Consider the following 71718-nt stretch of genomic DNA (forward strand, 5'->3'; position numbering starts at 1 on the left):
TACTGGCGATTAACTATGGTATGAAAATACTCAACAGAAAATTTCAGAAGTAAAGAATTCATAAGCTTTAAATAACTTTTATTGCATTGCATTGTCATAATTATTCTAATATCTAAATTATTAATCTGTATTTGTATGTTAAAATGTATCATAGGTATGTATGTATAGGGAAATTCAATTTAGATAGGGTTGGACTATATACAGTTTCAGGAATGCACTAGGGGTCTTGGAACATATCCTGTGCAGGTTAAGGGGGACTAAGATATAGAGCGACCAACATGCCACAACACCTGGAGTAAACAAGGTATATTTCTCTTTCGCTGTACCCATTCAGATCAACAATCCAATCCACATTTCCAGACAGTGTTCCATTTATAAGGCTCTGCTCTGGAGGAGTCCCTGCTCCGGAGACTAGAAAAGCATTTTAGAAACTACTCAACAGAGTTAGGTGTAAGGCATTTCATTTAGTAGCTGGGCAGAATATGACTACTCATCAAATAAGAGACACAGGCAGAAAGAAAGAATGAGGACAGGGGTAGTCAGATGGCTTGCTGGAAGAAGTAGGAAAAGAATGGGGCTTCGTGGATGGGAGAGTCTGGCTAACTGAGATGAATACTGGAACATCTGGGGCAAATCAAAAGCTATGTGAAAAAAACACAGTATTGTGGAACAGCACATGACAATGAGGCTGAAGCACAAAATAAGGGCAGGTTAAACTGAATGACAGAATGCAGCAAAAGGAGGCAGCAATGAGAAGCCAGTAAGTAGAAGGGCACAGTTGAACATGCACTGCAGAAGGCTCACTGAGGCTGCTGCAAGATAGATGGGAGGGACAGGACTGTGTGGTGTAGGAGGCAACAACAGTGATAGGGCTGGAGAGGAAGACAGGGATATGAGTACCATGTAAACCAGGAGCGGGTGTGAACAAAAGGAAAGTCTGGTAAGTCACCTGACCTCCTTCCGGCATTTGAAGCAGATTTTTGGCTGGAAAGCAGTTGTTCAGGTAAGGCTTCCCATTATCCAGCTTGTAGACTCCTGAGGAGGCCATCTCCCTGGGGGCAAGCAAGAACAGTGAGGAGTCAGAAGAACAAGAAAGTGTAGCAGAGCACTCACCTCAACACAGCTCACAGCTCGTCAGGGCCACTACTCCCTGTACACATCCTGTCTGAGAGGCCCCAAGGCCCACTGCCCTGCTTCAGAAATGAGCCGGCCATTTAGATGAAGAGGGTGATAAGGCCCTGGTGTTTACAACTCAAATAAATCCTACCACAGTGGATTAGTAGGAAAAGCATTCTCTTTAGGCTCAGACCTGGTTTGAATCCAAGCTCTATCTTTCCTTGTTGTGCGACTAAGCAAGTTATTCTACCTTCACTGAGCCTCAGTTTTCTCACTTGTAAAATGGGGGTAACAATCCTATCTTAAGTGAAGATCAAGTGAGGAAGGCAGTGCCTAGCACCTATCAAGTGCTCAAAAGAAGTATTCTTGGTTTTAACAGAGTTCAGAGAAAAGGAAGGCCCACATTTAGGGAAGATGATGTGTAAATACTAAGGTTTGAAGTGGATAAATAAGATTTAAGGAAGTAATTGAGTTTGCTAATAGAGAAGGATAAACGTTCCAAACAGAAAGAACGTCAGCAGTGAGAGCTTGTGGTGAGACGTGAAAAACAGCCAACCACCGGGGATGAGGAATGATGTGTGTCTGCAGTCTTAGACAGCAAGGCTGGACAGGAAGGATGGAAGCTGCTCCAGGGCATTTGGTATCAGGCTTCATCCTGTAGGTGACGGAAAACCATGGACAACTTCTGGGCCAGGTAGAGCCATGACCCAAGCTGTGTTACTGAAAAAAGAGGATTGACCCGAAAAAGAGCATAGAAGGAAGTGACTGTCAATTGTAACTGCAGGCAGGGGATCAGCCGAGGAGAGTCCATGTGAAAAACTGAAGAATGAAAGAAAAAAGAAAACAAAAGGGAAAGGGAGAAACAGAAGGCAAAGTAAAAGAGGAACAACTAACCTATTGGAAGTACGAAGTATGAGCATTTGAGATAGGGATAAAGGAGGAGGGAGAAGCAGCCTCTGCAGGACTCTGAAAGGAATTCTAAAGAAGACAACTTGGGGTTGGAGGATGGGCAGGGGCTGTTAGATAAACCAAGGGAAGAGAAAGCTAGAGGAAAGAGGACCTGGGCAGCAGAAAAGGCAGCTGAGGTGAGGCCCTTAAACCGGCCATGAGGAAACAGGAGGCCAGTTTCTGGGGAAGCATAGAGGTAGAGTCTGATTTCAACTGTATGGAAGGTGAAGTGCAAAAAGTGAATGTAAGCGAGTTTTTCTACAAGTTTGACTGTGAAAGGGAGGGGAGAAACAAGTGGGAGGGGAGGCAAGGTCAAGAGAGGGGCAGACAGCAGGACCAGGACTGGGGGAGGTGAGTGGGGTGCCTAGGCAATATTTAAGCGGGGTCTTGCTGTCTCAGAGTGGGGCAAACGTAGTGTTGGCACTCACCTCCACCTTAGTCCCCGCCCTGGCAGACTCTCACTGCAGAGACAGGCAGTGCAATCACACTGCATGGGTTTGTGTAGCCTTGCGCCTGTTAACTTAATTTTTCTAGGTATCAGTGTCTTCCTCTGTGAAATGTGGACCGTAAGTGCACCCATTTCATGGGGCTGTTTTGATGATCAAAAATGAGAAAATGCTTGTGAAAGGACTTAGAATAGTGGCTGCTTCATGGCTACCTTATATTGATTGTTTTCAGTTATGACAATTATTAACAGGACGAGACAGGCTCGGCTATATCTATAAACTGAAAAGAAGGAGCTGGCACGGGAGGAAAGGCTGAGAGAAGAGATTCAAATATCCTAAGTGTCCCACTTCCCTACCACCTAGAGAATAAAAGCACAAAAGAAATAACTTTCTATTTCCTATCTGCTGTGCGTATGTGTACATGCTTATACGTGTACAGAAGCTGGGGTGAGAACATGGTTCTAACTCTAGGGTCTGAGTCAGGCTTTCCTTCAAATTACTATTCTCTTCAGAGAGCCAGACACAAAAATAATTCCTCAATGGAGTGATTACCCCTAATCATAATTATGCTCAGCATCATCATTCAATGATTCTGACGTGAAAGAATTTGCTTGAGTTAAGGGCCAAGGATTTAGCTCAGTGGTGCCTCCGCCTGCCTCTCAAGGTCCTCAGTTCAATCCCTGGTACCAAAAAAGAGAAAGAGTATGTTGAGTTAAAAAAAATTATATATATATTCTTATATATATTCTGATATATATTTGACATTCTGATGTCAAACCTTGCAAGAACCTACATTTTAGCCATAAGTTGCAAATGCAAATGGTAACAGGAAGGGCCAGGGGTTTAGCTCAGTGTTGTCACCTGCCTTGTAAGCATGAGGTCCCAAATTTGATAGGGGTGGGGGTGTGGGGGAGAGAGAGAGAGAGAGAGAGAGAGAGAGAGAGAGAGAGAAGACAAATAGATACAGGAGGGAGCAAGTCACAAAGGGAGCAAGTCACATGAGTGAGGAAAGCCAGATGTGAGATGTAAAGGGGGAGCGAGTGTACATGTGTCCATAGAGGAAGCTACTTTTCAGCCTTAACAATAGTGGCCATGCTTTAATGGACGCTATAAGTCAATGTTGCCAGATTTACCCATATTTTCAAGAGAAAAGAGGATACCACACCTTCCACAAAGCCTTCACTTAGCTCCCCCCACCCCTCTTTGGGTACTGGGGATTGAACCCAAGATCTTGCACATACTAGGAAAGTATTCTACCAGTTCCGAGCTACATCTCCAGCCCTCTTACCTTGAGACAGTGTCTTCCTAATTACCCACACCAGCCTCAGACTAACAATCCTGCTTCTACTTTCAGAGTAGCTGGGATTACAGCGTGCACCATCACACCTGGCCTTCACTAAATATTCTAGTGGGAAATAACTGTGCTTCTACTAAGCCCAGGAATTCTCTCTTGAGTTTCTGTTTGACAGCCAGACTGCTTTCTATCTTACAAGATTACTAAAAATCATGAAAGTCTCCTTCAGGGAACTATGGACCTCCCAGTTTGATGTCCATTTCATTGTTTCTCTTCCACTCTTGGGCTCCAGCTCATAAGAAACAGTAAAAATACGTGTGTGAGCCAAATGAGGGATATAATAGCACTGCTGGGACTCAAGAGTATAGGTATATCTGATCTATTTAGACTTCAAGTTCCAAGAGAAACCACAGTATTTATAGTATTCAACAATTTCTCTCTAATACAACACCTGACATATAACAGATTACATAAATATCTATAAAATGAATGCTGGTATCTCCTTTGGTCCAATTCAGGGCACTACGGACTTTCTGATCCCTAACCTCTCCTGCAAAGGATTGAGGCTCATGTATTCCTGTGACACCCCACGCTTCTCCTCATTCCTTTATAATTGTTTCTCCCCTCACCAACTTCTTACTTGCCATGGGGCCTATGTTTATCAGTATAGTAAGGATTGTCACTATAATCCTTCTTAGTCTGACACTTTTACAGTGCCTAGTGCAGGGCCTAGGAATCACTTAAAATATGCTGGGAAGGTTAATGGATAGGTAGATGGTTGGGGATAGATTCACAGTCAATATGTTTTTTAGGAAATCTCTCTAGTGACAACCATACCTATTTTCTGAATAAAGGAATAAGTATATAATTGGCTGGGAAATGTTAAGAGATGACTGTTGGAGAAGGCTCCAGTTAACTTATAAAATATCAGAACCTGGCTTCTGGTCTACATAGTACATACTTGATCTTTGACTTTGAGAATAGCCTCTTGGTGTCCTTTTTCTTCTGTTTCTTGACCTGTTTCTTGACCTGCAAAACAGATGTTATAATCCTTCTTAGTCTGCCACTCAGAATTCTTGAATTTTCTGAAAAATTATATTCTACTGTGAGTTTTCTGTTCCAAAATTTGGAGGCCTAAGGAAAAAATAGTACAAAAGAGCAAAGAAATAGCTGGATATAGAGAAATAGGCATAGATGAGAAGGGGTATAGGAAAACAGTCTTATGAAAATGGATTGTGCCTGGATTGTTTAAATAAGTTATGAAAAGCACAAAGCAGGGCAGAAGGGTTCACTGACATGATTACTCAAATGAAATAAATTTCTGCAGGATAAAAGTCACAAGAACAAAACTGAAAGATAAGACTCAGCCTGGGAAGATATTTACTATACCTATAACACAAAGGACACATCAAACTCAAACATACAGAACTAGACATAAGTAACCATAGAAATTTCAATTTCTTATGAAGAATATTAAGTGAGACGGTATGGATCTACAACCAAAGGGCCAAGAAAGGACATAATTCCCAGTTAACATTTTCTAGAAAGTAACCCCAAGAGAAATAAGAGTAGCTTTATAGTAGAGGGGGAAAGTCCAAGTTCCAGACTTGAGGTTGCCTTCCTAGTTAACTTCAGCAACTCTTGAAGGCTAATGTCAATGTAACTAGAACCTCCTATCTCCAAAACACATACTCACATTCTTTCTCTCATGTATACATGAACACACAGAGGCAGTAATGTTCCTCATTTACACCTGCATATATGCGCTTGTTCTATTCCTCTGACTTACTAAACTTCTTTCTTTTTTGCTTGGCTCACAGATAACTTTCCTATATTTCCCTGTTCTCAGTTTGGCCCTCCTCCTCTGTGTTACCAGCTCAGACCCACTTTTTAATGGAGGCACTCCACCACACTGTGTTAGCTATAATGGCCTATGTGTCCCTGACTGTTCTGTACCCCACCATCTCAGACTATGAGTCCCTCCAAGATCAGGCCTAGATCCTGCTTACCTATTCTCAAGCACCTCACAAAGGGCCTGGCCTACCAAATAAATTTTAATGAGTGCTAATCCAAGCCATGAACAAAGTGCTCAAGGAGAGAACTTCATATTGTCTGTGAAGAAGGAGGAAGCAAAAGTCAGGGGAGGTTTCATAGAGCAGGTGACATTAGAGCCGGGTCTTAAAATATGAGGCTGGGGATTTAGCTCAGTGAGTCTAGTGCCTGCCGCGCAAGCGCAAGGACGCGGGTTTAATCCGCCGTACAAAAAAAAAAAAAAAAAAAAATTTACAAAGGCTGAACAACAACAGCAAGAAGCTACAGGGACATCTGACCAAAGTGGCCAGCAGTTACCTCACAGAAGTCAAGAAATCTAATCTAGTCCAGAATCTAATATTCTTTAGCGATCATATTTTCACAATGAAGTCATGCCACGATAGATATTTGTCTGTTCTATTCAGGGAATGTCCTGAGTCACTAGAACAGGCCCACTACATAGTAAGCAACTAATTAACTCTTATTTTCATAATTTATGCACTTACAGGGGGTATACAGAGATTTTTAAAAAAATGCCATGCAACGGAGCTTATTACTATTGCAACGCTCTAGGTCTCTAGAATAGTGACAGGTCTACTGTGATCCATTTGTATCCCTTAGTACAGGGTCAGGCAATACTAGTGCTTAATAAATATTTGTGGGGGGGAATGAATACAATCAATTAACATATACAACACGATTACATCTTAAAATTGTAAAAGCTGAGTGCCAAAGGGAAATACCATAGCTTTTGAAGCAAAACAAAACAAAATAACCCTGACTTCAAACCAGATTCTGATACACGCTCTTTGGCTGTAAATAACTAAGTTGCTCAGTTTCTTTATCTTGTTCTAGAACTAAGTGAATGATGTATACACAGTAAATGCACGAAGGGCACTGATTGGCAAGACAGTGGGAGTTCAGTCCATTAAAGTTCTACACAAAACATGACTAATAAGACGACGACAGTCACTTGAAAAAATAATCGGGTAAGTGCCCTAAAAAGCTAGAAAGGATGAGTGAAGAGCTCTTCCCCGCCTCTTCGCAGACTGAACGTCTGGGGCGGAGGAAACTAACTCCCGCAAACTAAATTTCCAGTCACACCTGCCTCTGGCGTCGCTTCCGCCTCCGAGCAGTCCGCCGAGGCGACTTGCGGGTCAGGCAGGATGAGCACCTGCGAACCTCCCGGGGATCTCGGAGCCGCTCCACTGTGGTGTTTGCCACTATCTTCCCCACCTACTCCTTAGTAACGGGGACGCCTAAATTGGCCGTGTACTCCGCAACCGGCCATCGGAGCGTCTAACTACAAATCCCGGCAAGCCCCGCGACCACTTCCGCTAACAACCAGGCGTCAACGCGCCCGCACTACGGATTCCGATAGGCATCGCGCCTCGCGTCACATCGGCAGCTTCAGCCAATCGACTTCGGACAGGTCGGAAGGGAGGGAGACAAAGTAGCTGGCAAGATGGCGGCGGCCCTGGGCGGGAGAAGTGGCGGCGGTGGCGGTGGTGGAGCTGGCGGTGGCTCTGGTGTCGGGACAGGCAGCAGCCGCAGCGGCTTGTTGGATAAGGTAAGGAGTCGGTTCCTGGAGACAGTCGAGTCCTGGAGATGCTAGGGATGCGGCGAACCTACCTTTCCATACTCGCTCCCCTTATCTTCTATGGCCTCTTGAGGGGAAGCCCTGTCTAGCTCACCAACGTGCACTTATAGCTAACTCTCTCTACACTTCATACCCGACCTTACTGTTTAGTTTTTTTCTTCTCAGAAGTGTCCTGGTCCTTGACTCTGGATACCATAGCTTCGCGTAATTTGATTACTCTCACGTCTCAATGTGGCCAGTGCTTTTCCCTTGTGCTCGGGGTCACTGTTGAAAGTGCCCATTTCACTGACGAAGAAGCCTGAAGCCCAAATAGTTAAAAGAATTCACGCGAAGTCGGTATCCCCCAAACTCCCCACTGTTATTCTCGCGTGCTGCTACACTTTCCGAAGTGCTTCTCGTTCTTTCGTCTACTGAAGTTTCTCGGCCTTTTTATAAAGAATACATAATGAAAATATTAGAATATTGTCTTCCCTGCAGGGCTGACAAAAAGCCTTAAGATGCTTAAGAAGGCCTACTTGCCTTCTTTGCCCCTTGTTTGCCACTAAGTGCACTGCTGTCTGCTCCCTCTTGACCCTTTCCCACCCTGCCTATGAAAAAAAAATTTTAACTGTAGTCCTAGCAACAAGGACTGGGTGAGGGTGGACAACGATTCTGCTTCTAAGTTGGCATTTCTTGTTTGTTGCACAGCATCTTGGAAGAAACAGTTGCATGGAAATTGGGGTGCTACTAGTTCTCCTCTAGCTCTGTGACCTTGAAGTATGAGTGCTCTTCCTGTGTTTACTCATCTACACGTGAGGGATTGAGTTTTAAGGTACCTAAGGTCCCTTCCAGTTTTCTCCTTGTAGGGCCTTAGCTCATTTTATAAGTATTAAGCATGGTGCTTTTGACAGAATAATGTTTAGCTTAACTGAAAAGCTTTCAAACTTTCTTGTGCTTAATATATGGTAGGTGCTTAAGGAAGGAATGCATGATCTTATTGAGGGATTCATATCCAGGTCTTTTTGCTTATCTTTTTGAAAGTCACTGGTTTTTAATTATAAGGTGCTTCTCACACTTGTGATAGAAACATGTTCAGGAGGTTGGGATGATACGTTCCTTCAAGATGTGTGAGAGCCCTGGGAATTGAGAGATATTTTTGTAGACAAATCCTGCTATTTTTGCTGGGTGAGCAGTTCACAGCCTGTACTCATTCCTTCTTACTGACTGTTCTTCCTCTACTCTCCACATATATCATCAAACATTAAATTAAACATGGACCTTCTGCTGAAGCAGAGATTACAAAATACAATTTCTCTTGGTATCAATGAGGTTCACTTCCAGGACCCCCACCCCCTATACATATTTTAGTATCCAAAGAAGTTCAAGTCCCTTATATGAATGTAAGGAGACTTTCTTATCCAATATACTTTTCCTCATTACTGCTCAAATGTAATATTTGTGTATAATATATGCACATCCTGTAGTATACTGCAAGTTATCTGTACATTACATATAATAACTAGTATAATGTAAATGCTCTATGAATACATGTTATGCTGTATTCTTGGGACAGCTAAGGTTAATTAGCTTGAGATCCTCTGAGGGAATTAGTAAAGCATACTTCTGGGTATGTCTAAGTTGGTTATAGAGGTGCGACCTTGGGCTCTATATCTGGTCCCTGGCCCTGTTCCCCTTCTTTCTTCCTGGCTTCTGTGAAATGAACATCTTTGCTTTACCATGGTCTTCTGCCGTGATGTTTCTGCCTAGGAACTAGTGTGCCATGAACTGAATCCCCTGAAACAGTGAGCCAAATAAACTTCATATCCTTTAAGTTGTAGGTGTCAGGTAGTTTGTCCCAGCAATGAGAAAGGTGACTAATACAATTCTTTAGGGAATAATGGTGAGAAAAAAGAAGTTTAGGACAGATGCAGTTTTTTCCTGAATATGTATTACAGTCCATGATTGGTTGATCTGCAAATGTGCAGTCTGTGAATACAAAAGGTCAACTATTATGTATGACATCATCATGTTACTAGAACCTAGATTTGGGGATTATAAGATTTTTTACTTTGAATTATCTCCACCATTTACAAACAGGGTGAAAACTAGTAAACTCACTGAGTTTACCTTCATTATAGTTTTTTTGGGAGAATTAAATAAGACAATATACATCAACAACCTCTATACCTGGTAGTGTCCAATACAAATACATAATGGCAGGGGACTGCATCAAAATTACAATTATTGTAGAGTACTGGGAATAGCTGAATATAGGAGATAGGATATTCAGAATATTAAGTATATATAAGGAAGTGTATGGTATATTCAAATGGGTGCTTTTTACAGAGAGAGAGAGATTCTTGAGATCTAATTGGTACGATTGAGACCACCCCCTGCCCAAGGCTCATACCTGAGAGTAGAAGTTGGTCCTTATTTTGAGGAGAAGAGAGGAAAAGCATATCAGATAAAAAGTCTCCTTGAGCAAAGGTGCACAGGATGTGGTAGTGCCTGAGGTCTCTCAAGTAGTGAGTTAACTGAAAGGTTCTATAAAGAACTGTAGTGACAGATGGAGGAGGCCTTGGATTGCTCAGAGTAGGAGTAGGAAATTGTTGAAGGACTTTGAGATGATAAAAAGTAGTTATAGGAAAACTGTCCAGGTAATTTGAAAAGATAGAAATTAGAAGCTTTCTAATAAGGCTATATGCCATGCTAGTATATAGGATTTCTTGAAAAGTAAGTTTGAATTCTATGTTAAAAGCCACATGGCCTTGGGTAACTTAAAATGTTACTGAACTTGCGTTTTCCTTACAACAGTTGAACCCTAGACCCTCATATGTATTATAGAATTATAGCAAAGGTTAAGTTGTGTAGTATTGGAAACATTCGTTGTAAAGGACTATATAAAAATGGAATGACAAGATGATGAAACATAAATAACAGAAAAATTGATTAAAAGGCTTAGAGGAGCACTTGGAATATTTAAGAAGTGAGGGACAGAAGAGAAAACAAAGAGATGTTCAAGTGTTTTTCTCTTGGACAACTGTTTCAGCTTTACATTGAACTATTCATACTCCTAAATTCCTGTAGAACTTACTTCACTTAGACTGTCACTTAATAATGACATATTCTTTTGTATTGCTCCACCCACTTGTATCTAATTTCTCAGGGTTTCTCTGTAGTGATCAACAGAGAGGAAGTGCTTACAGCATTGAGTTTAGCAGAGAAAATACCACATCAGCCTTCAGAAACAGCTTTAGAGAATGGTTCCTCTAAGTGTGAAAACTGAGGTCCTGTGAAAGAGAACATGGGAAACTGTTCTAAGTGGAGTAGGATATGAATGAATAGAGAGAGTCTTGTTCTGTGGGAATGTGGGGCTGTCACCTCTAATACACTCTCTTTGATTCGTCTTGATTTTTTGTGGAAGGGATTTAATTTTATTTCTCCAGTTGTAGTTTCATTTGCTATAAAGAAATGTAATAAAGAGATGCAAATGTGTTAAACTTTCTTAAAACAGATGTAGATTTCTGCTCCTCTGAAACTGACTTTTAAGAACACAGTAGTTCTTATTTCCTGATTTTAAAAATAAGTATGCAAATTGAATCTTCTAGTCTTCATTACAGAATGACTTAATTCATTGCAGCAAATTACTTTGCCCAAAATTTATGAAGGTATTTTGTTCTACATGGCAACTGTAAAGAAAAGCTCCTTGTTTCATTTGTTTTAGCTATTAAATTGATAGGTAATGTTCAACTCTGCTTTCCTGAAGCTGTATCTAGATTATTTTTAACCTTATTCCTACATTCTGTCTTTTGGTTGGGCTGTCAGCCTGTTTTTAAACCACAGCTTTGGTATTTATAAAACACAGCTTTTAGTATATGATTGAGGATATAAGCTGTGGAGCCAAACTGGTTATCTAGCTTTGAATTCTGATTCTGCCACCTAACAGTTGTGTGTTCTTGGACAAAGTACCCACCTCTCTAGCAAAAGGACTTACCTGACATCTTTTTCACTGTAGTTTTTATTTTGAGCATTTTCACCCTTTAGTCTCACAGGATAAAGGGACCAGTGGTGGAATGTTTAAGTAACTGGTGCTGGCTCCCAAAGACCTGCAATAGTGTAAACTTCTCGGGGCCAAGCTAAGTGTAGAAGCAGCCTAGTCACTACTAACGCATAGTTTGTAACAGAGCAGAGAATCATTTTTTTGGTAGGTGCCACTAATGTATGTGTTCATAATTTAATTGATACCGTTATTCTAATGTATGCATAACTCCAGTGATAAATCCAACCACTAAACAGCAGTTGTATGCCAGTAAATTTTTTTTGCAGTATTTCTTAGCCATTTTTAACAAAAATGGTTTGAAAGTGAAAATTGAGTGTACTTCTAAGAGCTATAATCTCTCTTTAAGATACAGATTTTCTGAACTGGGATGTAAATTAAATGACAGTACACATTTTTAAAATAGACATCATTTTATTCCCAAGTTGAATTTTTTTCCTTATTTTTTGAACTTACCACTGATCTTTTCTTGCTAAATGTGTACATGTGAGAGGTAGGGGCGCATATATATTTACAAATCGAGTAAGGTCATCCTTCTGGGTCTACCATCAATTTTCATTATCTCCTTATTTTTGTTTAGAAAATTCTGTATCACAAGAAGTAAAATATACCTGTAGATCTTAAATATCTTAAACTCAGCATATACGGAGGGGTATTCTCTTTCTTTCTTCATGTGTTCTTTCTCTTGAAAAATAACAGTTCTGGTAGATAATCATCACTGTCTCTTCTCCTTTATACTCCTTGTAACTAAGTTCTGTCAGTCCTACTTCATGTTTGCTTTTCACCCCTCTGCTGCTCCTCCATTGAACATTCAGGTTCTACACTTATATCAGGCCCATCTGATGTGTTTGTCTCTGGTGTTACTCTTCTCCAGACCATCTGCCAGGTTGCCACTAAACTGACTTTAAAGAAAACAAAAAACAAATTTGATTGTTAATTCTGTTTAAAATGGTTCATTGTCTGCTTCAGAATAAAGTTCTTCAGCTTTGTAACTAATACTTCATTTCCTACTGCTTTCTCCCATTGCAGTTTAAATCTGTTTCTGAACTAGGTTAGACCAAAGAAGGGAGAGAAACATTTATTATCTTGTTCACTTTCTAAATCAGAGTGGGATACTTTCATTGACGCCACCTTCACCCTTGGTCTCCTTCATCTCCTCAGTGTGAATTGAGAAGGAACTTTTGAAGCAATCTACTGAAGTGTTTGATATCACTGCATGGCTTCTGCTTTCACTGTATTAAAATAAGACAATGGGGAATGATCATGCTACATTATACTCAATAATTTTGTTTTGCTTGGCATACCTTTATGACTAAGAATATTGTCCCTTTTTTAACCCACCCTCTCAAGGCCATAGGATGTGTACGGAACAGAAGGCTGTAATCCCCAAATCAAGTTAATTCAGAAAAATGACTTTTTACATTGGTTTTTGTTGTTTAGTTTGGTACCAGGATCAAACTTGGGACCTTGAGCTTGCGAGGCAGGTGGTGGCACCACTGAGCTAAATTCCTGGCCTCTGCATTGTTTACATATCCTTCAAACCTGGGTTGTGTTAAATATCCTTTATAACACTTTAAAAGTGGGATTCTTGATGTCATACATGCAGTGAAATCTCCTTGTAGAACTTTTTATTCAAATGTGCAGTGGAGAATTGTAAATGAAATGAGTCTTCAGTGTTCTATCAAAGTCATCACATGCCTTTCTCTGAACTGGGTAGCCAGCCGCATTTGGCATCAAGTATACTGTTTTGATCGATGGTTCCCTGCTTCTTCTGTTGGTAGTGTAGGGAAGTGATTTTTTAAAAATTGTTTTGAGTGTGTTTGCAATTGATTTTAAATTAAGGAAAAAGGGAAATTCAAAGTTTTTTTTAATATTCTTCGGGTTTTGTGAGCATATTCAGTTCTTTTTAGGTTATTCATATTAATTGGAGCTTGGTAGGAATCAAGGTACCTTGTATAACTGTCACTTTAGGGATCTCTGCTTCAAGTTCTTTGTTTCTAGTTATTTTGTTGTTGTTTGATGGTTAATAATTCCTTATATTTATAAGTATTGTGAAATAGTGAAGAAACATGAGTTCTAACAATTATGAAAGCTTGATTGAGTCTTGGCTTTACCACTTCTAGTGTACACATTTGGCAAGTTTTTTAAACCCTTGTTCTACCTGTAAAAGGTAGTAACTGTGGGATTACATTAGGTAGTGTATATAAATAGCACAATGTATAGCACATGTTTGCATTCAAGGGAAAGTAGTTATTCCTGGAAAATAGGTAGGATGCCTGTTTTTCATTCTGTAAAGAAATTCTTGAACAGGTCCGAGGATTTAGCTCAGTGATTCCGCCACCTGCCTCACAAGCCCAAAGACCAGAGTTCCTGTCCCCGCCAAAAAGAAATTCTTAAACAAAAACAAAGTGAGATAAGTTTAGCCATGTATACATTTGGTTAACTTAAGCTAGAAGTTGACAGTTTAGAAATCTTTTCCCTTTTTCTTCCAAGTGTTCATACAGTTTATCAAAATTAATAGTCACTGATATTATTTCTTTGGCTCAGAGAAGACAAAAAAAATGGGTTGTTTCTGTTACCTAGCAGGGAAGACAAAACATGATGTAGTTTATTATATAGTTTTAAATTAATAGCAGCTCAGTATAGAGGCCTTGGGTTCAAGCTCCAGCACAATGGGGAAAAAAGTTCAAACTTTTGAGGAGACACTGTATTCATGTATGAGGGTAGAGTTAAAGGACATTTTCCGTTTTTAGACTTGTAAGATCTCTAAATTTATTTCCCATGTTCCTTTTTCAAGGATACCACTAAAAGATATACTTCACCAGATCAAGGGATTAGTTAATCTAGGAAAGAGAAATCCTGTCTAGAAAAAGGGGGTCTAGTTCGAGGAGGATTAAGGTAACCCCAACATCATAGTAAAAGGTCAAAGATGACACTTATGCAGCAGGCCTGAAAAACAGCCAAGTCTGAAGTCTCCAAGAGAGGTTTCTCTAAGAAGATGAATTCCCAGAATGCTGAATGTGTTTGTGTATATTGATAGGAGATTTAAATACTTGTAGAACTTGGAAATAAAAGTAATGAATATACTGTTTGATTAAAAACAACAACATAAAAAATCCTATGTAGAAAGTAAAAAGTTTTTCTGGTATACTAAAGATTCATTTGTGAGTAGCATTTATGGTTATAATGTGAACTTCAACCAAATCATGATCTAACCAAAATTAAGGTATTATATAGGACCAGATCAATACTAATCTATAACTATTTAAAAAGCTTGAGAGAAGCAGGGGAAAAAGCGTGGCAGTTGGTAAAACAGCTAAATCTCACCTTTCCTAGGAAGAAGTCAATATGTGAAAAACTGAAAAGAAATAACAGTATCAATTTTTTGAAAAGAGATACTGGGCTGGGGATTTAGCTCAATGGTTCTGCTGCCTACCTCGTAAGCATTAGGACCAAAGTTCAATCCCCAGTACAAAAAAAAAAAAAAAAGAGATACAGAGGTAATCAAAACATGAGCTAAAGGAAATGAAAATAGTTGCCCCTCTTCTGAGAGTAGGAAGTGACCATGCTAGGCGCTTAAGGAAAAGCAGGGACTGCCTTTTTTTTTTTTAATTCAATTCATGTGACTTATTCTTCTAACTGTATGTATATGATCTTGGTACAGATAATAACTAAGTAAATACATTTGTCTAAGTCACTTTGTTGTAGCTGAGACAGAATACTCAACAATCACAACTTGAAGGAGGAGAGACTAATCTTGACTTATGGTTACAGTCACTCATTGGCTGGCTGCAAGGCAAAAATGGCATGGTGGAAGGGCCTGGTTAGAGGAAAACTGCTCATCACATGGCAGCCAAGAAGCAGAGGGAGAAAGGATCTGGAGAAGGAGATAATGCCCTTCTAGATCACAACCCCAGTGACCTGCCTCTTCCAGGCCTCGCTTCCTAACATCACATTCAGCTATGGTGACGCCTTGATCCAGTCACCTTCTAGAAGCCCTGCCTCTGCACACATGAGCTTTTGAGGGGGGGCATTCTTTTTTTTTCCACTTAAATTCTTTTATTGGTACATTTTAGAGATACAGTACATTCACATTTATCATTGGGAACTTGTACCTTTACATGATGTATCTTGGTTCTTATTTTTTCAGGGGGGTCATTCTTGATCTAAACCATAACATTATACAATTGGTGATTGTCCCAGAATGCTTTTATCTATAATATGCCAGAAAGAATGAGAAGAGGAATTGTGTATTAAATTATAGCATCTGATATATCTTATAGTTGGCAATACAGTATTACCCATATCTAGGGTCCCCAAGAATACCGAGACTAATGATTTGCTAGAAGGACTCATAGGACTCAGCATATAGTGCTAGGAATGGATAAGATTTATTATAGCAGAAGGATACAAAGCAATATCAGCAAAGGGAAAAGCTGTATGGGATGAAGTCCAGAAGAAACTAAGTACAACATTCTGAGTCCTCTGCCTTTGGAGTCCCTTAGGAATGTTTAATTCCTCAGCAGAGAGTTGTGGCAGAACATATGAAGTGTCTTCTAAGGGAAGCTTGTTAGGGGACTCAGTGCCTGCTTTTCTTCAGGGCTGGCTAAACTAAGCACCTTCTGCCTAGCTGTGCCAGACTCTCAAAGGACAAGGTGTTCAGCATAAATCACATGGTTTATACAAACAGTTTAGGCAAATTAACTCTAATTGCTTAGAGAATATTATATATTAGTGTTGGGAACTGTTAAACAGATTTCAGCCAAGGACCATCTTTGCAAGCCAGTTTTTTGAAGGTAATAATCTTATTCATAAATTAACTCATTTCTGCGTACTGCCCTTTGAAATAATTTAACCTGTGAAGTCAATATAAAATATTTTATTAACCTTTGCTCTTTTTGTTCATTTGTTTTGGGTTTGTTTGTTTGTTTTTTGGCTTTGTCTTTTTATTGAATTTTCTACTTGGTTTTAAGCAAGGTGAAAGTGAGGGGTAAAAGAGTTTCTGAAATACCCTGAATAGCAGCAAAGAGAACATGAGTAACATATGTTTCAGTTGAGCAGTTTTTGAGATTGATGGGAAATAGCAATCAGAAAAATAAGCATCTATTGTCAGTGCCCCCTGCCCCTTTTCAGGTATTTTTCCCTCCTATATCAGAGATAGCGTTTGCTTTGAAATGGGCTAGGTGTTTCATTATATATAAAGTAGATGTTTCTATCTCTTCAGAAATTAAATTACAACCTTATAATTTATATGTCACTGAAAATGTTCTTGCTCCACATATTGAAGATAGCTTTAAGGTGTCAGACAATGGAATTATAGCTGAGGCTATATCAGCATGTTCTATAATGCCTCCTTCTGTGTTTTATTCAATTTCTTCTTGATTCAATTTGTATTTTTAAAACTAGATGTCATGTTGGGCCAGGGATTTAGTTCATTGGCACTGCCACCTGCCTTGCAAGGGCAAGGTCATGAGTTCGATCCCTACTACCCCACCCCCGCAAAAAATACAAAACTAAGTGTCATGTTTGATTTGTAGGCTGGCAAGTTGTAAGACTCAGTATTACAAAATGCTACCATGAGTAATTTTGTCAAAGAAAAATGATAAGGTACGAAAGAAAAAAAATGTGATTTACTTGTGGTTTTATTCTTAGGAAATTTTAGTTTTTCTTTTTTGTGTAAAGAATTACAATTCCCTCAAATGTCCCCCCAAAAGTTTGAGGAGGTATGTTTTCTAAATCCATTTTAAAGTCAATTAAAAAATTTTTTTTTAAATTTTTACAGTACCGGGGGTTGAACTTAGGACCTTGCGCTTGCAAGGCAGGCTGGTGTCACTGAGCTTGATCCCTGGCTCGAAAGTCAGTTGAATTTTAAATTGTCTGCTGGTTGGTTGTTTTTATACGAAAGTTGTAAAATGAAAACAAATATCAAAGGAGACCCTCTCCTGTTTTGTTAATTTCTGTAAATTCCTATATCTGTATTCCTTGAGTTTTGTGTTCCAGAATGAAACAATGAAAATAGGATTCTTTTCTGTATTCTCATTTGGGTAAAATGAGGATGGTTTGCAGATATAATCTTTAGCCCTTCTAAATATTCTTGTTCTGAGCTTAAAGAGTTTGACTTTTCTGCATGGAGATTGGCAATATCATGTGACTACCACCTGATTCTAGTGACCTAATCTCCTTCAACCTCATTTTTATTTTGTTTTCTAGCTCTCTAACGTCAGAAGATAAAGAATAAATGCTGCTGGTCTTGATAGTACGTGCCTGTAATCCCAGCACTCAGAAGACTGTGGCAGGAAGATCTTCACAAGTTCAAGGCCAGCCTGGGCTACATAGTGAGTTCAAGGCCAGCCTGAGCTACACAGTGAGACCCTGTCTCAAAAAACAAAAAAGAATAAATGCTATATGTAGTTGAGAATGCTTTCAAAAAATAGCTCACTTTCAGTAAGATGCTACATTTCATGATGTACAGCTTTTCTGTTTGCTTTACAGTGGAAGATTGATGATAAACCTGTAAAAATTGACAAATGGGATGGATCTGCTGTGAAAAATTCTTTAGATGATTCTGCCAAAAAGGTACTTTCTTGAAGAGTCATCCATGAGCACGTATAGAGATGACGGATTATCTTCCTGGGATCTTTTCTCCTATTACTAGACTTGGAATGACTTTAGTATTCAGGTTAGAAATTGAGCTAGACAGCAATTTCTAAAATTCTCTCAATAAGTAGGAGGAATTGCGTTAAAATATAAATGTAAGCTACCTCAAGAAAGTTGAGATTAATTATGTCAGAACACAAAAGGTTAGAAAAGATAGGATACTCACCTGTGATTAGTCATCTCTTCATTTGAAAAGGAAAAAGAAAATTCTAGCTGTATCTATGAGAAAAGTTGAGAGTTTTAAAAATTTCACATAAGGAACTGATGAAATATTTCTCTGAGCTCTTTTATTAACAGCATGAGTCTTTGCTTAGAGTGATAAAATACTAACTGGAGAGAATTATTTGTCCACTTATGTAATTCTTGATAGAATTTTTATTGTAGAAGTCAAGATACCAGTGGGTATAGGAAAGAAGCATTCCTCTTAGCTTGATTCCTTATTCTTCTTTCTAGGTACTCCTGGAAAAGTACAAATATGTGGAGAATTTTGGCCTAATCGACGGTCGCCTCACCATCTGTACCATCTCCTGTTTCTTTGCTATAGTGGCTTTGATTTGGGATTATATGCACCCTTTTCCAGAGTCTAAGCCAGTTTTGGCTTTGTGTGTCATATTATATCCTTAATGCTTAGGTTTTCTCATACGTCTTTGAAATTTCTACTGATACTTCTCCCCATGAAAACTTTATTTTAAGGCCTTTTGCTCTTAGAATTTAACATAATGAGCTGTGGGCATCTAAATTCACATGGTGCTGTTCCTATTTTATGTTTACTAGGTTTTTTAAAATCTGTAATTCACTTTAGTTATTGTAGAGGTTATGATAATATGAACACTTAATAACAAAGCACATAGTATCATTGAGGCCTGGCCCTTTTCACTTCTAGCCCAGAACTTTTCCCATTTGACCAGCCTGTTTGAAGCCACTCATTCTAGGATATTAGAAGAGCATTAGAGTTTGAAGATTTCATATCTGTGTCAAGCGTCCTTGAAGCTGAGGGGCTAGACTAAAGACACTGAGCATAAGTTGTAAGTTTGGCTTCTGTTATGGTAGAATTAAGAACCTTTTCTGGAGCTTGAAATCCAGGATGTTTGTGACCTGGTGCCAACTCTTTTGAAACTCTCAGAATATAAATATGGGTAATACACATTCAGAATTATCATAAAGATTAAATGAGATATTTTGTAATGCATTTGGTATATAATACAATTTCCAACATAAAATGTTTTAAGATTTTCCAGCTGTATGAAGGTATGAAAGAGGTCTTTACTTTTATTGTAGTGTTTAGTGAATTAATGAGATATTCAGCACATTATTATAAAATAGGCATTGTGTTAGGTGATTTTGCCCAACTGTAGGCTAATGTAAGTATTCTGACACACTCAAGTCTGACTAGGGTAAACTATGATGTTTGCTAGGTTAGGCTTATTAATGAATTTACACTGAGTTTGTAATCCCATTGCAAATCTGGAAGAATTTCCTCTTCTTTTTCTGGTAAATGTGGATGGTTGTCACTTAACCTAGCTTGTTTTTTTCTGAAAGGGTTGAATACATAGAATTCACATTATTACTCTTATTACAAAAATTAACAGTTGTTTTATTACGAGTCCATTTGTGCATACTTTATAGTCTCTCTGTGCATTCTGCTTTGCACTTTACTTTTAATTTAAATGTAATTGGTATCTTCACATAAATTAGTACATGCATCTCTACTAATAGTTACATCTTGCTAGTGTCTGCTGTGTGCCAACACTGTTAAGAGTTGTTTAAAACAAATCATTAAACAATATAGCCATAAGAAATTCTGCCTTTAGAGACAGTTAACAAACCATGTAATAAAGCAGATCTTGGTCAAAAATAGTATTATCCAAATTGATGCCCCATCATAGTCCCTAGAATTGACATCAAGTGATCCTTGACTCCTTTTAGTTGTCATATTAATCTTTGCAATATGAAGTTTTCACTATTAAGGCAATTCAGAAAGATATGCCATAGGTTCTGGAGATGGTTCCCAAGGCAGTTCCAAAGTGATTTGGACAATGACAACAGCATCATCACAAACCTATGGTCTTCTGGGAGAACTACTTTGATATTAGTTTGGTTATCTTTGTTTAAAACAAAGGAAGATCTCATAAGCACATCAGTTTTCTATGTAATAGTAGTGACTGCTATTATAAATGCCTTCTTTGTACTAAACTGTATTTAAGCCTCAGAACATCTCTAAAATGTCAGTAATATTTCCAGTTAGAGGTAAGGATACTTGAGGTAGAAAGTAATTTGTCACAGTTACACTGGTTAAAGGCCAAGATTCGCATGTAGGATTTAACTCACTCTAAAGTCCATATGCTTTGTAGTATACTTTGTCTCTCTTGTTAATAAAATTTAAAATGTACAGTATACATAAAACTCCCAGGTGAGCCAGTTTTTGGCTCCAATGTGAGAGTGCTGTCAAAAGCTGAATGTAATGAATCTATACTAATACGGGAAGTAACTGAACATGTAGTAAACTATTTTGAAGTCAGCTTTCTTGTAATAACTCTTGAAATTGGTTGCATGTGGTCAAGTCCACTGTGATGATTGTGTTTTTTAGTAGAGAAATTATCACAACTTATAACAAAACTTTGACAAACTAGTGACAGGATCTTACATCTGTTGTCCTCCAACATAAAAGATGAGAGCTAGTTTGCCCCTTGTTCCTTTTCTCCTCCTTTTAGAGGTATTTGAATAATTAACCAGAGACAGTTTTTCTTCTCTTGGTGCATACACATAAAGATGAAAATGAAATAGCTAAATTTTCAGTGTTTTTGTAGTAGCAGAAAACGTACTGTTTTCTTCAGGGCTGTCATGAAATTTTTCATGGCTCTTACTTGTCACATTTTTACTTCTCTTTTGTTTGCATGTTTGTGTTTTCACCTTAACTTTCTTTGAACCTATTTTGTGATGATGGGGATTCTAACCATTTATACCTCATATAAGGAGAAGAGCATCTTTCTTGTGGCTCACAGGAAAGATCCTACAGGGATGGATCCCGATGATATTTGGCAACTGTCTTCCAGTCTCAAAAGGTAACAGTTGTTCTTCCAGATTCTTAAATCCTGGAGTTGGATTTGCTTGGGAGGTGGTCATTATTAACAACAAACTATCGTGTGCATATTCTGTGCAGATTATAGTGTTAGTCATGTAAAATGAAGGAAAAGGTGTGAATTACTTAGGAGGTTTATTCTAGCACTGTAATTATAAGATTGCATTATCACAGCAATGCTCTGAGGAAGAACCTTGGGAGAAAATAGCACTTTGGTGGAAGAACAAAGAATGACTTTCTTCCTTGTGTCCAGTTAACAAAGGACAAAAGTGTAAGGTCAGTTATCTTTGAAGAACTCCTATTTAGCTTCAGTGTCTTCTTTGATCCTGACTCCATTATCAATGTAGTCAAGAAAAAACATAATCCAAAAAGCAAAAACAAAAAATAATAATCCAGAATCAATTTCTGACTGGTAGTAGGTATAACTTCATGCGTCTTATCCGAAATTGTAGCTACCTAAGACTCAGTTATATATTCCTGTCCAGTCTGTTCCTAGTTATATGACATTTGGTATATCATGTAAAGTATCTGAACTTTAAGGGGCTGGGATATGATATAGCGCAGCACTTGCCTAGGATGCCAGGGGCCCTGGGTTCAACCCCCAGTGCTGCCAAGTAATAATAACAAAGATTCAGAGTTATTGGGAACATGAGATAGCAGTTACAATACAACAAACATCTGCTGAACATTTGCTGTATTGGGTATTGTGTATATTGCTGTATATTGGGTATTGTGCTGAATACATGATCTCTAAAACTAAAAATACCAATTTTATAGATACAAACACAGGCCCAAAATGTTGAATTAATTTTTGTAACACCAAACAGCTCAACAATGGTAGAGTAGGAAGTCCAAATTTGAGCCTAGAATTTAGTCACTAACTAAAAACACATGGAATACTTCCTAGCATGTAGTAGGTCCTCAGTAATTATCATCTGTATAAAGCTAACTAATACAGCATCATCATCTTTGCACTTCACTCTGTTCACATTGCTCACTTTCTGTTTTTCACGTATTTGGGGCATATTTCTGCATCAGGGCTTTTGGATTTTTTCCTCTCCCTGGAAGACACTTTGCCCAGATAACTTACTCTCTTTTTTAAGGGTTCTGTTCAAGCATTTACTTAGTGAAATCTTTCCTGTTTACCATATGTAAAAGAACATCTTTTTCTGTTATTGTTTGTTTTCCTGTCTCTTATGGACACTAAAATGAAAGTTACTAAAGCCAGACATTTTTTTTGGCCGTTCCTTGCTTTTTTTTGAGACAGGGTCTCCCTATATAGTTAAGGCTAGTCTTGAACTCACTGTACAGCTCAGGCTGGCCTCAAACTTGCAGTGATCCTCCTACCTCAGCCTCCCAAGTGCTGGAATTACAGGCATGAGCCACCATGCTCGCTTGGCCACTGCTATATATCTAAAACTGCCTGACACGTAAAGGGTGAGGCTCAGTAAATATTTGAATTAACTAATAATTTTCTAAAATCCATCAGATTGCAATTCCTGAAATGTTCTGCCATCGAAGCAATGTGTAACTGCCAATAAAACTGGCCTCAGAAATCCAAGTTATTGTGATGAGAATTAGCAGTAAGTGGTCAGAGGTTGAGTAATTTCTTGAGGTGTCAAAAGTAGTTCAGGGGCCTTCACTACTAGTTGTCTAAGTTGGAGGTTATTCCCTAGACCAGCAATTTATTAAAGGGCTGTGATTTTTGAACACTAATTAATGCTCAGAAACCATTCTAACCATGATAGTAATCTTAAAAGTAAGTAGGAGCTTCCCTATTTAATGCTGAAATACAAGCTCAAGGAAATGCTTTATCTAAAGAGAATTTTTGCACAGTAATTCACAAAATGTGCCTTCATAAATGGTGATAGAAACAGGTGATGAGAGTATGTCAGCCTACCAGAAGTTGGTATCATTAAATGTTCTTGAATGGGTGGAAAGAGTAAGGCCTAGGGCCAGGGATTTAGCTCAGTGGTGCTGCCACCTGCCTCAAGTGCAAGGACCCGAGTTCGATCTTCAATACCAAAAAAAAAAAAAAAGAAAATGCCTTTAGGGAACCTTAGGATGTCATTAAGGAATCTCTAGAGTTCATGTAAGAAAGCTGTGGATATTGAATTGGGGTCAGAGTGGAACCTCGGACTTGTTGTTTACAGATTATAAGGGCTAAAGAGTTCTGGAATTGGGGAGCCTTCTTGAAAGCAGTGGTTCTTCACTCATAAAATTGTGATTTCCTGTTATGTGCCAAGCTAAGATTAGAAAACAAGACAAAAATCCTTACTCTCTAGAGTTCATGTAAGAAAGCTGTGGATATTGAATTGGGGTCAGAGTGGAACCTCGGACTTGTTGTTTACAGATTATAAGGGCTAAAGCATTCTGGAATTGGGGAGCCTTCTTGAAAGCAGTGGTTCTTCACTCATAAAATTGTGATTTCCTGTTATGTGCCAAGCTAAGATTAGAAAACAAGACAAAAATCCTTACTCTCAGTAACCTCCTAGTCTGGTGAAGGACACATACACAAATATTTCAGTAATATTGCATTGATATCATGGGAGGATATCAATAAACCTGGTATGTAATAGGTATGCAGTATTTGATTTGAATATTGATTGATGGTTCTTTGAAAGACAAAGGAGACACATGTAACCCAGAATGGGAGGCATTCCCAGAAAAAAATTATGCCCAAATATATTCTTAACAGACATGAACTAGCCAGGTGAGATAGGAAAAAAGAGCCTGTTAGATTCTTCTAGCATGACCAGTGCCAGATCCAGAGGTGAGAGAAGATGGTTTATATGGCTTGCCAGTCTAAGACATGGTAAGAGATATGCTTTTAATTAAAGCAGGAAAGATGTGTCCACACTTAAGAATCAGAATTGTATCTCAAAGATGGTTAGAACCCTGGGTGATTGTTTCAAAAAAAAAGTGTGTGTTCCTTATATCCCCAGTGCCCAGTGTATCCCAGGCCTTTGGAAATACTTGGTGCTGTATTGTTATTGGTTGAATCTCTGTTTGGTTTTTTATTTGTTATCTTTACTCTGGTGCTTAGGTTTGATGACAAATACACCCTGAAGCTGACCTTCATCAGTGGGAGAACAAAGCAGCAGCGGGAAGCCGAGTTTACCAAGTCCATTGCAAAGTTTTTTGACCATAGTGGGACACTGGTCATGGATGCATATGAACCTGAAATATCCAGGCTCCATGATAGTCTGGCTGCAGAAAGAAAAACAAAATAGCTAATTCTAAGAGCAGTCCTCTTTGTGTTGGATCATGCTGAATTACTGGGTGGGTAGGGTGAAGAAACAGAACTTAAAATGAGTAAAATAAGAATTGTTAAAAACATCCCTGTTTTGTCTTGAAATTTTAGTCCATTCTGGATAGGTAGGATTTTCTAGTGCAGATATGAGACGTAGTTCTGGTGTCTAGCTGTAGCTTCCTTAGTCTGCTGTGTTGTTTTGATTTGCTTTTCTGGAAAGGCATTTTTTCTGGAAGCTATCTAGAATTTTCCTGTCATACCTAGCACTATTTTACATAGTATAGCTTTGTGCCATGCAACATTTAAAGACTCAGTTTTCTAAAATTATTAACCTGTTAACTTTATGTTAATTCCTGTTTCAGCAACTGTTTCCCTAAAGAATTCAGGATACAACTTGTGTATGACAGCTTTCTGTTACCACACCATTTTTGTGGGTGTGTATATGTCTGACTTGGGGAAAATTTTTTTAAAAAGCTTTTCAATTTGTTTAAAACAAATTTGCCTGTCACATTTTGTGCACTTAACCAATTAAAGAAACCAGTGACATTTTTAATTTTGTTTTGTCTGTGTTTTCCACTGGTATATCCCTGTTGATTTGTTCATGCCTTTTATTAACTACCATTTTCTAAAATGTTTTTTCAATAAAAGGAAAGATGTGAAAAAAGTCATAGTCTTGATGGAAGGAACAGAGCAGCAAGTATTACAGATTTTACTATTACCATAGGTGTTTTTTAGTCTCTAGGCTGCTTCACTATTCAAAGGCCCCTGAGAACCTTAGCTAAGGACCTAATCATAACACTCAGTACTTCGTTCCTACCCCATAATTTACATGTATTAACTCATTAATGCTCACAGCAACTCTAAAAGGTAGGTGCTATGATTATCCCCACTTCACAGATGAGGAAGAAGAGACATGTAAGTTGAATAACCTGTTACATAGCTAATGCTAGTATGGGGATTTAAACCTGGGTAGTCTAATCCCAGAGTCTTATGTTCCCGCAAACAACACAGCAGCATCTTTTCTAGTATTTCCTAGCATGACAGGTGTCAGATACAGAGGTGAGAGAAGATGGTTTACATGGCTTTTCTGGTAGGAGAAGAACAAGGCACTTGCCCAGATCCTGTGACATTTAGAAATGTTGTCCCTCCAGCCCTGCAAAAGTACATTTCCAGCTGAGCATAATATCCAAAACTGTTCAGCTTGTTTAAAATAATTACCCTTATATCATTTTCCTGTTGGAGTTGCAAGTGCCCTGTCTAGCATGACTCAGTGGAAGATTGTTGAGCAACACTGGATTGGAAATTGAAGCCTTGGATTCTGTACTGTACCTTCACTCCTGTAATCCTTGGATAAGTCATGGAATTCTCTGAGCTTCTAGTTTCCTTTTTAAATTTTTTTAAGGTGATAATTCCAACCCTGTGAACCACTTAAAACTTTTGAAAGTATGTAATCAGATAATTATACTTTTACAATAGAGGAGTTACTGTTAGACACGAGTTTCAAGGCTTGTGGATATAGACAGTGAATAACCCTCTCCATTATGACTGCTTGGAGTTCTTTGATAACTGCTGTATCTTTCTCTTTACATATACAAACTTTTTTAAATAAAAATTCCAATTTTGTTGCTATATGTCCTGTGGGTTTTTTGTTTTTGTTTTTTTTTTAATTTTATTAAGATGGGTGTTCAAGGTCCAGGGATTTAGCTCAGTGGCACCGTGCTTGCCTTGCGAGTGCAAGGTCCTGAGTTTGATCCCCAGTACAGCAAAAAAAAAAAAAAAAGTTGGGGGTTCACCTATGTTGTCAGGCTGATCTCAAACTCATGCACTGAAGTGAGCCTCCCTCCTCAGCCCCTACCCCAGTAGTTGGGACTATCAGTTACCCTACTGTTCCAGCTTTGTAATTTGTTTTTAAAACAATTTTAAGGTGCTTTTTGTGTCTATATAAAGTCATTTTAGTAGCTGCATAATATTCCACAGTATCAATGTTCATATTTCAGCTTTTCTCTTATTGATAACTGATGGATGTTTTCCCCCAAAATTTGCACCATCCCAAGAGAAAGTGTGACGGGGGAAAGGTGGGAAAATAAGTTCTCAAGTGATATGACAAAAAACCTGGATTGATTCTTAGCTTCTAATTTATGAGCTTGGGCAAATCCCTTTTCTTTCTAGGGCAAAATCTCTATTAAAGCGGTTTTAGAGAATATCCTTTGAGATTATGAAGACTCCTTATGTCCCAGAAGTGCCCACATATATGAATATCTCTTATTATAAAAAGCAATGAATGCCACAATCCCTAAAATCTGCACATGATCCCACTTGGAGACTTTGGACTTTGTGGATCTGTGACTCTGAAAACCAGTTTAAACATTGAGTGAGTTATCAGCCCACCCATTTGTTGCAGTTGGTCGCACTGTTGACATCTGAGGACAGTTTCTTATCACATGATTGCCTGCGGGCTCAAGCCTTATGACTGACACACCTTGAGACTGCAGAGTTCCTGTGTCTGCCTCCACACATCTACAGAGTGGTCACTTTTGCATGCTGCTGGACTGCTGCTTACCTCCATAGTAGGTCTGCAGTACCCTTCCCACCAGGAAATCCTGGCATCCATCAGATTAGCCTCTTCTCAACTCCACACCTGGCTCTGATCTGATGAATGACCACAAGGAGAAAGGGAAAGATAACACTAATGTTTTCCATTATTTGCAAATCTCAGCTGCTAATATGTATTTAATGTTTACAGTGCTTTCATATATATTTCAGGAAACAGTATTTTTTGTTTCAGAACTACCTTAGGGAATGGAAAAGATATAAAATCTCACTTTACATAAAAGAAAGTTGTATGTTTTTCCTCAGTTGAGAGTTCTTTGACCAACATTCTTCACTCCTGTTGAGCCCCACCTAGCACCCACCTCAAGCCTTGGCTCCATGAGGGAAATAATGAGACAAAGCTGCTTATTTTCACAGCAATAATAATTTTTTTAAAGAATGTCCTGTCCCCATTGACAGCCTATTCTGTTATTAAATAGACTATTCTTATGTCAGTTGATCAGGTGATTCCTGAGGTCCACAGCCCCTAATGAGTTAACAGGCATTTATAATCTTTTTTTGTGTGTGCCATGAGTGGGTTTTTTTTCTTGATATTTTGGTGTTGTCTATGACCCACTTCTCAACATAATGTTTTGAATGCTTGAATATAATAGTACCTGTTATTGAACTGGGGAGATGGTTGCAATCTCTGAGGGATGAGAAATAAGTTCAAAGATAGTTGTTCAGTGAGTTCCCTGGTTGTTACTTGCTCTCCCTTGGTTGGAAATACTGTTTCTCAATGAGTAGCAGTTACCCTCTTAAAACAGTTCCAGAGTCCACTTACGTGAGTCTGAAAGGAGGGAAATTCCTTTTCTGTGGCCAGAAACCAGACAAGATGTTCCAAGTGGTCAATTTGCTTAATAAATGGATATAGGGAATGTAATGCAATTGTGTCTTTTACCTGGCCCCCTTCTGCAGTCTCATGCCAGCCTTACACAGACACAACAGGAAAAATCTCAATGTTTGGCAGTAGGTATTGGGTGCTATAGAAGGACTTTAGTCCTTACAGGAGATGTCTCTTCGATAAACTTTTCTGGGAAACCAGAAGGGATTGAGTATTAAGACTTTGGTGGCCTAGATTTGTCACAGGTGACCCACAGGAGGAACTGGGAGAGGCAATTCGTTTTTCTTTTTGTTTTTGTGTGCAATTAGTTCTGAATATCTGCATAGTCCTGCTTTATATGAAAGCAAGACCCTGACTTCTCTTCTGGGCCATTGCTCGGTTTCTGTCGGAAGTAAGCTACCCTGAGATTAGCATGTTTTCATATTTCTCACTATGAAAGGCTTGAGTTCCACATGTTCAGAGTCTGCATAAAGAAGTATCCATCTAAGTCTACAGCATGTTTGGGAGTAGTAGTCTTGTAGAAATGGTACAAAATGACATGCTTGTGCTGAAACTAATAAAGTTCGTGTCTGATCCTAGAGTCTCATGCCTTCTGCCAACATCCATGAGAAAATAGGCTAACTTTTTTTTTTCCCCCTGGTAACAGGAATCGAACTCAGGACTTTGTGCTTGCGAGGCAGGTGCAGTGCCACTGAGCTAAATCCCAGGCCCTAACTTGTTAAGTTTTTGAGTAGGATAAAATTCTAGCCCCTTCATGGATCGAAACCTTTAGTAACAAGGATGGGATCCTAACGGTTTTCAAGAAAAGACGTGGTTCTTCATAGGCCAGTTTAGGGGATATGAGAAAATTCCCTGGAGTCTGGTAGCAATAGAAGTCTCTCATACCACCTCCTCTCCTTTGCTTGACACCATTTGCACAAAAAACCCTAAAGCCTCTATTTTCTTACCTGTTGTTTTAGAGCAGCAAAAAGTAGGACTGAAGCATGCTGTTTAAATGGTACTTCGTTTATTGCTCATCTAGGCAGGAGGTGGAAAGAATGTTCTGGCAATGATGCAGCAAGCCTATGGCCCCAGCTGAGAGGGGCTGTCGCTGTGACTGATGGGTACAGAGTTCTCCAAATGTGAAATAAATGATAGCTTTTTTAAGGTACCAGAAACTTTAGTATTCATTGAGCCAGTAAATACATGGCCTTGCCAACTGACAAAACAATTCTCTCCTGAATCCCTAATCTCTTTCTTTTGCTTTAGAGGAGTGAATTGTATATTTGCAGGAAGGGAGGAACTTCCCTTTTATAGCTCTGTTGAAAATAGGTGTCCCAGTACCATCCTACTCAGTCCCTTTGGAGTGGGAAACCTATGCTTCAGGATCAAAAATGCCAGTAATGGTGGGGCAGATGCACAGTGCCCTGCAGGGGATCAAAACAAAAAAACAGGCCTACATACTTTGCTTCAGCTACAGAAGGGAAGAGGTAGCACTAACCCTTGGTGAAAGATTCAAAAGGAGAAAAAAAGCCTTCCATTAATCTGTCCCCTACAGGTTGGCCCCTTCCTATCTCTTGATGTCGCAGATGCACACGAAATAATACCAGCAAATGAGATCACATCAAATTAAAAAGATTGTGCACAGCAAAGGAAATCACCTACAGAATGGGGAAAATTTTTGACAGCTACTCGCTAGAACATATAAAGAACTCAAAGACTTAGACCCCCCAGCTTTAAAGGCCCAGTCAAATAATGGGCATCTGAAGTTAATAGACATTTCTCCAATAAGTACAAATGACCAATAAATACATGAAAAATTGTTCGACGTTGCTGGCCATTTGAAAAATGGCAACTTAAAAACAACACAGATTCTATGTCACTCCAGAAAGAACAGCTAGTTTCACATAATCAAATATTAACAAATGTTGGGGAGGTTGTGGGGAAGAGGAACCCTTCATTGGTGGAAATTGGCACAACCACTATGAAAATAAGCATGTAGATTTCTTGGATAACTAAAAACAGAAACTTCATTTGGCTTAGCTATTCCTCTTCTAGATCTCTTTCTGAAAGAGTTAAAGTCGTGATGATACATGCCTACCCATGTTTATAAGAGCACAGTTCCTAATAGCTAATCTTGAAAGCAGCCTATATGCCCATGAGCAGATGAATAGAGACAATGTATTTATACAGAATGGAGTACGATTTATGTAAAGAAGGATAATGAGTCATTTGTAGAAAAATGGATACACTCTAAGACCATAATGTTAAGTGAAGTAAATCAGACCCACAAGCTTAAATGTTGCACACTTTCTCTTTTATTAGAAACTCAATATATAAATAAGGTGGAAAGTAAAAGACAGAAAATAGGGGGAAAAGTTATTGTAATCCAGCTTGGCGAACCTCTGAAAATGAATCTTGTTTTAGTAAAACTGTTTCATGTGTTTCCTATGTTTTTCAGTCTGTTCGCCTGGCTATTAATCTGATTATAATTAACATGATAAATACTTTAAATCTGATGTTGGCAAAAAATATGTAATGTACATGTATAAATTCACCACAATGAAAGTATTGCAAATGTACTAGTAAAATTATTTTTAAAACTTGAGAAATATAAAGAAGGATCTCATCTTAATCCAATAAAAGCCATTTTGATGAACCTACTATGAACATCATTAAATGGGGAAAGCTGAAGGCTTTCCCTCTAAAATCAGGAACAAGACATGCATGTCCACTTCCATATAGTACTCACAATATTCACCAGAGAAATAAGGCAAGAAAAAAAGAAATGAAAGGGATATGTATAGGAAAAGGAGAAGTCAGATTATTATTCACAGATGACATAATCATCTGTTAGTGGTGGCAGACCTATGGCACACGTGCTGCAGCTGCCTGTTTCTTATTGAAAGGTCTGAAAGGTTTGCTATCCCTGCTCTATGTAGAAGACTCAAAAACTCCACCAAAAGACTCCTAGAATTAATAACAACTTCAGCAATGTAGCAGGATACAAATCAACACATAAAATCCAATAGAGTTGTAGACCAATAATGAACTCGCTGATAAAGAAACTAAGAAAACAATGTCATTCACAATATCATCAAGAAAAGTTAAATACTTAGAAATTAGCCTAACCGAGGAAGTGAAAGGCCTTTACAACAAAACTGTAGTGTTCTGAAAAATGAGAATGAAGAGGACCATAAGAAAATGGAAAGATACTCTTGTTCCTGAATAGGCTAAATGAATATTGTCAAAATGGCTGTAATTACAAAAATGGCTTACAGATTCAATGCAATACCAATAGCATTCCTCACAGAATTACAGAAAACAATCCTAAAATTCAGATAGAATCAGAAGCCGGGCGTAGTGACGTATGCCTGTTATGTCAGCACTCTGGAGGCTGAGGCAGGAGGATCACTGGGATTTCGAGGCTATCCTGGGCTACATAATGAGTTCAATACCAGATTGAACTACACAGTGACATTCTGCCTCAAAAACAAAACAAAACAAAAAGTAACAATAAAACAATTAGAAGAGACCTAGAATAGCAGCAGCAATTCTGGCCAGTAAGAGCAAAGCATGAGGCATTGTAATGCCAGACTTGAAGTTATATTAAAAAGCTACCATTTCATGCCTACCTTACAAGCACAAGGTCCTGAGTTTGAACCCTCATACCAAAAAAATAAATAAAAAAATAAAAAGCTACTGGGATAAAATTAGCATGAAGGAGCTGGGGACTTAGCTCAGTGGTGCTACTGCCTGCCTCCCAAGCCCAAGGACCTGAGTTCCATCCCAAGTACCTAAATAAATAAATATTTTAAAAGGTTAGCATGGCACCAGCAAAAATCCAGACATGTGGATTAATGAAACAGAATAGATAATACAGAAATAACCCCCAGCAGATTCAGCTATCTGATCTTTGACAAAGGGGCCAAAAACGTACACTGGGGGAAAGATAGCCTTTTTTTTTTTTGGTTTTTTGAGACAGGGTCTCACTATGTAGTGAGACTGACCTGGAACTCACTATGTAGCTCAGACTGGTCTCAAACTCACAGCGATCCTCCTGCCTCAGCCTCCCGAGTGCTGGGATTACAGGCATGCGCCACCACACCCGGCCAAGATAGCCTCTTTAACAAATAGTACTGAGAGTACTGGCTATCCTCATGCAGAACATGGAATCTAGACCCGTATCTCTCATTGTGTACCAGCCTAAAATCAAGATGGGTCAAAGATCTAAATGTTGAAATAGAAACAATCTGCTGAAATATAAAACATAAAATTCTTAAATGCATAGGCTTAGGTAAGGACTTTCTGAACAGAACTCCAGCTGCACAAGCAATAACATAAAAAATCAACAAATGGGATCCTCTCAAAATAAAAAGTTCCATGCAAAGGAAACAACACAGTGAAGAGACAAACCTACAGAATGGGAAAAATGTTTATCAGCTGTTCCTTGGACAGTGAACTAATATTCAGAATAGAACTCAAAATATCAGACTCCTCCAAAATTAAAGATCCAATCAAAAGTGAATAGACATTTCTCAAGAGAATTACATATGGCCAATAAATACATGAAAACATGTTCAATATCTCTGGCCCTTAGAGAAATACAAGTTAAGACAACACTGAGATTTCCTCTTACTCCAGAAAGAATTGTTATCATCAAAAAGTCAAATAATAAGTGCTCACAAGGCTTCAGGGTAAAAGGAATCCTTCAACATAGTTGTTGGGAATGTCAACTTGTGCAACCATTATGAAAATCACTATGGAGATTCTTTAAAAAGCTAAGGTAGAAATTCCATTCGACCCCACTGTTCCTCTTCTAGGTATCTTCCCAAGAGTTAGTCATCATATGACAGTGACACATGCCTACCCATGTTTAGACCAGCACAACTCATAATCGCTAAATCTTGGAAGCAGCCTATATGTCCATCAACAGAAGATAGATTTTTAAAATGTGGCATTTATACACAATGGAATACTATTCTGCTATAAAGTATAATAAATGAATCATTTGTAGGAAAATGGATGCACCTTGAGACAATAATGTTAAGTGAGATAAATCAGACCCACAAGCTTAAATATCACAGGATTTCTCTTATACAAGAAACCAAAAATATAAAGTGCAAGTAAAAGGTGACAGGAAACAGGGAGATAAGTCTTTTGCACAAGGGAAGAGGACCAATAGATCCAAGGAAGGGGAAGGGAGAGGATGGAAAAAGGATGAAAAAAAGAACTAAGATATGTTACGTACCTGTACAATTATGTACTGCAAACATGTACTGATAAATAGAAAAAAAATTTTTAGTGAAGGTAATCAATAAATGATACACTGTCAAGGAAGTTAACCATCGTGAGCATATGGTGCTGAATTCCGTTGGAGTGGTTCAAAACACTTGCTTTAAAATATTCTGACTGGAGGGGTGAGGAAGCTTATGTGATTAAATACCCAATTTTTGAGAGACACTAGTGTAGAGCTGCTGGTAGATGCAATTTCCTCAGCATCTCCAGCTGCATTTATAGATGTCATGGTTGATTTTGTTTAGATGCAAACATCTGACAGCAGTACGATGTATATGGTGGGGAAATTTAATATTAAAATATATATTATTATATCAATAGTGTATTATTTTTCCTTTATTATTTCACTGGTCAAAAATATGTAGGTAGAAGATATTTAAGAACACCATTTCAAGACAGTAAAATGCAGCTATCTCTTTCCTAGGGAGTTCCCCTTCCTTTCCACTCAGCTGTGATCTTTAGTCATAGATGATTGCAGACTCCAGTTTTGTGCTTTGGTTGTAATGACAGTCTGAAATCTCTTATAATCAAGTTGTGATAGAATGGGCCACCTTGCAACAGAAAGAACCACATAGGTCATTCTATATCTATAGTTTTCAGCAGGTTTATCATACATTACTAGGTACCCAGACCAGTTCTCCGAATCTAGAAAATGTAATTAAGGAATTGGAATCAGGCCACAGTTAACTCAGTTACCATTCAGGTATTTCAGGTTGGGTTCCCCAGGAAGCAGATGCTGTGTGGAGTTCAGCAAGACATTTAAAATATTAACATTGGGGCCAATGCTGTAGAAAGAAGGGCAAGAGTTAAGAGGAAGATGAGATATGACACCGTATGTGTTGTTGTGAAACACCAGAGTGGCCAGAACTTTATTCTTTTTCAATCATTAGTTATTTAGTGTTGGAGTAACAACCAACACTGCCAACCTAAGAGAGGACATGATATTGGGGAGATAGCCGCTGCAGCTGAGACAATCCCTGAAGGTTGTGACAGCTGCTGATTGTCCTGGAAACCTTCCCATAGTGGTGGTCACAGGCCTTCACTGAAAAAGGATCTGGGAAATGTGTTCCAGTGTCCATTATACCAAAGAAACAGAACCAACTCCTCCTAATGGCAGAATCAAAATGAAGAACTGAAAAATGACTATGAATCATTTTTAGTACTTTAGAAATAAAAGTATATTTTTAACCATCATCTTGTTAGGGTGAAGTCCTTTTGCCAGCATTTGAAGGAAGGCTAATGGTGATTTTATATTTCCTCCTACATTTATTAATTGTAATTCTATTGTACAGAATACATCTACCTTCTTAATTTATTTATTCAGTTACTACTCATATCAATATGGACTTGGTTTTTATTTTATTCTATGGATTATAATCTAATCCTACCAATATTTTTCCATCCATTTAATAGAAGCTCCTCTAAATTGGCTCCTGTGTAAGAAAGCTCTGTCCTTTGGGGAGCTCTTTCTTATTTTATGGCACCACAAGATTTTCCATATTCATCTTGTAATTTTCCCTACCCAGCTCTGAATCAACCATTCCGAAGAGTCCTGCTTCCTCTGATCAAAGAATGACATTAGAAACCAAAATCTAGGGGCTTGGTGTTCACTGTTAATTGGGAATATTTTCTTAAAACATAGTACCACTATCATTCCTAAAAATTGACAACTGTTGATATCACCTAATATCCAATCAGTATAAAATTGCATCAATCATCTCAATGTCTTTATAGAGTTGATTTATTCAAACTAGGATCCATACAAGGCTCACAGTTCTTCTTTTACTTGGTTATTTGTTCTAAACTGTAAGTTTTCCCACCTCTTTTTCTTTCTTGCTATTTGTTAAGAACTCACATCATTTTTCCTGTAGAACTTCTTACATTATGGATTTGGTTGATTGTATCTGGACGGTGTCATTTTACATCTAGTGTTTCAGGTTTGATTTTTTGGGCAAGATTTCATAGCGGAGACGGTTCGGTTTTTATTGTACCACAGCAGAACACATAATATCTAATTCAGCACTTATTACTTGATAGATTTATAAAGGAGAACTGCTCCCCTTCAACTATTTAGTTTCAACTATTTAGTTATCCTGAAATATAGTATTTATAGAAAAGACAGAAAGAACAAAAGCTCAATTGTTTCCTTCACAATCTATGAGTGACCAAAGAGACTGTTCTCTGCCAGATGTCAATATAAACCCATTAAGTCTAACACTTAGTTTAATCCTTTCTGGCAATTTTTCTTTCTGAGGCTTAAAATTTTCCATATGTGGCCAGTGGCATCATATTCAAATTGGCTCTTGTGACATGAGCCAAATATTCTTGCATGGCTTCCTTGCTTTCTTGTAGGACAAGATACTATAGGTTTATCTTGTACAATTTCTTCCCTAGATGTGAAATCTGCCATTTCTTACTGATTCGTGATTCCTTTTAGGAAGTAGTATTTCGGGGGCTCATTGCTACTAGGTTAGTCTCTGATCCTATCTCTGTGTGTATATTTTTAATTTTAATTTTATTAGCACATGTTTATAGTAAATAATGATTACATCCATTGTAGGGAGTTGGTATATAACATCTTAATTCTTTTTACAACCCTTTCCCTCTCCTCCCCTCCTCCACTGGTCTCTTGCCCATTTGCAAAAAGAAGTCTATCTCCCTGTTGCCTATTATCTATCTTTTATTTTATTCTATTTTTTTAAATTCTCATATGCCATCTGTTTCAGGAGCAGTCGGGATTTCCCAGGTGGAGGTCTTCAAGGGGGGGGTGCCTGTTAGTTTTCATGGCAGTGACACAAGAGAATGGACTCAGTGTACGAATACATGTATATAATACATTTTAAAAATCTATATTTGTATTCGTATTTATTTATTTTGCAAGGGGAGGTACCCAATGCACAGGGGCATCGGTCCTTTTTGTAGTTCCCTCTGAGGCGCGGAACCTTTCCTGTACTCCCTGCCTATCCCGGGAAATTTTAGGCGGTGATACCTACTAGCAGACTAACCAATTAAAGAAGAGCGTGGGTTTGGGTACCCGAGCTAGGAGACTGCGTGGGCGGGGCCGGAGCGGGTGAAGGAGGCGGGGCTGAGGAGGCGGGATGCCCCGCCTGGTGGCCAAAGGTAGGTCTCATTTCCCTTTCCTGGCCCTCGAGCTGCTGACTTTCCCGCCAGCTCACCGAAGTGACTTTTGGTCTCCAATCTGTCTCCAAGTGTCTGCCGCCGCTTTCCAGCCGGCTGCCCGGTCTTCACTTCTCGAGGTTGGCTTCCATATCTTCAGTTAACGTCACTTTCTGTCCCTCTCTGCTGTCTCTGTCTCCCAAGCCCTGGTGCCGCTCTTCTGCGGAGCCTGAGACCAGAGGACCTGGCCCGCGCGCCATGGAACAGCAGCACCTCGCGTCCAGCTCAGCCCTGAGGGACACAGAGGAGCCTGCGTCCTGCTCAGGTGAGAGGGGCTGGGAGACCGGAAAGCCCCCCCCCCCAACACACGCACCATTGGAATCCCGTGCCAGTTGAGCAGGGTCAGAAGCACCATTTGCACTTAGGAAATCCAGTTTTGGTGGAATGTTGAGTCAGCCACCGAATAGCTAGGGCCTGACAGAGTATTCTTAGCTATTCTATTTTTGATTACTTTCCTCTAGCCAAACATCAACCTTAGATTAGAATTGTGAGTTAAGAGAAACAGAGCAGGAAATTTCCTCTTAGTACAGAAGGGATCAGTGGGCTGCTGCAAAAAGACTTGAGCGGGACTTTTGGAGACATGGTATTTGATGCAAGTTTTGTTACTTTGTGGCCTGGAAACTAAAAGCAAACTGAAAACCAGAGTCATTTTCACGCCTTAACCTGCCCCTACCTGTCCTAGACGTTTGCCAGTCTCACTTGGAATCTTGGCTTCAGTAAGCTTGCTGTGCGGCAAGCTTGCTTTTGTAGTAAGAGAAACTATGGGCCCACATCTGCTTGGAGCAAAGATATCTACATGAAGTTAGGTTTCTTGAAAATGTAAATCCTCTGTGGGGTGTACACTCTCTGATAGGGTAGACTTGGGAGGGGGTCTACCTACTGACTCTTGTATGCTAAGAAACACACTTGACACAGGCTGCATAGGATTCCTCCAGGGTCTGGAGAATAGTATTGTTGAATGAGAATGCGTATAGCTTGCTTTGTGCTGTTGAGACAGTGATATTCTCTTTGTAAGAAGAAATTAACATTTGAATGCACCTGTGTCTCCCCTGTGCCCTCCAGAGATGGAATGGTAGAGAACTTGTTTGCAGAGCAGCTCCTGGGTATGGACACACATTGAGTTGTCTCCTGTCTTGCAGGTGTCAAGGAAGAGGTGACGTCGTGCTCCTTCAACAGCCCTCTGTTCCAGCAGGAAGACAAGAATGGGATTACCTACCGGATCCCAGCCCTGCTCTATGTTCCCCCCACCCACACCTTCCTGGCCTTTGCAGAGAAGCGTTCCACAAGCAGGGATGTGGATTCTCTTCACCTGGTGCTGAGGCGAGGGTTGAGGACTGGACACTCAGTACAGGTGATTCATCCCAGCTCTTGACCTGGGCCTCACTTTGTCTCTACAATGCTTTACCCACTTTTCCCATCAGTGTTGGAAAAGTGCTATGTGGGAGCGGAGGAAAAAACAGCAAAAATGAGCTCTCGTTAAACATTTGTTGTGTGCCAGGACATGCTGAATCTTCACAGCCATTCTATATCATAGGTACTCTTATCAGTCACATCTTCCCTATGAAGAAACTGAGGAGCAGAGAGGTTGCCATTTGCTCAGAGTTGTGCAGTTCTAATGAGAAGTAGGCTTCAAACTCAGTCTCAGACTTCAGAGACCCTCTGTGGTTTATTCACTTTCATCTAATATGTGTTGTGTTTTTCATTTCTCTTCCCTTCATTTCTCATAAATCACTTAGGGAAATAAGCATTGTTAGTGTAGAGGCACAGCGATGCTCAACAACTAGGCCACACACCGAGAGGTCTGACAGGAGATTTTATTAGGGAAGGCAGGTTAGGGAGAGAGGAGAAAGGGAAGAAGAGAAGACCAAAGAAAGGAAGGTCCTTTTATCATTTTGGGGGTGGGCTATTGCTTATTTATGAGGAGTAGGCTACCTTTAACCTATCACAGGCCAGGTTGCCCTTTATGGGTTTGGTCCTGGAGAAACAGATTTAGTCTCTTCGGAACGCTGTGGCCTTGCAGGGAAGGGAAACTAAAGATAAGAGCATGAGGTCTTTAAGAGCCAAGAAGCACCAGGAAAATGCAGCCCATGATTGCAGCGTCAGGTCCCTAACAGTTAGTCCAGTTTTGCTGGTGAGAGATTAGGGTGCTCCAGAAAGTAAATAGCTTGTTCAAGACCACAGAGAGGAAGTAACATCAACAGGCATATTCTTAGTACTATAAAGTGCCTTGTGTGAGATATATATTATCTTCATTTTACAGGAGAAATTTGGGCCAGATAATTAAAGTGACTTGCTTTGGGCACATAAGTAGTATGTGACAGAACTGAAATTGGAGAACTTGCCTATAAGTAGCACATTTTTACTGATATTTTGGTGGGGAAAAGTGTTTGCTGTTCTTTGGGGCTAGAAGCTACAGGGTTATTTCAGACCTCATATTTCTTATTGTTATGTCCACTTCCAGAGCTGGCTGAAGTGAAGATCAAATGAGAATAATTTTGAGAGTCTTGTAAAAAATGTATAGCTGTGTATCTGTCTGTCCATCTTTTGTTTTTATAACAGATACTTTAATGCCCCTAATCTGCTCTGCTTTTCTACTTACAGATACCTGAAATCTTAGCATTGACCCTTTGTATCCACAACAGGTGTCTTGTTCTGTTATAGTGCAAATGTCATTGTGCTGAACATGAGTTTACCAGCAACTCCTGTCCTTACTTGTGATGATACTGGCTCACATTTCCCTATGGGAATTTTTTTTTTTTTTAACTTTTGGGAATTTTCAGTTTCTTTTCTTTTGACTTAATGTCACTGAATCTTTGTGGCTTCCCAAGACCAGACTCCTGCTTGCAAGTGGCCCCCATACAGGCCTAGTCCTGCAGCCCAGCAGAGCTTGGAGTTCTAGCTATTTCATTATCTCTTGTAATGAGTGTTATCTCTGGCTGTGTTGCCCTACTTTTTATCATAGCCAATAGGCTGGTAAGCTTGCCTTTTTTATTTCCTCTTCTCTCCTTTTCTTTCCTTTGCTTTTTTCTTTTCCCTTTCTTTTTTCCTTCATTCCTGCCCCTCTTCCTCCCTCCCTCTCTCTCTCTTCCTTCCTTTTTTTTATCCTTTTAAAAAACATCACACCACACCTGTTGCATGACCACATTGTACAGTAGTCACATTTATCTGTTGTATAACCATATTGTTCAGTACTATCGTTGTTCAGTAGTCACAATTGTGTTTTTTGTTGTTGTTGCTTTGTTTCAATTTTGGAGAGTGTTTATTGGAAATAAGAAGAAAAAAGTTCTTTGTGGCCATCAAGAGAGGCTTCTAGATGGAACTCCAAATTCCCTTCTTTGTCCTGCTCTCATATAGATAAGCAGAGCACAGGAGGATTTGTAGAGCTTTTAAAAAACCATTTACTTAGTTGAATACTTGGCTGGATACCCTACATTTCTCAGTTCCTCCAGGTCAGCCTGGAGGTTGGAGAGGGGTGGTTAATTTAGCATACTCTTGCTAGCATACTTTTACCTGGGAAGAAAGATTCTTTTAACCTTTAATCTTTTTTCACTGTGTGTTCGTTTATATTTCTAAATTTAGCTAGTTGCTTAAAGTAGCTCTTAACTTAGTGTGTACTATGAGGAAAAGTTCTTATCTCTCCATTCTTATCTTAACTTTTTATCTTTTTACCTAGTGTTTTCTTTTTGCTTTGTTTTTGTGAACTGGGGAATTGAACTCAGGACCTCACACATGCCAGGCAAGTGCTCACTGTACTACACTAAGTTTAGCTAGCTGCTTGAATTAGTTCTTAAATCAGTGTGTGAGGCAGGCGCAATGCCACTGAGCTAAATCCCCAGCCCAGTGTGTGCTATTTAAAAAAGAAAATGTAGCTGACTTTATCTTAGGTGCACCCTGTTGCAGTGCCCCCTCTTAAGAAGTATTTCTAACTGCCATTAGGGAAGATGAGTGAAGATTTCCATCTACTTGCTTTTTGCTGAGAGGTTCAGTGTAGGGGGCTAGCAGAGATTTTCTTCACAGAGAAAATCTAAGGGGACTTCGGTAGAAGCCATATTGGGAGAGTTGACAATTATGGATTCTCTTGAGAGGGTTGATCTAGGGGACCCTGGTAAAAGGAGTTTGGCACATTTGTCATTGGCTCCTTCTGCATGACCATTTGGAGTTTGACAGTCTCTAAATGAGAAGAAACAAATTTGCCAAGAGATTAAGAATGTACAGCCCAACCCAAGAACCAGGATGAAAAGACAGATTGGGGTAATTAAGGGAAGGATCCAGGTCCAGACACTGTTAAGGGATTGGAGTGGAGATTGTAAACTAACTGTCCTAGGACTGTTGTGGAGGTTATCTGTAAGTTGGATTTTTTTTTCTTATGGTTTTAAGGTTTTGTTCCTCCTAATGTTAATTATTTATCCAAAGACAAGAAGTTTCATTTATCACTGTACAAGTCTCTCTGGTTTTGGCCAAAAGAAGATCAAGGATTCTGAGGTTTTGAAGGACTATTTTAGCTAAAGAATTTAAAGACTCTTGTTTTATCTCTATAGCTGTCACCATGGCTCTTTTAGTCTTATTGAACCATGATAATGATAAGTTGTAGGTGTAGCTACAAGGTCAGTGTAGTACTTGGAGCCCTTTTTATATCTAGCCTGTATTACTGTTATTCTCTATATAGATCCTTTTGGTTATACTTTTCTGCTGAGCATTTAAGACCAAGTTAAAGTGAGACTGTGTTTATTAAAATTAACTTTGCTCTTTATATATATTAAGGTCAGTTCAGGCTCCTCAGGGATTATTTTAGGGCCATATACAGAGCCTTTTAGGTTTTACATATTTTTTGTTTTGTTTTGTCATTGTCACCTGCCAGGAAGAGTCATGGTCTTGCTTGACCATATGGCTTCCCTTGAAAGAATGGGAGACATTTTCCTTTTGAGTAGCTCTCCTTTTAGTACAATGTACAGTGGTTAACTCCTGTCCTCTTGGTTGCAACAGTCTCTCAGGAGGTTGAGTGCCTCATTGGAGTTGTAGGATCCTTTTCGAGGGATCCTCTCACATCCTGAATCCTAGTTGACCTTGAAAGGCTAGGTGGCTGCCCTCGACCCAGTCACTCTTTTTTTAGCTTTGGTCTCTAAGCCTCAGTTGTTGAACATCCAGAAGGTCAGTTACCAGTATTGAAGTGGGAGCAATAGTTTAAACAATCATAATTTTATCTGAGTATTGAGCACTTTGAAATATAAATTATGGTCAGAGATCTGCTATTTCTTTTATCAATCATGGCTGAAGTCAAGTTTTTGTATGTAGAATGTTAACATATAACAGCTATAAAGTCTTACAGGGAAAAATTGAAGTCAAGTTCAAATATAGCATCTTCCCGCCGGGGATTTAACTCAGTGGTTCCACTGCCTGCCTCACAAGCACAAGGTCCCGAGTTCAATCCCTGGTACAAAAAATACATATATATAATTATGATCGACATTATTAAAACTGGTAGGCTTTTGTGATTTCTAAAATACATTTAAAATCTTATTTTATCAATTGGTTACCTTGTATAATTATAAGATATTGCAAACGACAAATAAACCCTTTTTAAAATTTTTTTATCTTTTAGTAAAATGTCTTTTAAGTTGCGGGCACCTGTTTATAGATGTACATTATAGGTTATTAATGTCTAATCTCTAATCATTAGACTGGCATTGTTTGGATTGGACATTGTTTAGGTACATCTAACTGTTACAACATAATTATAAAATATTCACACGAGCATAAGTCTGAAAAGTATACCACCATAAACAATTTTAGCCTGGAAGTGATCAGAATGATAAGTTGTTTTTCTAAGTTTTGTATCCTCTAAGATTTGTATACTTGGGAAACATAAGTGTATCTAATATATGGCAGCATGAAATTAACAATAATTAGCATCACAGGTATATGATGTTTTTACTCTTGAGGCAAAATTTAGACTCCTTTAACAAGTTTATAGGGTATAACTACACTGACAAAAGTTAAAGAACATCTTTAGACCTTTTTCAAGTTTAGGAAACAGTATTACTGATCACAAATAGACCTTTTATCCATCATGCAAGTGAATCTTATTTATACAGTGACAGAATGTTTAATCAAAGCCAATAGATGTAGATTGAGTTTTAAATAGCAAGATGAAATTTAAAGAGATGTCAAAAAACTTTTCATAATTTTATGTCTAAGATCTGGATATAATGTATATTATATAAAAAAATACTTATTAGTTACTTTATATGTATCAAATTTATGTAGTCTTAAATCTATAAACAACTTTAAAGCTTAAGACTCACATTTTGCATATATGTATACATAAACATACATAATAGATATGTCTAGTTCCATATATATATATAGGTTTTATCACAAACTAAGATAACAAAATAACAACTTAATTTAACCAATTATATGCTGATTTTTGAAAACTTTGTGTGACAGTTACTTTTCTCTCATTGCTGAGATAAAATACCCAACACCCAAAGTTAAAGGGGAAAGGGTTTATTTAGCTCACAATTTGTAGAGATTTCAGTCCATAATCAGCTGGCTCCAAGGCGGGGTGGAACACGGCAGAGGTGTGTTGCAGAGGAGAAACAGTTCATGGCACCCACATAGTAGCAAAAGCAACAAGGGACCTTAACAGGTCCCCTTTTGTTTTATCCAGCCTACCAGAATTGTGGCTGTGCCAGACCAATCAATGGACTGATCTAGTAATCACACACCCTTAATCCCAGCATCACACACTCTAGATTTGGCCACCTCTGAAAAAGCCCTGACTTCATGAAGTTTTGGGGGGACATCTAGACACAAGCCATAGCAATTTTACAAGTCTACATTTAAATCTGTAAATCTTAGAATTCAATTTCTTTTTTTTTTAAAGCAAAACATTTACTGGTAGAATTTAGATATACATGATGATAACATTCATCATAGAGAATTTGCACCTGTATGTGCAAATATATCCTGCTTCTTCTTTCTCCCTCACCCCATACTGGGAATGGAACTTAGAACCTTGCACTTGCCAGGCAGGCGCAGTGCCCTGAGCTGCATCCTTGGCCTGTCTCTTCTCTTTTTCCCCATTTCCCCTCTCCTCAACCCCCTTCCCTTCCTTATATGCAAAAGCTTTCTTTCCATTTTTTCCTTCTATTTTTTTTCTTGCCCCTCCCTTCCTTTTTTTCTCCCCTTCCCTCATTCCCTTTCCCAATTGAACATTTTCTTCCAATTTCCTAATGCATACTATACATTTTAGTTCTTATTTCCACTCTTGGTTTCTCACAGCTGAGAAACAAAATGTGGTATTTACTTCACTTAAGAGTATGGTCTCAAGGCCCATCCATTTAGCTAAAATGCCTGAAGCTCATACTTCTTTATGGCAGGGTAGTACTCCATTGTATTACAAAAAAATACCTTTATCCACTCATGGGTTGACAGGCATTTGGGCTGTGTCCAAGATTGAGCTATTACAAACTGTACCATGATAAACATGGATGTATGTATGTCGCTGTGGTATGATGCTTTTAATTTTTTTAGGAAGATACCAAGAAGAGGTATAGCTGGATTAAATGGAACCTGTAGTTTTAGTTGTTTGAGAAATCTCCACACTGATTTCCACAGTGGTTGCACCAGTCTACACTCCCACCAACAGTGCAGAAGGGTTCCTTTTTCCCTCCAGCCCCTCCAGCATATGTTATTGGTTGATTTCTTGATAGCAGCCATTCTTTTTGGGGTGAGGTGGAATCTCAGCATTCTTTTAATTTGAATTTCATGAATGACCAATGATGTTGAACATTTTTTCATATATTTATTTGCTGTTTCTACTTCTTCACTGAGAAGCGTCTGTTCATTTCAAATGCCCATTTTTGGATTGGGGCTTTAACTTTGGGGGGCCTGACTTTTTAAAGTTCTTTATATATTCTAGATAGTAGTCCTTTGTCTGAGGAATAGCTGACAAAATAAATTTTTTTCCTATTTTGTGAGTGGTTTCTCTTTCTGTGCAAAAGCTTTTTAATAAAATGAAGTTGCAGTTGTTGACTCTTTGTGATAGTTCCTGTGCGATTGGGGTTTTGTTCATAGAGTTTTGCCAATACCAATGTCTTCGAGAGTTCTACACATTCTATATTCTATCAGATTTAGTGTTTATGTTTTAATATTTAGATCTTCGATCCATTTCAATTTTAGTTTAATGCGTAGTGAAAGATTGGATCTAGTTTCAATCTTTGGCATGTGGAAAGCCAGTTTTTTCACCACCATTTGTTAAAGAGGCTGTCTCTCAGTGAAAGTGTAAAACTCAATTTCTTAAGTAACCACAAATATTTTAAGAAAACCTTTAATTATAGCCCATGTGTGTGTGTGTGTGTGTAGATCCATTTCAATTTTAGTTTAATGCGTAGTGAAAGATTGGATCTAGTTTCAATCTTTGGCATGTGGAAAGCCAGTTTTTTCACCACCATTTGTTAAAGAGGCTGTCTCTCAGTGAAAGTGTAAAACTCAATTTCTTAAGTAACCACAAATATTTTAAGAAAACCTTTAATTATAGCCCATGTGTGTGTGTGTGTGTGTATATGTAATACCCATCAGTGGAGAAAACTTATTCAAACTGGTTCAGGCAGCTGCTTTTTCAGTTGCAAAGGAGAATTTTGTTTAGTAGTTCCTCAGGCACAAGGGCCCTCACTTATTTATTTAACAATTTCTTTAGTTGGCTCATGAGAGCAAAAGCATAGCACTTAACACTTGAAGCTATAATACGATATCTTTAACCTAGGAAAACTCTGAAGTTATATACAGAAAACAATAGACATTGTACTTATAAAACCAGTCTTTAAAGATATTATCTTCAATGGCTAACAACCTAGACAAAAAAGTATCAACTTTTAAAGACATTTTTACTTTTATCAACAATTTAAATTAGCTCACTGTTAAGCCATGTGCACCAAAAACATTAGGGCTGATAATCATGAGTGTCTACTTCTGTATAAGCCAACTAAAATAGAATGTAAAATGTAAATCTGAAAACACATAGAAACACACACATTAGCCTAATCATACATAACCTTTGTTATCAAACATTAAGAGTTTTTACCTGTGCACTTCATTTAAACCTTAAGCCTAGCAATATTTTTTAACCTAATTTTTAAGGTTTGGCTACCCCCAAAACCTATACAACTGGTTATCTATATCTGAAATAATCCAGAAGTTTATAAGGACAAAAGGAAAAGGAAATTGATATGACCTCAAAAATCTTTACTGAAGCAGCTGTAAGTATTTAGCCAGATATTAAAACATTAAACAGGCAGATGAGCAAACAGGAAAACATAGAATATATAAAGCAATCAATCACTTTTAAATCAGAATGCACTCTTAGATGTATTGACTATGCTGAGTTATAATAACCCTTTTTATAGTTTTATGTTTATATCTATAAATAGAGCAATCAGAACTTTTCCTAGGGAGTATCATAGCATTGTTTTTTAGGTGAATGATAACAGAGATCTCTTATAATAAATGATATCAATAAGAGTCGGAAGGGGGAGAGACACAAAAGCTATAAATTGTTAGATAGAATCTTTATTTATTGTCCGCCCTTATAAAACTATGTTTGAGGCCTCATCTCTTTTATACCTGTGAAAATGAGGAGTTTTAAGAAAGATCTGAGGTTGACATCTGACCTAAAGAGGCCATCTTCCCTGGACTGTATACTCTAATCTTTGAAATAGCTGCAATCATAGTACAAGCTCTTTTGGGCCCTCTGTTAGTTACTGGGCCAGTGATGGCAAACCTTTTAGAGACTGAGTGCCAAGTATGACCCCAAATCCACTTATTTATTACAAAGTACAACATTGTAATTAAACCGGAATACTGAGGTTTTAGTTTAGAAAAACAACAACTCTGCATTAACATCTTTGTCTTAAAAGAAAAACACAATAACATGACAATAACATAGGTTCAGGCCACCAGTATACCAGCTGATAAGCACAGCTGTTTCTTATGTAAATGTTTCCTCCAAAGGCACAGACCTATTAAAGGTACAGTTGTAATTTATATGTTTCTCTGGCAACCACCTTTTCTCATGCTTTTTTTTTTAAAAGAGTTTGAAGATTGAATCTAGACCAGTTTTCAGTATTTTGTTTGTTATTTAGTACACGTTTACAGAACATAATGTTTACATTCCTTTTGGGGAGTCGGTACATGCACATAACACATCTTACTTTCTTTTTTTCATCTCCTTTTCTTCCCTTACCCCATCTCGTGGTATGAGAAATGTGTATCTCTACTTCTTATCTAACTTTATTTTACTCTTTAATTTATATTTCGGGTTTCTCATTATCATAGAAACCATGTGATATTTAAGCTTGTGTGTCTGATTTATTTCATTTAACATTATGTGGACCAGTTTTTAAAAATATACCCTAGGAGGAGTAAGTCAGAGGGAATAGGAAGCGTGAGACCCATTGTGGGTCCTGTGGAGATGTTTTATCTATTCAAAGTGTCCGTTAGGGTAACAAACCTCTTGTCCCAGGGGAACACATGAAATATGCACCTCCTCTGAGGCATCCTTCAAACAGAAGGATTCTGCCAACCCGCCACAGTGAAGGTCAACTTCACTCTGAGGTTATCTTGGCTGGGGCCACTGTCTGATTGATCAGGTCAGATGAGCTAGCAAAACAATTAGTGAGGCACCTGGAAGGGGAAACTCACCATCCTGGAGAGATGGAAAACTTGATCACTCAAGAGTCCAAAAAAAAAAAAAAAAAAAAAAAAGTCCAGCAGCCATAGAGAAGGGGTCTGCACAGATTTACCCTGGATGAGCTACCACTGCCAACTGTGTTGTGTGTTGAGAGAGGGATCCTGAAAGAAGAAACAGTGGCCCACTGTGAGTCGCTTTGGCCAGGGCTGTCAGTTGTAAGCAGGAAGCAAGGCTTTCTGCAAAGGGCTGAATAGAACTCTTTAGCTTCTTTAATGACAGACTATAGCATTTGGGGTCACAGCTCTGTGGCCATTGGGTCCCTAAACTTTGTTCTGTCAATGAAATCATCTGTATTCTAATGGCCCCATCCAAAAAAAAAAAAAAAAAATTAGTCCACCCTACCCAGGCATTAATTCTCAGGAGAGGTACAGGGTAGAAGGAATATGAGAGTGCCTAATGGGACAGTAGTTTTCTGTGTAACGCACAGAAACTTTGTCTACAGGGAAGAAACATAGCCTATCTAGTAAATAAAACTAGAGCATGCAAATCTTTTCCAGCTCCTAAGTTTAATCATAGTTAAATGGAGGAAGGAAAGGAAAAAGTTAAACATTCTCATCTCTTACTTCCATATTATTCTCATGTCAGTTTGCTGGGTTCAAAGTGCAGGGTGATTCTGGTGGGACCTCCAAATTATGAAGCAGTACATTTTATGTAAATTCTAATTCTTTGTCTCACAGGATCAAAGAATAAAAATCACAAACCAAAGAAGAAAATTAGGAGAATATTTATCGGAATAATAAGAAAAAGCTTTTGGTGGCTGCTCACTAAGAGGGGATTCTACATTAAAGTCCCCAGATTTGTCCACTTTTAATTCGTCCTCTCTTCCCTTTATTTACTTTCATTCTCTCATTCACTTATTTGCAGAGTCTTGAAGTTAGAAGAATCATCAGTCCAATCTCTGTTTCAGTATAACAACCTATATTCCATTGATGGCCACTAACAGCTTAGTGGTTAAGAGTATAGCTTTAGCACCGAGGATATGGCTCAGTGGTAGTGTGCTTGCCTAGCATGCATGAGGTCTTCGGTTCAACCCCAGCACCACAAAAACAAAAAAAAAAAGAGCCTGTCTTTTGAGTAAGTCAAGATCTATCATTTATTGGTTGCATCACCTTGGATATTTAACTCCTCTCTGTTTCATCATTTGCATAGTGTAATTGATAATAGAATTTACATGAAAAGAATGCAGCATTAGTCATTTTCCATAAAGGGTCATTTTCTATAAAGGGCAATTTAAATTTATTTTAAATAAGATAATCTCTTCGTAGCTACCTATGGATCTTGTTCTGCTCTCTGACACAGTCAATCCATATACAGTGCAGGTAAAATCCCTTTTGCAGAGAACTCTTTGAAGTGCCTGGAAGCCGTGTTCATGCCCTCTTGAGTCTTCTGTTTTCTGGGCTAAACAGTTTTGGTTCTTTGAGTGGCTCATTAAGCCACAATCCCGATTTCTGGTCTCTACCTCTGAGCTATATCTCAGACCTGCAGAAATTAATTTTTTAAGGTTATTATTTGTTTGAAAAAGTTCATATAGCTGAAAAGAAAAACAATATGAAAAGTAACATCTCATTCCCATTCTCCTTGTCCATAGACAGTCATTATTGTTTCTTGTATATCCTTCCTTTCAGTGATTCTTCAGATAGAAGCAAAGAAAAACAAGGATATATTTTAATACTATCCTTTGAATACTTTTAAAAATGTGAAGTGATAAAATATGCAGAAAACAGCGTAAATGTTAAATGAACAAACCACAAAGCTCAGCTGAGTGAATTGTGATATCCACCACTCGTGGGACTCACCACTCATAAATGTCACTACCAGTATTCTAAAGAATGGAACATTGTCATCTGTGAAACTTCTCTTGTGGCCCCTCTCTTCTCCCCAGAAGTAATTGCTATGCTGATTTATAGCTCTAGATTTTTGTTTGGAGTCTGTGTCTGTATTTGTCCATTCATCCATCTGTCCATTCATCTTATACCCATCCATCTGTCTGTCCATCCATTATGCATCCATCCATCCATCCATCCATCCATCCATCCATCCATCCGTCTATGCATCGTACTGAAGATGTAACCCAGGACCTTTACATTGAGTTACATACCCAGCCTTTTTACTGTTTTATTTTGAGACAGCACTATGTTGCTAAATTACCTAGGCTGGGCTGTAACTTGGGACCTCCCACGTCATCCTTCCTGAGTGCTGGGGTTATAAGCATGCACCACTATGCCCACCTAACATGCGCGCATGCACACACACACACACACACACACACACACACACAAAACACACACAGTGATACCTCAGCTCACAGAGGCATGCACCACTATGCCCACCTAACATGCGCGCGTGCACACACACACACACACACACACACACACACACACACAAAACACACACAGTGATACCTCAGCTCACAGACTTAATTTGTTTCATAATTCTGGTAAACATGGCCACATTTGTGTTCATGTGGCAAAGATGGCCATGGTTCTATTCATCACCTGATGTAGAGTTTGCAAACAACAAAATTTTGCCAAATGCTTTTGTTTGTGAACCAAACTGCTTGCAAACAAAAGTGTTCATTAACCAAGGCTCCACTATATATCTGTATCTGTATCTGTATCTTTATCTATATCTACAGCTACAGCTATAGCTATATCTATCTATCTATATATATGAGGTTGCTTGTTTCTTTGTATTTTTCTAACGGAATATTATCAAACTTCATGATTTTGCCAATTAAATGCTATGCCAGTTTAATTTGCATTTTAAAAATTTATTTATTTTGGTACCAGGGATCAAACTTGGGCCCTTGCACTTGTGAGGCAGGTGGCAGAACCCCTGAGCCAAATCCATGGCCCTAACTTGCATTTTAAAAAATATTTAAAAACCTTTGAGATTGTTATTTTATTTTTTTTCCCTAACTTGCATTTTTATTATGTGGGGTCGAACATATTTTCTTTTTTTTTTTTTTTCTTTTTCTGTGTGTTGTCTGATCTTGCCCTTTGCCCAATTTCTTCTAAGGTTCTAGAAATTTTCTTCAGAATTTCTAGTATTATTTTTAAAATATATTAAGGGGATCAGGCCTTTCTTTGTAGTATATCCGGTTAGGCACTACCTCATTGTATCTTTACAACAACTTCTCTGCAATGATGTTAAAGGGCCAGTGATACCCATTGGCCCCTTAATAGTAACTTACAAATTTCTGACTCCAGTCAGACCTCTCTCTATATTCCAAACCAGTATATCCAATTGTCCACTTAACATCACTATCTGGAGGCCTCAAATGGACCTCCAAAGTGCATATATTCAAAATGAATTAAGTTCTCCATTTAACTGATGAGAAAATTGAAGTAGAGTAAGATTATATAAGTCACCCACTGTCTCCCAGTAGCGATAAAGGCAGGACTTGAACTAGGTGTCTGATTATATGTTTGCACTTTTAGTAACACTGTTTTTAATTGCCTCACAAGGCTAGCACAGGAAGGAAAAACATTTCTGTCTTAAGTTTTCTTGTATTGGCCTAAAACATAATTTGTCCACCTTTCTTTTCTTTATCTTTCTTTTTTGTAAATTTTATTTAGCTACTATTGTGTGCTAGGCAGCGGAGATACAATATTAGTGTAATTCGATGTCTGCCCTCAGAAGGGTAATAGTCTTAAGAGAGACCTACGACCCCCAAATTGCAATGTTATATAATTGCTATACCTTATTAGAGAAAGAGATAAGGTTTTGTGAAAGGCTTCACAAAGGACAGGACTTTAGAGTTAGGTATTAGGATGATTTGGAAGTTCAGGTAAAGTGAGGAAGAACATTCTAGATAGAGGGGCATCATTTGCAATAGGTAGTGTTGTCTCTTTCCAGCTTTATAAGTGATTCTATGAAGTTTGAGAATTTAGTGAATTCTTGAGCTTTATAATTTTATAGTTATCAATATCATTTATTTCTTGTCTGTGAAAAATATGAATGTTTTTAATGAGTGTCATGCTTTCCCATTAGAATCTCACTCCCATTTTTTCTCTCCCTTGCTTTTCCTTCTTCCTTCTCCTCTCTCTTCCCCTTGTCTAGTGGGGCCCCATGGAGTCAGTGATGGAAGCCACATTACCTGGGCATCGGAGTATGAACCCCTGTCCTGTTTGGGATCAGAAGAGAGGCTATGTGTACCTGTTCTTCATCTGTGTGCAGAACCATGTCACTGAGTGTCACCAGATTGTGTTAGGCAGGAACGCTGCCCGCCTCTGCCTCATCTGCAGCCAGGATGCCGGGTGCTCATGGAGTGAAGTGAGAGACTTGACGGAGGAAGTCGCTGGTTCAGAGATGAAGCACTGGGCCACATTTGCCGTGGGTCCGGGTCATGGCATCCAGCTGCAGTCGGGGAGGCTGATCATCCCTGCATATGCCTACTACTTCTCTCACCGGCTCTTTTGCTTCCCATGCAAAGCCAGGCCTCATTCCCTGATGATCTACAGTGATGACTTTGGGGTCACGTGGCACCACGGCAGCCCCATTCAGAACCTGGTGACAGTGGAATGCCAAGTAGCAGAGGTGACCAGGACAGCTGGTCACCCTGTGCTCTACTGTAGTGCCCGGACACCAAACAGGCGCCGGGCAGAGGCTCTCAGCAGTGATTGTGGTGAATACTTTGAGGCACAGTCCTTGAGCCAACAGCTTTGTGAGCCCCCACATGGCTGTCAAGGCAGTGTAGTGAGTTTCCGGCCTCTGATGATCCCAAATAGAAGTCAGAACGTTAGGGATAAAAGTGCTCCCTCCGTTCAGCAGAGCCCTCTGCTGGACGGTTTACTGAAACCGGAGGAAGTTGCTGGAGCACCATCAGAAACATGGCTCTTGTACTCACACCCAACCAATAAGAAAAGGAGAGTTGACTTGGGCATCTACCTTAACCAGAACCCCCTGGAGGCTGCCTGTTGGTCCCATCCCTGGATCTTGCACTATGGGCCCTCTGGCTACTCTGATCTGGCTGCTGTGGGGGACGAGGGCTTGTTTGGGTGTTTATTTGAGTGTGGAACCAACCAGGAGTGTGAGCAAATTGTCTTCCGCCTATTTACAGACCAGGAGATCCTGAGCTATGTGCAAAAAGACTGACCAATCCTCGTAGGAACCTGTGCCAGTTCAAGACTAAATAATTGGCCGAGGGATCCAGCTTTCTATAGAAGGGAGAGTGGAGGTTACTGATGTCTATAGAGAATACAAAAGTTTAATATTTTACTTCCTAACATTTTTTACTTCTCCTTCAAAGAGCAAAATGAAAATTTTACCATAGCTATTGAATCCTAAAGATCACTAAACTGGGAGTTTGGAGACCGTGATGATGATCATCTTGGCTCTGCCACTTGCCTGCTCTAGAACCTTGGACATGTCACAGGAACTCTTTGGGCCCCAGGCCTCCATCTGTAAAATGAGAGGAGTGGTTCTGTCGTCTCTTGTCTTCCCATTACTAGGAGAGCCAGAGTGTCTACATGCTCCATGATCAGCAAGTTCTGCTGCATAAAGTCCTCTGATCTTCACATAGAAATCTGAAGATTTCTCTTTTCAAATGACTTTTCATATAGATAGGAGGTTACATACAGGTATCGAGGCAGAGCTGGATGGTTTGTTCATTTTTAATAATAAAGTCACTTTTTCCCTTCTGATTCTGCACTGAGCTCTGCATGCTCTCGATCCAAGAGAAATAGAACAGGACAGTGGAATCATGAAGTCACTTACCTTCTCCAGCTTTGCAGCTCTGCTCAACCTTCCCTCTTCACCCAGAAAGTAAATTTCCTAGGGAGAAAAATGAGAAACTCAATGCCAGCAGCCCTTGACTTTGGTGATTATTGCTTCTGATACCAGTACTTTTATGAAAAATGAGCCTGAAATTCATTTAACCATTTAGGATGGTCCCTGTTGCTGGGGGAGGCGCATAGGTTAGCTCTTTAAAACATTGGACAAGCTGGGCATGGCAGTGCTTGCCTGTAATCCAGCCACTTGCAAGGCTGAGGGAGGAGGATTTCTTGAGTCTAGGAGTTCCAGGCCAGCCTGGGCAACATAAATGAGACCCTATCTCTAAGACAAATCTACAAGAAAAATGAGCAAAACTTCCCATGGTATCTGCCCCTTAGGTTCTCGCAGTGTATGGAGCTAGGGGAGGGATAAAATTCGAGGGAAAAATGCTGCTGGTAGATAGTTTGTAGATATTGGGCTATAAGGTGGGGTGATGGTAGCTCCTGTCATTGCTTTAGTTGCATTTTCAGTGCACATAGAGTCATTTGTCCAAGCTGCTGGGTTTTCCCAAGTTTGTTTTACTCAGAATGTTGTTATAGCACAGCTACTCCTTTATCCATGGATTCGGCCTTCATCATTAGGAAGGTCTTTGGACTGCCAGACCTCTGAATTGGGACTGCATGTTTGGATATACTAGAATTACTACCTGTGAAGTAGGGCTGCCTCTCCGTCTGATAGCTTTGAGGCTGAACTTAGATGGTGCTGGTTTCACAGATGATGGCAGGTTGCTGTTGTGACAGGAATTCTATTGTGAGAGATTTATTTTTGTTGCTATTATGACCCCTATTTCAGGAAGATAATGACTTAAATTGGTATACTTAGTCCTGGGTAATGACCATGGAGGGTAAGTTTTGTCATGGAATGCAGTGCCAGACTGGAGTTGCAGTTACATCAGTCCCACAAATAACAGTCCTACAGAATGAAAGTAGAGATTAACTCTACCTATGTCAGCATATTGTTTAAAACTGTGGCTTAGAGTGGCTTAAAACATTCCTTTTGCCTCTCATACTTTTGCCAAAATAACTTGCCTAGACAAAGTTATGGTCATTTGCGTACATCTTTGTCTCAATATTTCTTGAGTGGTTATGTGTAATGCAGGGTACATTCTGCTGCTCTGTCTAGATTCGAAATTGTAGCTTACCATTGCTTACTAAAGGATGTTTACATTTAGGCTAACATATAGGACCTTCTAGTTTTTGGGTAAAAGAACGCATAAATACTTCCTTATATGAAGCCCGGCATCAGAGAAGACTTCTGTCAAATTAGCCAGTGAAGGGTGGCAGGGATCTAGGAATAGGCTGCTTTGGTGGTACGAGGAAGGATTGGTGAAGAAGAGAAAAGTATTGCCCTCCTGAGAGGTAGAAACTCCATGGTCAGCAAAGCTATATTGAGCACTGTACCCTACTAGACATGCATAGTTTATAATCATGGATAAAGGATGAAAAGAATGAGACTCACAAGACTGTTTTAGGATGATCCAAGAAGGCAGTTGAGGAAGAGACCTTGGTATGCATGTGTGAGCCAGAGATGTCTAATAACAGCACTTATAAGTGACCCATCTCTGAGTTGCCCTCTCTTATTCTTTCCCCCTTGCCTCATGTTTGTTTCTCAGTGACTAGCAGTAGGAAAGAGCCTATGTGCATATTTCAGGAGCCATGAGCAAAGAGGGTTTGGGGGCATAGGAAATCCACAGTGTGGACTAGAGACAAAAGCAAAAGTGGGTGGTGGCAGCTATGATGAACAAGTAGAGCAGATATGAGTCCTGGTGCTCTTAGGAAGGAGAGAATGTGGCACAAACATGAGGCCAAGGCTAGAGAGATGGTGGGTGATGGCTGCTGTCACAAAGCAATGACAACAGGTTGGAGCTGTTCCCTGAAACCCATGGGAAGAGAGAGGCCCTCACGGGTTTGCAGCCTGGCCTGCTGAGGAGGTCTATCCCAACCCTGTACCTTGAAGCTGACAATGTGTCCCTATTCCAAGTGACCAACAATGACAGCTGTAGGCACGCCAACTCTGTCCATCACTGATGCCTGCATGGCCTTGGGACCAGTGTCAAGCTATTGGTACCCTAACCGAGGTTAGGGAAGGTGGTAACATCTGTGAAGAGTAAGAAAAAAAATGTAAAGGAGGTCTTTATCATTAGGTATAAGTAGAGGACCAAGTAGGCTGTAGTCCTTTGTCCTAAGAAGTCCCCTACCCTGTCCTTCAGACTCTTAGGATAGATCCATTCAGCATACAAGGTCTACCACTGGGAGAACAGGGCAGTGCGGAAGGAGCCTCCTACCCATCCAGATCATTCAGGTCACTGGTCTCCCCTCAGATGTGGCATAGGTAAGAGACTTTTCACTGTTGTCTGTTGAGTAGGTCAGCCTGAGGTTGTAGGATATGACACCTCTGCTTTGGCCAGATTCAGCTGCTTAGTCTTCTCCAGTAGGCTGTAAGTTTTCCCCACTGCATTATTAAAAGGTAATGTGTCATCCACCTCTGTGCTACCTGAATTTACAGTCTGAGCCTCCCTTTGATCCTTTTCCTAGGCTGCTAAGTACCATTATTAGTACTGTGCCCTCTTAGGACTCTGTTAGGCTCAGGACTTCTTGAGGGCCACATCTGTGTGACTTTTCTCTGTGCTTTTTCACATTGAGTCACAATGATTAAATAAATGCTTTTTCTGTCACATTCTGAATTATTGAAGGTAAGGACTGGTTTCTGTTTGTCCTCTAGCCAGCATAGGGCCTAGAACAGTGGAGAGCAAGGAAGATGCTGAATGAATGAATGAGACAAAGACTCTTGGCCTTTTAGAGCTAATTAAGGAGGCACAGAGAAGCTTTTTCATCACTATGGGTTTCACAGCATTCGCAGTCTGCTGAACATTTGCGCTAAGTAAGTGTTCTTTGTGCTGGCCTGCTTCCCTGTTAGTCATGGTACTTTTCAGAAGTGGGCTTTTCTGTGATCCTGCCTGGATGTCTCAAGAACCATAGATGAAGCCTAAAGCCAAATAGTGGTATAGAGTTCTCATTTCACTTGTACTTCCCCTCTGTCCCTGGTGGGATTCACTATAACCGCCACTCCTTCAGGTGCGAAGGCGCAGCATGGTCTGAGTGTATCTTAGCTCTGTGATGCCAACAACCAGAAATACTCTGTGTAGCATAAAAGCTATTATCACTTCGAATCAAGAGTAATGAATCAAGAGCTTAATTCTGGTGACTGCTTTTTTTTTTTGTTAAGGAAATGAAATGATTATCATCCCAATATATAATTTGTGCTTAATTTCTTTTACCAAATGAATTCGAGACAATTTCTTCTTACTGTAAGAACTTTTACTTTCAGAAAACTTCAAAAATAACCCTTTATACTTTTACATATTGTCATTTGAAAGTACTTGCCTGTTGAGGGAAGCAGGAAAAGAATCACCATGACTGCTTGCTGGTGCACACTGGCTTTGCAGTGGGAGATCCAGGGCGCGCAGCACCCTCACTGACCTCAGCTCCAGGGACTGCCATTGCGTGTCTTTCGCTTTTCAAACACCTTGAACTTTTCCTCAAACGGTAGCTGAAGAAGTTCCCCCAAAGTGAACATTTTAAAACTTCTTAAACATTTAAACAACAGATTTGATTTAACTCCCAATTTTAACCTAACTTTTTCTTGGTTCTGTTCATTCTATAGGGGTGCTTGGATTTGGCCAGATATTTTAGGATGTTTTGTCAGTAGATCAGTCTGTTTTCAGAAATCAATTCATTTTCAGAAAGATTTCAAACGGGCATATCTTTTGTCAATGTTGAGAATCCCAAAATGATTTTTAAAAAGTGAAGTTTAAAGAACTGCACATTTACCCCTTAAAAATAGTTTTATAATAATTATATAAGCATTCAAAAATTGAGATCTGTTTTATTTTTGTGTGTTTCATTGAAGCCTACGGCACGTGTGCTGCAGCAGGATGTCAGCATCGAAAGCTCTGATGGGTTTGCCAGCACTGGTCTGGGGGATTTGGATTTGAGAGGAATACTTAAGGCTACTAGATCAAGTTTAGTGCTCAATTTAGTGAACACATCTTGAGGCAGGAGATTAGGTCCTGGCAAGTGGGTGTGAAACCTGTCAATTACAGAGACACATGCACAGAACAGTTCCCACAGATGGCTGCCACTGAACTCTTGGCCATTGTGCTCTCTTTTTCACAGTGTTCCATTCTCATCCTATAGAATGTCATTTTGATTGGCCCAAATTCACTCTGCAGAGAATGTTTCTTTTCTTAAATAAATGTAAAACCTCACAACCTTTTGTGCCTGTCTTGACCAATTCTTGGTTTAGGACAGAAAGAACCCAGAGACCATCTCTAGAAGGAGACTCCAGCACTCCAGAACCCAGTAACATCTAATAAAACTTCAAAACCTCTTAACTTTTAAACAGTAACAAATTTGATTAAATTTCCTTAAACACCAATTATAAATTTAGTAGAGCTGATCCTTTTGGACCTTACAAGCAACAAAAATAGTAGAGAAAACAAAATCCAATTGCTATAAAACATACCCTTACACCAGAATGGAGTACAAAAGGGCTGATCCTTACTAGGAATTTAATAACAGCAGTACTAAAAGAAAAAGACCACTGAGGAGGGCACTCCATAGCAGATGCTCATCTGAGCAAACTACAGGCCTGATGATTTTGACCAACCTTCTGATTTTGCCCTGGAACTTTTTCTCCCTAACTGTAAAAAAATGGCCCAGCCTGGTTATCAAAGAGACCCCAAGCAGTTGGAAAGTGACTTAGTTTAAGTTATCTCTGTCCTCTGCCCATCACAAGACCAGATTATTACAGTAAAGGGAAGCAAGGTTCAAGGTGAATAACATTTCTAAAGTGCCAACCATATCCTTCGAGTTATGCAAACATTCACTTAATTCAACAGCTCTCTTTTAGGGATAGGAAAGCTAGATTTAACAATGTTACACATAAATGTCACACAGTGTCACACAAATATTAAATGATGACATCTGGTTCCAAATTTGTGTTTTTGTCATTCAGCAAATAAGAGGTAAAAGTGAGATGATGTTTATCTTGTGGCTTTGTACGAGGCCCTTGACACATTAGGCCATTCAGCAGCTGGTGAGAGGCTCGTGATGATCCCTGTAATGATGTGTCTCACCAGTTGCCTCTCAAGCCAAAGGTCTTATCCTTCTGTTTCATCCAAGAGAACTGCATTAGTTTCTGTCACTGGAAGCCCAGATCCAGCCGAATTACTTTCTAATGCCCACAACCTTCAGAGCAGCTGCCTTCCAAACATAGATTTTGTTGTCATCAACTAGGAATAGAATGAGAAATGAGAGCATGGATTCCCTTAAGGCGTAAACACAGAACTCGGTAGCAGGTGAAGCTGACTTAGTGCTAAGTAGGAAGGCCAGAGGCCTGCAGACATAGGCAGCTCTCTGAGCCCCAGGTTGGAGATAAATTTTGTTTTGAGTCTCACCAACAATGTTGTGCTGCCTCTGCCTTTCCCCGCTAGGCCAGTCTCGAACTGCATGCAGTGGTCAGGCCTGAGCTCCCCAAGTAATGTGGACAGGTCTCCACACATTCTCACTAATCCTCACAACAACCAAAGAAGTAAGGCCTTAGTGTTCCCATACTACAGATAACGAAACAACAGTGGAAAGTCTGAGTGACTTGGGCAAGTACCTTTATAGTGTCTTCACTTGTAAAAAGTAGGAAAATAAAATTATCTAAAAGGATTGGTGGATACAGTGAGGTAATGTTTAACCTTGGATAAGAGTTAAAAATACTTGGCACATAGTACATGTCCAAAGAATGGGAGCTGCTATGATTATTATTTCTCCTGTAGCAATCACATCGTCACATGTGCAGTGTACACTGCAATCTGGATGCATATGTTTCCTAAATTCGTGTGTTGAAGTTTAACACCCAGGTGATAATATTAAAAGGTAGGACCTTTGGGAGGTAATCAGCTCCTGAAATCTCACCCTCATTAATGGAATGAGTGCCCTTATAATTATAAAGGTCTACGGGAGTTTGTTAACCTCTTTGCCCTTAAGCCATCCAAGGTGTTATCCGTGCAGCAGAAACCAGCCCTTCACGGAACACCAATTCTGGCCTTGACCATGGACTTCCCAGAATCTAGAACTGTGAGAAGTAAAATTCTGTGAAGAAATTTCACAGTTCAAGGTAGTTTGTTACAGCAGCCTGAACTAAGACATTGTTTTAGCAATACATATTAAACTTATATGCACATAAGAATCACTTATAGAAGTTCTTTAAAAAAAGAAAGGTTTTAGCCTTTCATCCTCCCACAAACCTCCTCCTGCTCTGAAAACCTCAGTCGCTAGGTCTAAGGTGGAGCCTGAGAATTTGCATTTTTAATAAGCTCTTAAGTAAAGCTGAGGCTGCAGTCTCATGGCTCAGTCTTTGAGTTATAAATACTCATCTCTCCATCTATTGCCTCACGTACCTCCTCCTCACACTTCTGCCAATCTCATGAGGTAGGAGAAACAAAGGACATTACACTAATGTCCATGTGAAACCAAGTTTCATTTCTCAAATAGAAGTTTAACCTAGTTCCCTAGTTTTCCAGTCAGCTGTATCCTTCCTGGGTCAGAAATTCAGCTTTCCCATGGCATGGTGATTGTTTGAGATTTGTACTGATATCCTCTAAAGTTGTGAAGGTTCTAAAGGTGGGGCCTAGGATGGGACACCTGTGCCCTTTGCGCTCTCACTTGTTTGATTTGAGATATCATGGCATCAGAGTGACTCAAGATGATCCCTAGTAGCTCAAGGTAAGCAGACCCAGCCTGGAGCTGAGGAAGACCTGCAGCTTTGCTATACCAGTAATGCAGGTTCATATCCCACTCTCTATTGTGACTTAGAAATCTTCAGGAAGCCAGTTTGAGCACTCTAGGCTGGCATCTGCTGTTTGTCAATATTATGGGGTTCCCAAGTGAGCACATTGGGCCTGGAGAGCAAGGCTTCCAAAGGTCAGCATGGTGGCATCAGTAGGGACAGTAAAAGCAGACCCGAGGAGAGGGTGGATCTGGAGGCAGAGCCTGTATGTTGCCTGCTTTCTCTGTCATGTGAAGATGCCCCCTTGCAGCTCTAGGATACAGTGGGGAGGGGGCTTTCAGGTAGGGAGTCCAGGTTTGTTTTCCTAGCCAGTGAGTATTCCCACGCTGTAAGAGTTCTAGGGCACCAGCTTTGTGCAACCAGTGGCAGAGTTGGGCAGATCTGTAGACTCCCTGAGCTGCAGACACAGGTATAGCTGCTGGGCGAGCTGCGGCTGCTTCAGGAGCTCGGGTAGGTGGCTGTGTTTGGCCAGGGCTGCTGCTTTTGCTGGACTATGCAGAAGTGCTGAGCCAGAGGCAAGTGGGGTATGAACTCCAGCAAGCAAGGAGCTCCCCCAGCCGTGAAATGGGCCACAGGAAACCTTGGTCTGGGTATCTGAAGTGGGATTAATCATAGCTGAGAGCTCTGGGGCGGGGAGCACACACCTGGCTTCTCAGAGGACTCTGGGGCCACAGGATTGCTCTCCTCGCTGTGATGCCTGAAGGCAGTTGACCTGGGCCTGCAAATGAGTCTTGAGTCCCTCTTACAAAGAGCCTTTGGTACACCTGCCTTGAATTTAATTGTGGTGGCTCTGGCCCACTTTCACAGGAGGTTTCTAGACTTTGACCACGGACGGGACTGCTGGTGTGGGGGCAGGAGTTATCAAAATATACTTTCATGACTAAACAGAGAGGGAAGAAGAGAAACCCTGAAATAACATTTAGAATAATTTCATTTATTGAATCGAGCAAAATTATGTGTTATGCTGAGAATTAAGTGGAAGCCTAGAGCAGAGATAAAGGTCTAAATCCTAATTCTGGATTTAGCTCCTTATCTCTCCTTTCCTTTCTTCTCCCTACCCAACTCACTTGTTAAAACCAGCTGAGAGAGAACTTGGCTGCTTTGTCACACTCTGAGCCTGCCTCTCCTCCTCTGTAAATAAAGTGGTTGTGATAGCACTAACCTCTTTGTACCCGCAAAGACCTAGAAGGAATTTGTGCGAAATGCAGTGGGCCTGTTACATCCTGTCAGGACCAGTCGGTCTCCTCAACTGTCCCTCCAGCTCCCTGTTACCCTTCTAGTCCATTCCCCATGCCTAAGGGCTCCTTCACAGTAGGATGAAGCCTTTATCTTGGTGTTCAGGGTCCCATTACTTATGATTTCATTTCCCTCAATAGTGTCCCTCTCCGAAGAGTTCTCCCTGTCTCTAGACCAGGATAGGCCTCACTCTGACCTTCCACATCCCCTCCAACTCAGCACTGCCTGTGCTGTGCGAAATGTTCTTTCGTGCCTTTTTCTAGGCTCTAAACTCCTCAAGGGCAGGGTCCGCATTTGGTCCTTCTATATCCCCAGAGTGCCTCCTACCTAGGGCCTGTCACAGAGTGTGAATACCACAGTACCTCTCGAATGCATGTGCATACGAGTGTGAAAGTAATAGTGGAGGCAGCTGCAAGTAAGTGGCGACTGGCAGATAGCACTGTCCCCAAGCCTCAGAGGGTCACCTGGACAGAGCAGAGGACTCATTATACTGGTCTTTTTTCCCAAAGGAGATTAGGCCTGAACCTAGAACATGTTGTCTGCCAGACCGGAGATAGCAAAACAGAAGTCTAAAATCTGAGGCATTTTTAAGAAGTCAGGGAGACCATAGGCCCTGTTCTGCTCTATCCAAGACACTGCCAATATTAACCACCAGGTGGCAGTCTTTCCCCAAATCCTTCAGTTGATCTGGAATTTTAAACCACAATTCCTATGGTTGGTGATAGGACAGCAACTTCTGCCTGAACTTTTTAAATAGGCCAGAGGCATCACTTATTAACTCTGTTGTCTCCAAGGGGAAACTACACCCAAAAGGGACGATGGCTTTACAGAGAAGGAAGTTCTGTGTGCTGTGTGTATGCATGATGTAGGATCTGTGAGGTTTCCACCTAAGACTAGTGACCCTGCTGGGAGTTGGTGAGTGTGATTTTTCCTGCAAAGTGGTCACATCTCCCTCTGCCCACTCTGTCACCAAGGCCCTGCTCAGAGATGGTCAGCTGAGTTTTCTTTTTTCTCTGCCACATACTCAAGGCTTTTTGTCAGCCTTACCTAGCCTGTGGCTATCAGGACAGCCCCGCAGATCCTTCTCTGTTCCAATCTGTGTGCTTTGAATGGAGCCGAGGGAACTACTGTGGTCTTCTTTGCATCTGGCAAGAACAGGGATGGAGTCCTGAGAATTTTTCCTGACCTACTTCACCTTACTCTTATAAGCACTGCTGGCTGGAATGGGCTCCTTGAGTAAATTCCTGCCCCTGAATACACCATAGGAAACTGTACCAGTCTCTGCATTGCCTGGTGGGATCACAGGGGAGTTCCTGCCTCATCAAGCTTACTGCCTAGATTTGAAGGCGCAGTTCCCATTCTAGCAGGCACACACAGTTCCAGTGTGAATCCCTGCTCAGCAGCAACCCTGCCCACTCCCCCGCCTCCACCCCAGTCCTCCTGTGCGTGCCTCTGCCACTCCTTCATGCTTCTCTTTAAATGCTGGCTTAGGACCTCTTGGCCTCAGCTCTGGGCCCTCACTGTAATTCCACAGATGAAAGACCTCAGGGAAAGTCCTACTCAGCATCTTGTCAAGCAAACTTTATGATAGCTCCATGGCCTGACTGTGACAGGTTCTAGTTTAGAAAGATGAAGACTTGGGACTCGTGAGGGAGGCATTGCCTTTGGAGCATGGGGCCTATAGAAAATAGGCTTTGGGAACAGTTTCTCGTGGACTGAAGAGTCCTGAGACAACCCCACCACAAGTGTGTGGGGTCTCAGCAGGTATGCTTGGCAGCAGGATGGGCTCCCTCCCTCTGAGGCTCCACATTCTCCTCTACAGGGCTGGGGGAAGGCAGAGAAGACACATATTTATGAAGGCAAGCATTGCGCTGAGTGGGTCAGAGTTTCTTGGGCTTCTCATTCACATGCCTCCTATATGTTTTTTGCCAAATTTGTGCATCATTCCTAATATTTGTCTTTAGCACACTTTATGTAACTATCTAATTTCATGGTCTCCTAAGCAATGATACTCACAGGTTTGATATATTAGTAATTTTTTTCCTACATTAAAATAAACATATACTACTTAAGAAAATAGCAAAGACTACTGACAAAATCCTAGGTACCAACAGTGAGGCATACACCACATTTGGGGTGCTTAATATTCACAAAACCCTATGAGATCACTAATGTCATTTCTGTTTGATAAGGAAAGAAACCGAAGCTCAGAGAGGTGAATTAACCTGGCCAAGGTCATACAGAGTCTTCTGATCTTGGTCCCACAGCTTAGAAAAGGTATGGGAGAGGAAGCAGGTTCTGGGGGAGGGTATTGAGGTAGAGGGGATGGAGCAGCTGCCAATGAAAAAGGAAAGGAGTCAGGGAAGATGGGGGTGGGGCAGGACTACACGTCAGAAAGGCAAATGACCTGAGTCCCAGTGTCCTATGCACAGTAATGGCCATGAAAACAGCTGCAGATTTGCCCGCAATTGTGTGACCAAGATTTATTGTGCCAGCAGCTCTGGTAATTGGATGATGAAAGCGCTGCAGCTGGGATTGTTGGCTGGAGATTAATTATTGGGGAGAGAAGGTGGGGTGGGGAGTGGCCTGGCTGTGAAGAGCCTCAGAAATCCAGTGGTCAGAGGGCACTGTCCACTGTCCAGAGGGCATCGACGCTCCACACCATAGCCACTGGCCAGCAGAGTAGGTGGACTGCTATTGTCCCAGGGAAGCTGATTTCCCAGGGAAGAAAGGCAGCTCCAGCTGAAGCAGGAGGTGTCTGGACTTGGAGTCTGAAGCTAGAGAGGGAATCCCAACTTTGTCCCTTACTGCCTGTCTGGCCTTGGGAAGGTGAGTTAATCCCCTGGTGCCTCAGTTTCTCCACTTGTATAATGGGAATGATGGTGCTGTCTGCAGAAGGAAGATGTGAGGCTCCAGGCAGATTATCGGGTCCTATTTAGACTTGGGACCCACTCTGGTGAAAACTGTGTTCTCACTCCAGCTGCTGAGGTGTGGCCCTTGTCCCACTTTGCCTGGGTCCCATGAACCTCACAGCTCCTTCTCAGAGGCCTAACACTTGATTGCTGAGCTGCAATGGTGCTTTCTTCGTGAATGTCGACGCTTCCCTTTAGGGAAGCCTAAAAGGAACTAGGGATTTGGGGCCCCAGGAGAAGCTGTAAGGGAGGAAAATTTGGCGGATGGAATCAACCCTGAGTTCAACCACCCCTCTGTGAGGCCAGGAGGCCTCTGCTATCACGTGACTCTTCCTGCGCGGGGGGCGGGGCAGACTCTTTCTCAGGGCAATGGAGTCTGAGTGAGAGCTGGGGTTGTAGAGCAGGGGTCTGGCCTCTGGGGCTAAGGAAGGAAGAGTAGGCTCTGGAGAAAGAAGGGCCTTGAATTCCAGTTCTCTCTTTGCCACTTAACTGGCAAGCTCAGTGGTTTGTCACAAGTCAATTTCCCTTTCAGCTTTAGTTTTCTCATCTGCAAAATGAGAATAGGCCTTATTTAGACTTCTTTAGTTGCAAAGAACAGAACATCACTTGAACCCATTTAGACAAAGTGGAATTAAGCAAGGAACCATCTGTGGGTTCTGGAACCCAAACACTGATGGGAGCAGAGGCCACTTGGGGGCCACCCCCTCTGTCCGTCTCTGTCAATGGGTCTCTCTTACTATCTGGTCACCTCCTCTACTCTTAGGCTGATTTCTGCCCTCTCCCCTATGCCTCTTTTTTGTCTCACAACTTCTCTTCCCTCAGAATACTCGCTCTCATGCTCATGTGTGACAGCTCATGGCTACAGCTCAACTCCATGGTCCCTTGCTTCTTAACTCCAGCTGCTTCCCATCCTTCCACATCTGCATGCAAAGAGAGCCTGACTGGTGCTGCTTGTTTTTCTGATCCAACCTTGCCGGCGTGCACTGGCTGTTTACCTTGCACCTGATCAGGGGTCCAAGGTCTTCACTGATCCTGGGAGGGACAGGGCCCTGCATTGCTATGCCTATAGTGGGTAAGGCTGAGGAGTTGGATGAACTCATGTTTATAAAGTGGCACACATGGCAACTGGCATGCCAGAGTGCTCAGAGAAGTTGGATTGAGTGAAACTCAGAAATCCCCTCTCAGACCCTTGAGCCTTGGGTTCCCCCCACCTCTGCCACTTTTCTTAACTTCCCTTTCTTTCCTGGCCTGCTTGGGCTGGGTGTGGTGATCTTGCTGTCCAGATCCTCCACAACATCCCGTGCCTCAGCAAACCCCAGCTCTGCTCTCCCTCATGACAGACTTCCTGCCCAGGTCTGTGCCCCCGGGAAGGGGACAGCCGATATTCGCTGAACACCTCTGTGTGCCTTACCCTGGGCTCCTCACAATCCTCTCTTGAGAAGGAGCTTTTTCCAGATGGAAAAACGGATTTAGCACGAAGTGATGTGAATTCAGCTTTAACTCAAAATCCCTGGCTAAAAAGCAAAGCTGTCAGGTGAGCTGTCTATTCCTCCCTCCAAGTTGTTCCCACAGGCCACACCGATTCTTCTTCTTGCCAGCCTTGTAAGATCCATCAGCGATAGCTGCTTTCTATTGACCACTAATAGCTAACTTTCATCGAACACTAACTATGTGCCAGGCACTTTCCTGTGTGACTCACATATATAATCTTCTTATTAATTCTATAAAATAGGCATTGTCAGGATCCCCATTTTGGAGATCCCTGCCTTAGGTTAAATAACTTGACCAAACTCACTCTGTCTTGGTGAATCCAGCTCCACAGCCAGGCCATCGGGTTGCAGACCCTCACTCTTAACCGCTGTGCTATCACACCGTAGTCAGAGAGCAGGCTTTACTCCTGCTCAAGGCCCTGACACCCACTTCCTGCCTACCTCCTCCAGGAACTGCTTTTGATAGTCACCCCTCACCTCTTCAATCTCCACTGACTCCTTAGCCTTCAATGTGTTTACAACTTTCCCATCTCGAAAGTGTCCTCAATCCCATGTTATTCTACCGTTACTCTTCTTCTCTCACAGCCCCCTTTTCGTGAGTTTTGTACTTGCTGTCCATACTTCCTCATCCCTTTTCACACTGGCCTCCACTTCCTGGACCCCTTCCACCTAAACTACTCCAAGCATATGGAGATTATCCTCCTAAATTTCCAGGGAAAAGTAATCATTTCCTTCGATGGGTTAAAAAAAAATCTGTCGAACATAAAATTAGTTTTGCAAATTGCAAAACATTTTACGGCTCTAGTAGTTCTGCGGTAAAATTTTCCATCAAGATTAAATAGATGAGCACAGATGAACATTGAGCGCTTTGGTATAACTCAATTGACAGGGGCACTTAGTGGAGCCTTCTTTGTCCAGCTGGAGTTTTGCTTCTGCGCTCAGGTGCACACTAATATTATACCCAGCCAAGATGCCATTCAAATGTAAGGACACGGCCAGTGTGTCCTTCAAGGCCACAGACCCATACCTTCACTGTTCTGCTTAACTTGGTACAAATGGTTCTTATTCTTCTTTGCTCCTTGGATATGTCAGCCACGTGGATTGTGACATCTTTCTTGGTAAGTACAGTTATCTAAAACCAGCATCAAAGTAAATCTCTTTTCACTTTTTGTTGGTTTTTCAGTTGTCACATCTCTATAACAATCTTCAAACATTTCCTTCTCCTTCTCCTCCTCCCTCTTTCTTTCTTTCTCCTTCCTTCCTTCTTTCCTTCCTTTCCTCCTTCCTCTACCATGTTCTCTTTTCTCCCTTCCCGTCCCTCCTCTCGCTCCCTTTCTGATACTTTTTCGCGCACATGGTTTGAGATTTCTGCGAGAGGTTGGATAGGCGTTAGAGAAGAGGCACGAGGGCCAAAGGATTCCCCATGCCCAGTGCACAGAACTAATTCCAGGGTGAGAGGAGGGTGATAGGGGCCCCTCCGATGTTTAGCACCGCTATCCCCATAAAGGATACTTTGCTGAGGGTGCCTGTGACTACTTCCCGGAGCACCTCTGCTCCAGTGTAGGCTGCTGCTCCCTAAACAACACTAATATTATACCCAGCCAAGATGCCATTCAAATGTAAGGACACGGCCAGTGTGTCCTTCAAGGCCACAGACCCATACCTTCACTGTTCTGCTTAACTTGGTACAAATGGTTCTTATTCTTCTTTGCTCCTTGGATATGTCAGCCACGTGGATTGTGACATCTTTCTTGGTAAGTACAGTTATCTAAAACCAGCATCAAAGTCAATCTCTTTTCACTTTTTGTTGGTTTTTCAGTTGTCACATCTCTATAACAATCTTCAAACATTTCCTTCTCCTTCTCCTCCTCCCTCTTTCTTTCTTTCTCCTTCCTTCCTTCTTTCCTTCCTTTCCTCCTTCCTCTACCATGTTCTCTTTTCTCCCTTCCCATCCCTCCTCTCGCTCCCTTTCTGATAGTTTTTCGCGCACATGGTTTGAGATTTCTGCGAGAGATTGGATAGGCGTCAGAGAAGAGGCACGAGGGCCAGAGGATTCCCCATGCCCAGTGCACAGAACTAATTCCAGGGTGAGAGGAGGGTGATAGGGGCCCCTCCGATGTTTAGCACCGCTATCCCCATAAAGGATACTTTGCTGAGGGTGCCTGTGACTACTTCCCGGAGCACCTCTGCTCCAGTGTAGGCTGCTGCTCCCTAAACCTTGTTGAGGTTTAACTTTCACTTTCCCACTCCTCCACAGCAGTGGGGACCTTCCCAAAGCAATTCTATCCCTCCTTGGCTGACTTCAAATTATCCTATTCTCATTCCCTATTGATCTTTTTGTATTCATTTCCTGAGGCTTGGAGTTCTCCGTGGTTCCAGCTTTCATCTTGCATATGTTGCTACCAATGACTTCATCCATGCTTTAACCACTTATGTGACTTGGGCAATTCTCTCTAGTCTTAATCTCCATATTTATAAAACAGGGATAATAATCTGCTGTGAAGAATCATTGTGAGAGTCAGAAACAGTGATGTAAGTACCTAGCGCTGTGCCTGTACCATATTGACATTTATTGATAGCATTCATTACAAGGAAGATGATAATTATTATTCTTTCTGAATCTACTGCCATTGACTAATCTAGGACAATGTCTTCTCTCTCCTGGACTGTTGAGCTTACTCACTGGACCCCCTGCCTTCATTCCTCATTCCTATTGTTAAATCTGCTTTTCAGAAAGAGATTGTTAGCTCTAATATTATACCCAGCCAAGATGCCATTCAAATGTAAGGACGGCCAGTGTGTCCTTCAAGGCCACAGACCCATACCTTCACTGTTCTGCTTAACTTGGTACAAATGGTTCTTATTCTTCTTTGCTCCTTGGATATGTCAGCCATGTGGATTGTGACATCTTTCTTGGTAAGTACAGTTATCTAAAACCAGCATCAAAGTAAATCTCTTTTCACTTTTTGTTGGTGTTTCAGTTGTCGTATCTCTATAACAATCTTCAAACATTTCCTTCTCCTTCTCCTCCTCCCTCTTTCTTTCTTTCTCCTTCCTTCCTTCTTTCCTTCCTTTCCTCCTTCCTCTACCATGTTCTCTTTTCTCCCTTCCCGTCCCTCCTCTCGCTCCCTTTCTGATAGTTTTTCGCGCACATGGTTTGAGATTTCTGCGAGAGATTGGATAGGCGTCAGAGAAGAGGCACGAGGGCCAGAGGATTCCCCATGCCCAGTGCACAGAACTAATTCCAGGGTGAGAGGAGGGTGATAGGGGCCCCTCCGATGTTTAGCACCGCTATCCCCATAAAGGATACTTTGCTGAGGGTGCCTGTGACTACTTCCCGGAGCACCTCTGCTCCAGTGTAGGCTGCTGCTCCCTAAACCTTGTTGAGGTTTAACTTTCACTTTCCCACTCCTCCACAGCAGTGGGGACCTTCCCAAAGCAATTCTATCCCTCCTTGGCTGACTTCAAATTATCCTATTCTCATTCCCTATTGATCTTTTTGTATTCATTTCCTGAGGCTTGGAGTTCTCCGTGGTTCCAGCTTTCATCTTGCATATGTTGCTACCAATGACTTCATCCATGCTTTAACCACTTATGTGACTTGGGCAATTCTCTCTAGTCTTAATCTCCATATTTATAAAACAGGGATAATAATCTGCTGTGAAGAATCATTGTGAGAGTCAGAAACAGTGATGTAAGTACCTAGCGCTGTGCCTGTACCATATTGACATTTATTGATAGCATTCATTACAAGGAAGATGATAATTATTATTCTTTCTGAATCTACCGCCATTGACTAATCTAGGACAATGTCTTCTCTCTCCTGGACTGTTGAGCTTACTCACTGGACCCCCTGCCTTCATTCCTCATTCCTATTGTTAAATCTGCTTTTCAGAAAGAGATTGTTCTAAAATGTAGCCCTGACCACAACACTTACCTGCTTGAAACTTCTTCCTTCCCCAAGTCTGTGTACCCTATGCCCCCACCATACCTTAGGTCCTCCAAGCACACATGAGTCATTTGTGCCCCCCCTGTGTTATCCAGGCAGTTCCCTCTGTGCCTGCCTGGGTGCCTTCTCTCTCTTCCCTCCTTCTCGTCTCACCTGTGCATGTGCCTCCTTCATACCCAGTGCCAGTGTCTGCCATCCCGCCACGGAATGTCTGTTTCATTGTGGCCAAATACCAGCTCCTTGGAGGACAGGGAGAAGGTCCTATCTTGGTGTGGTGTCTTCCTACCTGCACAGGGCTCGGCATAGGGAAGGACCTCGCAGAACAGGTTCAGATGCTTGCCCAAGGTCATAGGGTGGATGAGCAGCAAGGTCAAGACTGGATCTCAGATCTCCATCTTCCTGCTCAGGACCCTTTCTCTCCACAGGCCATTTTGCTTCAGCTCAGGAGACCAGGCCTGGTATGCGGAGGGTGGAGGAGCACCCCATGTGAGGACAGCAGGCAACTGGAGGACAGTACACACCCCACATCTTGGTACTGTTCCTGATAAGTGGGGGAAGGATAAAATTATCCACTGCCCATGTCCTGTGCCTCCCCATCTGACATGGACTAGAGATAAAAAATGAATGACACAAAATCCAATCTTCGCTGGTGCAAAGGCAGGCAGGGTGGGGGAAGAGCTGGAGGCCCAAGCGGCTGTTCATCATGCACCACATCTCATATTTATTGCCTCATAATTGAAGGCAGCCTGGAGATGTCCCAGCACTGGTGGCTGACAAGACAGATGGGGACACAATGACTGCTGAGGGAGGGAATCAGGACACAGCCTTCCTCACAGGACTGCAGCCGTGGAGGGGAGGCAGCTAACTGGCAGCTGCACTGGCTCCAAGAGTCTGAATTGGGTTCTAGGTCCTGCTCTGCCACATTCTGTAATCACCCTGGACCAGAGCTGTTCTCCAGACCCAGAATTTCAGACTTCTGGATTTCATGCCCAGGATATCGGGAACTGTTGTGGGATTTGGGGAAATCTGGCCTACTAATTTTCTGTGTGACCTTAGGTGAATCTTTTCACCTCTCTGGGCTTTTTGCTTTCTCCTTGTAAAGAGGAGAGGATGCCTCCTTCTATGTGAAAAGCAAGGGGGTTGGGTTGTCCTAGAAGCAGCTAGGTAACAGCACTGGAAAGCTTCCTCCTGGGGGAAGGTGAAGACACAAGAAATGTTGCTAAATATTAAGGATCTGTCATGGCTCCCAGCTGCTCATAGAAATGGTCCAGATTCTCTGGCTTGGCATTTAAGGTTCTGTGAACCCTGGGTAGCTCTACCTCTACTATATGTCACTGTGGGAAAGGGTCTGTGTACAGGAGCCAGGAAGCCTGGTTTCCACTCATCTCACCACTGTCTTGCTATGACCTTGGGCAGGTCCTTCATATTAAGGATCTGTCATGGCTCCCAGCTGCTCATAGAAATGGTCCAGATTCTCTGGCTTGGCATTTAAGGTTCTGTGAACCCTGGGTAGCTCTACCTCTACTATATGTCACTGTGGGAAAGGGTCTGTGTACAGGAGCCAGGAAGCCTGGTTTCCACTCATCTCACCACTGTCTTGCTATGACCTTGGGCAGGTCCTTCATCATCCAGGTAGCAGAACAGGTTCAGATGCTTGCCCAAGGTCATAGGGTGGATCAGCAGCAAGGTCAAGGCTGGATCTCAGATCTCCATCTTCCTGCTCAGGACCCTTTCTCTCCACAGGCCATTTTGCTTCAGAACCTAGAAGTCTGCCTATGTTGCCCACTGCATAGATGGAGAAACATAGGCCTCAGAGGAACAGTGGTCACATAGTAGTCAAGGCAGAGCCAGGGTGGACACAGGGTTTGCATGGGACTGCAGAAGAGAAAGCAGTGTAGGGGCGCGGGCAGGACAGCTCTCCCTTCTGTGGACAGGATTCAAGTTGGGATTTCAGCTGGAGAGATGCAGGGGAGGGGAAGAGGCTTCTGCTAATTCAGTTCCTATTCTCACTGAGACCCCTGCTGGTTTTGTCCCATTAGGGGGTCTGGGGCTCTGTACTTTACCTCTTGGTTTCATGCCCAGCTTTGCTGGACTGGGGAAGAGAAAGGGAGGGAGGCACAGCAGCCAGGGCAGCCACCATGAACACTTACAGTCAGAGAGCTGTGGTGACCTCTACAACAGCCAGCCACATGCCCAGCTAGTGTCTGCTGTCCACCAGCAATGAGAACACACCCTCACTTGGAGCAGCACTTCCTTTTGGGAGACAGCTCAGCCCAAGGAAGAGACTGTTTTCTCCAAGCTGCAGAGGACTACTTAGAGAAGGTGGATTCTCTACTGGGTGTCTCCTGGCCCTGCAGAAATTGGGAGGCAGATAGGGCCCAACCCTCCTTGTGTCCTGATTCGTTGTCAGGTTATGTGG

At 40.8% G+C, this 71718-nt stretch overlaps 3 protein-coding genes across 7 annotated transcripts in view; 2 read left to right on the top strand and 1 right to left on the bottom strand.

Moving 5' to 3' along the window:
* Xrra1 (X-ray radiation resistance associated 1) overlaps positions 1-7174 on the bottom strand; it is a 68140-nt gene extending 60966 nt beyond the window's left edge. For 4 of the 5 annotated variants that reach the window (XM_010603289.2, XM_010603288.2, XM_019204395.2 and 1 more), the window contains exons 1-3: positions 6940-7174; positions 4766-4833; positions 955-1052 (exon numbers count right to left, since the gene is read on the bottom strand). In XM_010603289.2, coding sequence (XP_010601591.1) covers positions 955-1048 — 94 coding nt within the window. In that variant the 5' untranslated portion in view covers positions 1049-1052; positions 4766-4833; positions 6940-7174. The remainder of the gene's footprint in view (positions 1-954; positions 1053-4765; positions 4834-6939) is intronic. The other variant, XM_033764215.1, reaches the window with a different exon arrangement.
* A 71-nt stretch (positions 7175-7245) lies between these two features.
* Positions 7246-25491, top strand: Spcs2 (signal peptidase complex subunit 2). The gene is made up of 5 exons (XM_010603286.3): positions 7246-7405; positions 17964-18047; positions 18582-18742; positions 21056-21190; positions 24254-25491. The coding sequence occupies exons 1-5, from the start codon at positions 7301-7303 to the stop codon at positions 24438-24440; spliced, it is 672 nt and encodes a 223-aa protein (XP_010601588.1). The 5' UTR covers positions 7246-7300; the 3' UTR covers positions 24441-25491.
* A 10948-nt stretch (positions 25492-36439) lies between these two features.
* On the top strand, positions 36440-53091 carry Neu3 (neuraminidase 3). Its single transcript, XM_019204404.2, has 3 exons — positions 36440-36612; positions 37487-37698; positions 51160-53091. Exons 1-3 carry the CDS (start codon positions 36546-36548, stop codon positions 52192-52194), a joined length of 1314 nt encoding a protein of 437 aa, XP_019059949.1. The 5' UTR covers positions 36440-36545; the 3' UTR covers positions 52195-53091.
* Positions 53092-71718: the final 18627 nt, after the last annotated feature.

Source organism: Fukomys damarensis, unplaced genomic scaffold, assembly GCF_012274545.1.
Source record: "Fukomys damarensis isolate Sample0158 unplaced genomic scaffold, DMR_v1.0_HiC HiC_scaffold_16, whole genome shotgun sequence".
Classification (NCBI taxonomy): domain Eukaryota; kingdom Metazoa; phylum Chordata; class Mammalia; order Rodentia; family Bathyergidae; genus Fukomys; species Fukomys damarensis.

Coding starts and splice junctions, on each gene's coding strand:
- Spcs2 (XM_010603286.3), top strand. CDS start 7,301: ATGGCGGCGGCCCTGGGCGGGAGAAGTGGCGGCGGTGGCGGTGGTGGA. Junction 18,048..18,581: donor TAGATGATTCTGCCAAAAAG/GTACTTTCTTGA, acceptor TCTTCTTTCTAG/GTACTCCTGGAAAAGTACAA. Junction 18,743..21,055: donor TTGGCTTTGTGTGTCATATT/ATATCCTTAATG, acceptor CTTTCTTTGAAC/CTATTTTGTGATGATGGGGA.
- Neu3 (XM_019204404.2), top strand. CDS start 36,546: ATGGAACAGCAGCACCTCGCGTCCAGCTCAGCCCTGAGGGACACAGAG. Junction 36,613..37,486: donor GGAGCCTGCGTCCTGCTCAG/GTGAGAGGGGCT, acceptor CCTGTCTTGCAG/GTGTCAAGGAAGAGGTGACG. Junction 37,699..51,159: donor GGACTGGACACTCAGTACAG/GTGATTCATCCC, acceptor CCCCTTGTCTAG/TGGGGCCCCATGGAGTCAGT.